General features: G+C 28.8%; 5 protein-coding genes, 2 long non-coding RNA genes and 2 pseudogenes across 7 annotated transcripts; 4 read left to right on the top strand and 5 right to left on the bottom strand.

Moving 5' to 3' along the window:
• The first annotated feature begins 2,482 nt into the window (after positions 1 to 2,482).
• Positions 2,483 to 3,967, top strand: LOC114398971. The gene is made up of 3 exons (XR_003663625.1): positions 2,483 to 2,792; positions 3,007 to 3,248; positions 3,374 to 3,967. It is a non-coding gene; the product is annotated as an uncharacterized LOC114398971 (long non-coding RNA).
• A 4,770-nt stretch (positions 3,968 to 8,737) lies between these two features.
• LOC114399726 (ethylene-responsive transcription factor 1B-like) lies at positions 8,738 to 9,797 on the bottom strand. The gene has a single exon (XM_028361942.1). It carries the CDS (start codon positions 9,688 to 9,690, stop codon positions 8,944 to 8,946), a length of 747 nt encoding a protein of 248 aa, XP_028217743.1. The 5' UTR covers positions 9,691 to 9,797; the 3' UTR covers positions 8,738 to 8,943.
• A 10,310-nt stretch (positions 9,798 to 20,107) lies between these two features.
• Positions 20,108 to 20,864, top strand: LOC114398147 (ethylene-responsive transcription factor ERF098-like). The gene has a single exon (XM_028360305.1). The coding sequence runs from the start codon at positions 20,220 to 20,222 to the stop codon at positions 20,652 to 20,654; it is 435 nt and encodes a 144-aa protein (XP_028216106.1). The 5' UTR covers positions 20,108 to 20,219; the 3' UTR covers positions 20,655 to 20,864.
• A 14,774-nt stretch (positions 20,865 to 35,638) lies between these two features.
• Positions 35,639 to 38,779, top strand: LOC114398463. The gene is made up of 4 exons (XR_003663602.1): positions 35,639 to 35,914; positions 37,329 to 37,437; positions 37,784 to 37,889; positions 38,384 to 38,779. It is a non-coding gene; the product is annotated as an uncharacterized LOC114398463 (long non-coding RNA).
• Positions 38,780 to 42,108: 3,329 nt separating this feature from the next.
• On the bottom strand, positions 42,109 to 42,962 carry LOC114399610 (ethylene-responsive transcription factor 1B-like). Its single transcript, XM_028361815.1, has one exon. The coding sequence runs from the start codon at positions 42,885 to 42,887 to the stop codon at positions 42,249 to 42,251; it is 639 nt and encodes a 212-aa protein (XP_028217616.1). The 5' UTR covers positions 42,888 to 42,962; the 3' UTR covers positions 42,109 to 42,248.
• Positions 42,963 to 48,407: 5,445 nt separating this feature from the next.
• Positions 48,408 to 49,346, bottom strand: LOC114399609 (annotated as a pseudogene).
• A 5,804-nt stretch (positions 49,347 to 55,150) lies between these two features.
• LOC114398016 (ethylene-responsive transcription factor ERF095-like) lies at positions 55,151 to 55,865 on the bottom strand. Its single transcript, XM_028360124.1, has one exon. The coding sequence runs from the start codon at positions 55,765 to 55,767 to the stop codon at positions 55,393 to 55,395; it is 375 nt and encodes a 124-aa protein (XP_028215925.1). The 5' UTR covers positions 55,768 to 55,865; the 3' UTR covers positions 55,151 to 55,392.
• A 4,963-nt stretch (positions 55,866 to 60,828) lies between these two features.
• LOC114400118 lies at positions 60,829 to 62,164 on the top strand (annotated as a pseudogene).
• A 763-nt stretch (positions 62,165 to 62,927) lies between these two features.
• Positions 62,928 to 70,499, bottom strand: LOC114400117 (autophagy-related protein 9-like). The gene is made up of 11 exons (XM_028362399.1): positions 70,119 to 70,499; positions 68,782 to 68,847; positions 67,925 to 68,572; positions 67,520 to 67,840; positions 66,858 to 67,080; positions 65,967 to 66,146; positions 65,674 to 65,880; positions 65,470 to 65,547; positions 65,318 to 65,388; positions 65,036 to 65,146; positions 62,928 to 64,272 (listed from the first exon to the last, which is right to left on the bottom strand). Exons 3-11 carry the CDS (start codon positions 68,497 to 68,499, stop codon positions 63,429 to 63,431), a joined length of 2,610 nt encoding a protein of 869 aa, XP_028218200.1. The 5' UTR covers positions 68,500 to 68,572; positions 68,782 to 68,847; positions 70,119 to 70,499; the 3' UTR covers positions 62,928 to 63,428.
• Between the last annotated feature and the right edge of the window lie 1,590 nt (positions 70,500 to 72,089).

The raw sequence follows: 72,089 nt of genomic DNA, 5'->3' as shown, positions 1-72,089 counted from the left end.
CCACAAAGGGAATTCTCCAAGGTAATAAATCAAGGTTAGCTAATTTCACCCTAGAACTTTCAATTCCAACTAGGTTCACACTCCAAAAGCTAAAGATCCCCAGCCACTAACCAAAAAATAGGCTTCATTGCTGTACTTCTGTTTAGAGAAACAATTAATAATTAATTGATGCTGAAATAATTTTGAAGATCAGTTTAACATTTAATAAAATTTTGTTTGTACTTTGGAACCACTTTTTCGGAAACATGTTTGTTAGAAGCTGTCAAATTAGCTCACATCATATGACAGATTCGATCCGTTTTATATTGTATAGACTATAGAGTGAAGACTTGCTTTTGTATCCTTACACAATACAGTTATGCGGTTATGATAATTTCAGCCCAGCAAATAAAAAATAAAAACATATATATAAAATAAATATTGAGAAGACACTTAAAATAGTGGAATTGGACATCAAGGACAGCCACAGGCCTCCCTGACAGAATTTATTCAAAGGCAAAAGAGAAAAGTAAAGAAGATGAATGGCTGGTTAACGCTTCTTTCTTTTACATATTCTTCAAGTGCCAAGTTGTTCCCTGTTCGTTTATGGCCCAAATGACTGTTTGCATTTCCAAACCTAGGTTTCTATTCTACTTTGAATCGTATGATTAGGTAAATTTGTTTGGAGAAAACCAAATCCACCAGTAAGACTTAAATACGACTTTAATTTTTACTCATAACTAAGTGGTTATTTCTTCTATTCTAAAATAAGAGTTATCTTGGGTGTTGTTTTATAAATATCAAGAAAAAATAGTAAATAATTAAAAAATATTAATAGTTTTACAAAATTAACTTTATTAAAAAAGATGAAAAACAATAATATTAATATTAGACTTAAAAACTAAAGTCACATCTATTAAAGATATTAAAAAAATAACAATATTACATTCAAAAATCAAATATAACATTTATTTTAAAATAAAAAACACGTCTTATAATTACCTTTATATATTGCATATGTGGACCACCATAGCCAACCTAAGTGGGAATCATAATGAAGAGAAAAACGTACACAATTAAAAGAAAAAACATACATGATTTTAATATTTTATTCAATCATAAATCATCAATTACTTAAAATGATTATTTTAAATTTTAATAAATTTATTTGTGATTGAATGTGAGAGTAAAACTCCATCTCTTTCTATATATTCTGCCGTGCTATTTTTCTCCATTTACTTACCAAATAATTACAATTGAACTTCTTCTAAAGTGGGTGATAAATTTATTTATTTATTAAACATCTAATTTATTTATGTATAAATTCAATTAATTTATTTTACTAAAAAAATTAATGCTTTAGTTAGACTATATTAGCATCTATTATTGGATATATAATACATAATCCAATATATTTTGTAATCAAATGGATTAAGTGGTCCAAAGTTTATTAATTAAGCATAGATCTATGAGGGACGATTCCTAGATTTTGTGTTATTTAAAAATAAGAATATTAAACTGTAATTTATAAAATCATATTTTAAAACAATACATACATACATATATATATATATATATATATATATATATATATATATATATATATATATATATATATATATATATATATTTAAAAACATGGTTCTGGATTAGTTAGACGAATAAATCTTGGGTATAATTTTTTAAAATATTTTGAGTGTAAAACTCCAACTTAATTGAAGAACAACGTTAAAAACACTTAAGAAAGAAAAGCACTTAAAGAAGTTGCATTTAAGTTTTGTCATTTCTTAAATATATTTTAACGACTCACAAATATCATAAATAACTAGTAATTTATTTTTAAGGTTTAATTACATAATTTATCTCTTAATTATAATTAAAAGTTTAAATAAGTCCTTTCATTATTAAAAAGTTCAATTGGATTCTCAAATGATTTAAAAAGGTTTCAATTGGGTTCTTTAATTTTTAAAAATTCATTCACATCTTCCAATTATTTAAAAAAATTACAATTGCATCTTTTTTCATCAATTCCATTAGTTTGATTGACAAAAATAAACATTTTTATATCACTTTTTAATACAATCGACGTAAAACAAAAAAAATACATAAATACATTGATTTTTAATACAATCCATGTCAAAATCGAGTCCTTATTAAGATTTGTCACCAATGTAAATTACATTTTTATATCTATTGTCAATACACACTACTAGAAAAATGATTTTTTACAACGTTGACTTAACATCAGTCGATTAAATCTGTCTTAAAAAGAAATACAGTGACATTTTTGTAAATAAAGACAACTATTCTAAGACGATTAGAAAATACCAATCTAAGACAGTTTTACGAAAATCAAAAATCGTCTTAGAATGGTTGTCATTCTAAGACGGTTTTGCGAAAACCGTCTTAGAGGATGTCTTTGAAGATTTTCACATAGTTTTAATGTCTCCCTCTATAGTATCTGGTGTCTTTTTATTCTCCTTCTCACTCTCTCTACATATTCTTGCATTTTTTATGTGCTAGGGTTTCTGCATCTTCCACCTCCGTGGCAATGAAATCAGGCTTCATCTGATTCTGATTCCCTTTCGCTCCTTCTCCTCCTTAACCTTCATCTTCCACCTCGTGTGTGTGATGGATGACTTAATTGCGTGACGAAGTCCCTTTCTAAATTCAGAGAGAACTCGGTGAAATCACCGAAATAAGTTGGAGTGAAACTCCGAACGCCATTTGGGAGCAAGACAGAGTCCTTCAGTTCTTCGATGACGCCGCTGATGTTGAAGAGAGCGATTTCAACGACGATGATGGTGATTTTGGTATACAACCAATTTCCCTTCCCGCGCTCTCTAATCTGCTCTTACATTTCTTCGTTTATTACTTCTCTCTCTAAAAAATTGTTAGGGTTTCGACAACATTTTTGTGGCTTTCGAGTTTTGTCAAATTTCATGGCTTTTGAGTTCATCTTTCATTGCTAGAGTTTCCTATGGTATCGTACCCATTCCTTAGCATTTTTGAAATTTTTATGAGCAGATTTTTCTAATGACGAATCAAATGTCACACCAAGACAGATGCACATGCACATGCGAGATAAAGGCAAGAGTAGCCTCCTGTGTGTCATCTGTAAAGAGGAAATGGTGGATGAAGAATTTTGAAGGAGCACTACAAAGATCCATCAGGTTTATCAAATTGGTGATGATAATGGGATGGACCCAAGTTCTATACAAAAAGGTGTCGGTGAATTAATGCCATACATTTGGAAAGTCAAATGCACTGTATGATACCTAAAACATGGATTTAGTGATTTTGTTAACAGAAATTCCTAGTGCTGCCTTCAATTTTCTTTAGGTGCTTCTTTTGTTATACTTTGCTAAGTTTTTTTTTTCTTTTTTTGCTGCAGGTTGGGCAGGAGAGGCTTTCAGCTCTTTGTTTGATGCAAAAGTTTGTTGACTTGGATTCATTGTGTACTAAATTATAGATAAAATCTACATTTGTTGTAGATCATATGAAAAGATTTGTGTACATTGAAGTCGAAAAATAGTATGATATAAATGAGGTAACCTCTGTACTAGGTATTTTCATTAATGGTTCAAGGCTAAGCACATTCCTTTAATGGTTCAAGGCTCTCATGATTCATGATATCAAAATATATTATGAAGCAGAAAAGAAATTTGCGAGCTTTACTTGACGGCTTCTCGTACTTAAGAGGGCAGGTGCTAAAGAGTGCAAATAAGGTAGCATAATAACAATGGTGAATTTTGTCTTGTACAATTATAACAGTGGTTAATCAGTACTACTTTAATCAACTGGTGATAATTTATGTTTTTCAATGTTGTTATTTCTCATTGTAGATTATCTACAAATAATTACATGTGGATGGCCAGGGTTGGTCTCTATCCATTTAGAGATTTGTTAATTTTCCCTGTTTAGAAACACTTAGCTCATAACATGGTCATTACTAATAAGGTGGAGCCATGGTATGGAACTGTATATTCCCTTGAAAAAATCATTGAGTTTGCAATTCAGGTTTGTGCTTTTATGAATAGTTACACTTGATTTTTGGACTGGATTACTTATTCCAATAATTTATCTATTTGCCGTATAGGGTGTGCATTGTCAGTTATATGTTGCAATTTTCATGAAAGGATGGAACTTGATAGTCCTTTAATGCTTGTATTTGTAGGGTTGGGTGCTTTTTGCACCAGAATTGATTTTTTATGTTGTGTACCATGGGGCAAGGGTGATTCTTTGTTGGATTCTTCTATTTTATACTCTATTTTTTTCCATCAAACATTGGCAATTACATTCATCCTTTAAACTTTTTAAATCCATTGCGAATTTCATTTGTCTAAGGTGTGCCTCTGATGCCTCATTTTGGTGCCTTTTATTTTCATTGGATTGTTCTGTGCTACAAGCTTGTAGCTTCAGGTGGGCCCCTTAGAATGTTTTGCTTTAGGAAGGTTTTATGGCTCTTTTAGTGAAAAAGGTTACCAAATTAGAAATGATCATTAAAATATCTTTTTACATAAAATTTCAACGATCAAACTAATGAAGTTAATGAAAATGGTATGATGGTAATGTTTTTAAACAATTAGAAAATCTGATTGAACTTTTCATAATTGAGAGACCCAATTGAAGTATTTTAAACAATTGAAGGATCTAATTGAACTTTTTAATAATTTTAAAATCTAATTAAACTTTTAATTATAATTATGGAATCAATTATATAGTTAAGTCTATTTTTAATAGTCCAACATTTTAATTTTAGGGAGTGTATTAGATTAGAATTTTAAAAGATTTTAAAAGATTTTTTTTTATAAAAAAGGTCTTGAGATATTCAATTAAGATTTGTAAATGATATAAATAAGTTTTGTGGTATTCAATTAGAATTATTGGAATTTTTTTAAGGAATACAACAAAATCCAATGGTATTCAGTACAATTTTAAAAAATCCTTTGGTATTCAAAAATATAAAGATTTTGATAAATTCCTTTTTAGTATGGATTCCATGTGACTTTTCAATAAAAAAAATATATCAAATAATCCTATAAAAAAAACATTGAGACTTTTCTTGAATCTTTTCGTTTTCTCTCATAACTCATAATTTATTCTCTCTTTCTTAAAGGTAATATAGAAATTCATGTATAATACTTCATAACCTTTATTACTTTAATAATATTTAATAATTACATGTTATGTATAGGCTGCTTCTCCTTTCTCTTATTCCTCCGTAACAAATTTCCATTGTTAAAATACAATCATTTGCTATGTATTATGGGCACGTAAACATTTTGACCTATGGGGACTCTATCTTTTTGTATTTGCAGTTGTTTATGACATTTCTTGTGGCTTATTTAGCTTTTCATAATTAATACAAATACAATCATTCTCAGCTATATACTCAAATTGGGACTAGAAATGCCTACAAACTTTAAATGCATTTTCTGGCATGCAACATGTTAGGAATTTAGTTGATGAGGACCAACATCATTTTTAAGAATGATAGACCAAATTATTTTTAACTCATCTCATCTATGAAAACTTTTTTATGAAAGTGGTTATTGTACAAAGCCGAAACTCAACTAGAAACTTTCTATTCCTCATGGTGCATGTGTCCTATAATGTGTCTTCCCTTCAAGACTTGTGGATGTTGTTTTTTGTTTTCATAACTAGTACTATAATTTGTTTTGCCTTAAAAAAACAATCATTTGCTGTGAAAAAAACTTGCAATAACAAAAACCCAATTTACTAGCTTCAATTCTCAATTGATTAGAATTTACTTTGTTCAAAGGTTAAATTGAATAGGATAAAAAAAAAAGAGTCACGTGATTTATTTATTTATTTTTTATGAAAAAATTAAAGATATTAAAGATTCGTTGAATTTTTATGAGTGAAAAAAAAAATTATAAATTATAAATTATTTTTTTATAGACTCTTATAATTTTAAATATTTTTAAAATAATTTATAAATTCTTGGAAATTTTATAAATGCATAAATTCATTCCAAATCTTATAAATTCATGTTTTATAAATTTATTAAAATCTAAACTACAAAATCCAAATCATAAAAATCTTAAAAATTATTACATTTTCATGAAATGTTTTTAAAATTTAAAAAAGATATATATTAAAAAAGTCATTTAAAATCCTACTCCAATAACGTGAAGAATTCGGTTATGCCATGGCACAAAGAATTGTCGCGGTCCATATTGGAGGCGGAATCAACCTGGGATATTTTTGTCTGAAGAGAAAAGCGATTTGGAAAGAAAAGAAAACCTTAGATTCATGGATGTAGAACAAGAACAGTAGAGAACTTTAATTAATTGGTTGTTAATATGTCTCAGCACTGCCCCACCTTTGCACCTACCAACAGCTCAAAAACTTCATCTTTACGTATTTGTGCTACACGCCAGTTTGCTCTCAAATAACACAAGCTACAAGTATACACAACTTTTCAACCAGGTATGGGAGACTAAAACTAAAGTATGGGAAACCATTGGATAAGAAATCGATCCATCCATTTGATTTTTAAAAAAAATAAATTTAATTACTCATTTAGTTCTTATAATAAATATAAAAAAATTCTTTTAATTCTTATACTTTAGAATTCTTGGCATGCCACAACAATTACAAATCAAGGAACCTCAAGGTAAAAACAATAACTACTCAATGATCTCGTGGAGTAGTTAGTGAAGCCTCTAAAAGCTGTAAGAGGAAGATCGAGATATAGAGCATCCTGCCAATAGAACATCAGAATATGGAGGACTAGAATCATGTTGGGATCAAGGGGAGTGTTGGCTAGTTTACATTCTAAAACCCCAAAATTGCCTTGGGCAAAGATATAATAGAAAAAAAAGACGAAATAGAATTCAGAAAGTCAAGGTCTTTGACACCACAATGCTTATATAGAGTATGAAAATCCAAAAAAATTAAACCATTTTTTAACATGTGAGAAAAATGAAATGCATAACCATGAATAAAATATGACTTTAACATAGCTTATTCGCCATGGGAAAATTTCAGTGCTTTAAAAGTATGTACTTCTTTCATTTAAATCATGATATTTTTTTAATATGATCCTTTATATATTTTTATCGTTACTTATAATATATATTTTTAAAAATATAGAGGTTTTTTTTTACCAGTAATATTTTGTATTGGTAACTATCATGGATTTAGACGGGTTATGGTCTTATCATACCTATACAATTTCACTCACTTTAATGAGATATGATATGAAAGTCTGAAAGATTTGTAGTAAATCACTTGTCGACCTTTATTGGTTTTTTCATGTTTGAGGATCTGATTCCATTGTTACTGTTTTTTTTTTCTTATCGATACTCTGATTAACCCAAATATCAACAACGTGGGCTGGGCTACCTGTTCCTTACAAGTTACAATCAGTGGACATTCCACTAAAGCCCATTACCTCCACGAGAGCCGAGTGATAGACCGGTCGTGTTAACCCAAAAATGAGGAGCAAACATATGTCCAAATAATTTAGATGGTACACAAAATGGGATAATAAATAAAAAAAATATAAGTATGACAGGTGATATGATGTAATACAATAAGAGAAATAGAGAAAAATATTAGTTGTTGAAATAGGTATTTAAAAAAAGTGGGTGTCAAAATATCATTATTCTTTATGGTATTGACATGAACAACAATCACTGTTCTCCACACAAAATAGTTAGAGATGTTCAAAAACTATGGTCCTAACAAGTGTCTCATGTCTGAATGTTATTTCTCTATACCGGATAATCAGACATAAAGTAGGTTGCTTTATAGTACTTTTAGTACTTTGACTATGCATTAGCTAGAAGTTTTCACTAATGTGATTTATTGATGCGACTTTCTTTGAACAATTGATATGCTAAGTTTTTCTAAACAATTGTCTTATTCGCTTCTACTTTTGAGTTAGGAGCGTTATTCAATAATCAATTTGAATTAGTAATAGTACTTATCACATCTCTTTATATTTTTATATTTTGAGTAATGTGATTTCTCAAAAATTTCTAAGAGACACATGCTTATATTATTGAAAAACGAAGAGAAGCACTAATAACACATTTCTAATACACTTTTTGAATAAATTTTTTATTAATTAAAATTTATTAACAGCTCTCATTTTTCATTTTAAATAATTTATTACAAATTTTAACAGCTATTATTTTTCATTTAATGAATCTATTTCTTGATTTTATAATTTTTGATAAATTTAAATTAATAATATATATTTATTAAAAAATATGCTAGAAAACATATTTCTATTCCTCATCGTCAAAGTAACACAGACAAAATCTTAGAGAAAATGAAACATAAGAATTTAATATGATTAGACTACTATTGTCTATCCTTTCTATATAGCTAGTAAAAAGTTATTAGTACCATCTTTTTTTTTAACAACTATTAGTACCATCTATTCCATCTTATACTTTTTATGACTTTATTTATTACATTAAAATAAGATTACATATTTTCTTACGTCAAGAATCCCATGGTATATACAAGGAAAGCAACTGCTCTATATTAAACTTTGTACGTTATTTTTACACAGCTTAATTGCGATTTAATTATTAATAGTCAAAGAATATAGATTTATTCAGAGACGGAGAATATATGATTGATAAACCGGTAGTAGAGATCTCCTTAACTAATACATGCATTCGTAACCAATAAAGTTATTATCAACCCACATAAGACTACAATGAAATTTCATGGTGCAAATAAAATATGCCTCTACATCATCTTACATCACTTATGAAAAAAAAAGTTGAGTAATGTTATTCATAAAGGTTACAACAAGGATTATTTCTAAAAAAGTTAAACAAGAAAAGGATATGACCAAAAAGGATTTTAAGACGCAATTTACCTTTTCATTCTCGAACCGAATAATACATTTTGATCCAGTCATGAAAGAATTACAAAGTAAAAATTTGTTTATAAACAATTGCAAAAACAGAGAGGCTAAGAAGTCAAACTCAAGAGCTGTTCTAGGTACTCAGCACCCAAATCCTCGAACACCAGCACATTTTGCGAACTGCTGCTGAAATCTAATTGTTCCCTCTGATCAATCTTGCTCTTCTTCTTAGAATTGGACTTTCTCCTCATAGTGTGTTTTCTCTTAAGAGCCAAAACAGGGGAGGAACCTTCTTCCCATGGCTTACTTGGCATGTCTTTGAGGGACTCACTCACCACTTCCTCTGGGAAATTCAACACCGCGAGAGACCCTCTCGTGGAGAACGCGGCTTGGTCGTAAGCCAGAGCTGCGGCTTCGGCTGTGTCAAAGGTTCCAATCCACACTCGAACGCCGTTTCGAGTGGAATCCCTTATCTCGGCCGCGAATTTCCCCCACGGCCTCTTCCTCACTCCTCTGTACATCTTTTGCTCCTTCGCTTGTTGCGAAGGCAGCAACGGTAGTGACGATGATGATGACGACAATGATAATGATACTGATTGTCCTTCTTTCACTTCTTCATAAGTCGTGTTGGATGAGACTTCTTGTAACTCGACGCTACCAATAGAACTGGAAACATTGGACGCCGAGGATGTTTCCTTGGTTTGTGATTGTGACGAATTGTCGCTCAAGTTGAAGATATCATCCAAGACAAAGTTGTTGTCCCAAGAAAAAGGGTCTCCACAAACAGAGGAGTTTTCTGAGAAGAAGCTAAGGTTTTGGTTCAAGAAAAAAGTGGAATCGAAGTCTAAATCCATCTCTGGGAATGAACGTGCACACAACAATTTTTGAAGTTTCAAGATTCAAGTATTGAAGCTGTAGCTAGTTAAATGTCACTGAATTGTGTGTGTGTTTTAAAGTATTTGAGTGAACATATCTAAAGGGGTTGCACTTGCGTCCTTTATATACCCGTAGAAAAGGAGGAAAGAAAACGACTTCAAATTTGTGGATGGATAAAAATCATTTGAATTAAAATATTAATAAGTTAGTTATAGTAAAACAGTGAAGTTTGTATTGTTGGGCAAGGAGGATGGATATCTTTGAATAATTATAATTATCACCATTTGCTTGAATTAAAGAAATGAGGTAGTGCCTAAATTCGAGTAGTAAATCATTTTCGGCACATAAAAAAGGATATGTATATTGATTAATATAGGCACGTGCGTCAAACAAGTAATAGAGCCACGTTGTCAACTCCTCCCATGGAAAAGAAGGCGGGACTGAGTTGGCCAATGCCCACTAGGAATGGGAGTGAATAGATTTGGGTACATTATTACAGTACTTGTCTTTATGATTTTGTTTTAAAAAATAAATGAGAGTTGCTTTTTTTTTCACAATAATATTGATATAAAATATCTATTAATTTTTTTTAATAATTAATATCGGTTAAAAAATTTGATTTGTTTAAAAAAATTAAATCTAGTATCATTCAAATCAAGGATTAATAACTTTTTGGTAGTTAACTTATTTTAAATGTGAATTAATCATTTTTACACAACAAAAAATATTCATATTGAAAATACCAAATTTAAACCTTATTTTGGTATGAACTACAGGGTATGCGTTTTTTATTTTTTTTGTTTCTTAAAAAGTATTTGAATGGTTTTCTTAATTTTTATAAACATTTTAAATGATGTTTATTTTAAAAAAACATATGATTACACATACAAACCTTACATAAAGTTATACTTAATTTCAAATAAAAGTTAGAGAAAAATATATATGCTGAAACATATGATTTATTAACTATTAAAAACGGTTACTTGCAAATATTGTTATGGACTTTTTAATGAGTATTTTAAAGACGTTGATTAAATGTATTAAATATTTTTAATTACATAAAAAATTGATTCCTAATTTTTATTTCTTTTATTTTTTATTTTATTTTTGAACAATATTTTAAGAACACTAGTACTGTTACAGTGTTACTAATGGATATGTTCAATTGATTGATTAATTATTTATTCATATCAAACAATCCCATACGCACACGCATAACAGTTAAGCAAAGGAATTGTGTCAGCATCAGCATGTGGCGCTCCCAACATTTCTCTGGCTTGTGTCGTCGCATACAACAAGAACATCCAACATTTCATTTCTCTGCTTTGCCTTCATTTATTTTTAAGTTAAATAAAACTAATTATATAAAAAACTGTTTTAATTATTTTCTAGTGAAAATATACGAATATGAAAACAATTAATTCTTCGTGTTGTTACCAAAATAAAATTAATTCTTCGTGTAAAATAAAGAATCCTTAGTCATCCACTACAGCTGATGATAGATACGGTTCAGTGTTCCATGGACACCAAAGTCATCCTTGTCCTTTTTTTTTTTTTGCTCTAATGAAAAATTGATAATGTTTTGTACTTATAGTTGTACACTCCAATTAATAAAAAAATATATCATTTTTTTTAAAAAAATCACTTTCAACTTTGTCGTTTTGGTTTTTTTTAGGATAGATTCATTGTTGTGGTGGCTATTACTATGCTGAACATAGAGCAAGACAAACCCGGATATTAATAATTATATTACGAAAACCTCGATCATTTCAAATAGACAAAAGATTAGGTCAGGCCTAGTTTTAATGGATTTAGTTATATGACATGTTATTTATATATCATCAACTTTTTATTTAAATTTTATTAAAAAAACTTTTTTATTTAAATTTGACTTAACTTTTTAAGAAATTTATATGATCTTCTAAAAACTTATTGATGCATTAAGGACTAAGCTTTTCAAATTAATCAAATTAGTTTATGATATAAGTTTTAAAATATTGCGTGTGTGTGTGCAATCAGATTTTTTTTTTCAAATGCTTAAAATATGACTTATTTTACTAAGTAGGTTTTTTAAAAGATCTTTATTTTTTTATTACACGCCTCAGAACTCAAACATGTATATATTAAACCTCCCATGAATTTTATGACTTATTATCACTCATAATTTCATTATCTTAATTAATTAATTGTATCATAATTGAAATAACCCATGCATATAGTTTTCTACGCATGCACATACAGATACAATATTTCTCTGTATATTTGAAAAGCTTACGGTGATTACTTGTATACTCAAGAATAAAATTAGGTGAAGTATTTAAAATAGTTTTTGCTATACGATTTTAACAAAAAAAAAAAAAGTGTGTGTATATATACTATTTTATTACTTTATTTCATTTAAAAAAAATTGTCCACAGAAATATACATAGATATAGGCAAATAAAAAAAAGATTATAGTAGCTAGGCCACCGGGCAGGAGTGAAAAAGAGGTTGAATACATTGTATTTTTCCATTCCAATAACCTATCTTTGTCCAACTTCTAGCCCCTAAGTTTCTAAGGTTGTAGAATATGTACTAGTGTTACATCAGCCGCCAGCGTGTCTTCTCCTTTGCAAATAAATAATTCAAGACTATGTAACTTTCACTGTATTCGATCTTGTTCTGTAAATTAAACCATGGTTGAATTTTGTTTGTTCTACCTTCTAGAAAAATAGCAAGTAGCAACGTATTTATCCACCAAAAATAAATTCAGTATCTAGTATTGTATTACTCAACAATTAATGAATATGCTATCGGAGAAATCATACGTTTAAAGGGATTTTGAATTTATTTGGCAAGTTATTTTAACTGACTTTTAGTTTATTTAATGAGTTTATAAGTTTATTTTATTAAAATAAATGTGTTTAGCAAATGTAATTATATCCGTAACTTATAATACTTTTTAAGACTTTTTTTTTTCAGAAAAAACATTATAACTTATAGCTTAACATTAATATGGTTAACTTATTATTATCTTTAATATTTAAATATTTTTTTCGTTTGTTGTCTCATTAAATTATTTTTTATGGTTTAAAGTTTATAATTTATTTAATATGTTTTGAACTATTATTACATAACTACTTTATTATACGCTTTCAGTGAAAATGCATTACTGAGAAAAATGCATAAATGATTTTAAAAAATTGTGAACATGAAGTGTTTAATTATCAAAATCCAAGAAAAATAATCAAATTCTAAAAAAAATAATGATGATGCGTATAAAATAATTTTATATTAAAATAATTTTATATTATCAATTAATCACAAATTATTATTAATATAAATTTTAAGATAATTTTGTAAAATTCAATAAACTAATCATAAAATGGTAATTTATGATTGGATGTCAATGCAAAACTATTTTACACTGTTATTTCATATTTTTATTAATAAAAAAATTATCAGCGCAATTATAATTTGCAAAAGAATAATGCTTTATTTTTTATTTTTAATATAAAACAAATAAGTAACTTCCAAACTCGCATTTGAAATTTAATTAACATAAAACTTTTAAATTTGAATATACATTTTTATTAAAATAATAGTTTAAAGTAGATTACATAGAAAATAAATGATTCATAGGTTTGATTTGCAAGTTCATATTTTTTTTTGAAAAAAAGAAGAAAGTGTTAATAGATAAAAGTAACCTTATATCATAATTTGAATCATTTTCATCACAAATACAAAATATACAATACAACAAAAATGCTAACATTAAAAATCATAAAATATTAATTATCTTAAAAAAAATAAAAATATTTACGGAAATCACTTTAGCGTCAATGTAATGTCAAGTGACCGAGGCTAATTGCTTCAGTATCATGTGGCTAACACTAAAGTGGAAAAATAGCATCGATCAACCCCACGGTAAATCGACACTACTAGCAAATACTAGTTTCTTGTAGCTAAATATTGTTATCTTGTAGTGATAATTTATATATTTAAAAATATTTATTTATTCTAAGTTTTAATTATAATATAATTTACATATTAAAAATGCTTATTTATTACTCCACTTTCTTTTCATGATCAGCACTGATTTAACATCTTCGTCATTTGTATTTGTTGGTCTATGAGATCGCCTGGACTTCTTTTCAAAATTAAAAGTCAAGAGGAAGAACCCAGAAGCCATTGTTGAATACCATAGTTTGAGAATACATAAGAATATTGTGTTTGAATGACACTGAATAGGTTCGCTTATTTTAAAATTGGATAAAACTACTAACGTCTGTAGATTAATACTTGGTACGGATTGTTCTAAAGTAATTTCAAATTTAAGTATAGCTGTATAGGTATATAGTTACGATAAATACCTAAAGATATCTTTGCATTCTATAATAGTCTTATTTGCTCAAATAAAAATGCTTTGATAAAGGATACTTATATATGTAGGAAAAAATATTTAGTTATAAAATGTATATTAAACTATGCATTGTAGGAAAAAAAACATTATTTTATGTATCTATCATCAACATTTTCTGCTTCTATCATTAATAAATTATTACAAAGATATTTAGAATATATTTAAAAAAAGTTGCAAAAATTTAAAAAGTTATTATTAATTTCTTAAAGTTTCAGTCATTTATAAATTATAAACTAGAGCAAGATTATTTCAGTTTAATCAGTAATATTAAGTTTGAGTTCTAGATAAATAATTACTTTAAATATTTGAAAAAAAAATTTATCACTTATAATAATTTTATCAGATCCAAATTAAATTACCTTCACAAGATACCTGTTACCTATTAAAAAAAAATACATATTTTGAATCATTATAATTAATCCTTAAATGGTATGCGCTAGGTTAAATATATAATGAAATTCAACCTTGATAGTGAGCCTGATTATTCAAAAGAGTTTAGATCAAGCTTTATAAGCTTCACATTAACTACTTGTGAACAACTTGTTTATTTAAATTAATGATGAGGATTTTACTAATTATTCTGATTTATATATTCATTAATTATAAAATCTCATAGAGTGGTGGGAGGTTGGGATAATTTGTATAAAGTTTTTAGGTGTTATCTTCACTGTTACCATTATAAAAAAAAAAATATTCATTATGGACATACGTAGAACTTTGTTGTGAATATTAAAATTTTTAAAGTTTTTTTTTTATAGTTGTTAAGAAATTATGATTTTTTATATTTACTGTATTATGTATAATGATATATCGATCTAAAATGTTGGATTTTACATAATGCACACTAAGCACCTATTTCTACATGTAGGTTATAATCTAGTATTAACAAGTTTATTAAAAAATATGTTGATAATATTTAAAAAGCATTTTTATAAAAACAAAAATACTTAAGTTATTAAATAAACTAAACAAATCAGTGTTTTATTTTAATTTCAAACAAGCCAACCTCCAATTTTCAGTTAAAATCGTTTAAATAATTCAAGTTTGAACATTTATTTTTATTACCAGCCAAACTTAAATTTTAAGTGTTTGGGTTAGCTCAACTTGCTTACACTCCTAAATAATAATAACCGACAAGCATGTATCTGGATAGACATATATAGAGAGTATGTTTAAATGTACAAATTTTCAATTTATCTTAAGTCAAAATTAAATTTATAAAATCAAGTTAATCTAAATTTAAATTTATAAATACTTAACTAAACACACTTAGTTTTAATAAAATTAACAAATTTTACCTTGTTCAAATTAGAATTGAACAACATCGACAAAAATTAGATTTAGTACACCTTTTTATCTTTCAAAAACAGTCTGAGGCTTTGAAATATCATTAATACTGACATTGAAATTAACCAATTTAACTCACTAGAGTCGACCTAATAATGGAAATTAGATACATACTAAGAACTTAAGTTTAATCCTCGTTGCTATCATTATAAAAAATGAAAACAAATGAACCCATTGTTCCTCTGAACTTTTATTATAAAAATTAATTGATAAATAGAATAGCCACTGCTTCAATTATTTTAGGAAGAGTGTTAGCACCATATTTCCTAACACATAGTACTCTATTATTGATTAATATTTATTAAAAAATATAAAATTAAGAAAAGAGTAATCAAATAAGAAGTTAGATTTACAAAAAATTATGATTTTTAATAAAATTTAGTCAATAATAAAGAGTATGTTAAAGGATATATGGTTATTTTTTCTCTTATTTTAGTTTTAACAACTTATTTTCATAATTTGATATCCAGCTAGCAAAAATAAGGTTAAAATAATTTATGAGTTTATAAAATTATTCTAATATAGCTATCTGTTTTAAAACAGGACTAGATGCATTACTTCATACATGTTTATTGCGATAAAAATACATCCAAATAAACTAACAATAAACCCATAAAAAACACTTACATGCAGTCTGAGAAAAGTAAAGAGTAAATATGTCCTAAGGAAAATGCTAAATAGTTGATGGGCTGATGGCACATGTGAATATCTCAGTTTTGGAAGCTTCTGCAAGAGAAAGTATCTTTTATGGAAATTGGAATAGCCTGGAATTCAAACGATGAAAATTATGTTTTGTATAATTAGGTACTAATGAAAAACACATGAATAATTTTTAATCCTTGAATGGAAAATTGCATTTTGAGCACTTTGATTTAACCAAATTCATTTAAAAATTAAATTTCTATAATTTTGACAAAACAAAATTTTTGAGCGTTTAAAATAATGTTAATAAATAGTAAAAATTATTAAAATATAAAATATATTTTAAAAAATGACTTAACTGTGTTGTTTGTATTTTTAAAAGATTTTTTAAATTAATTTTATATATCATTTATAATTTGGAATATTTTTATTTTAACACGTGTTTTTAAAATTATATATGGTAATTTTTGTAGTTTCAGTTTATTCTTACTGCATTTTAGTTTCAGTTATTGTTTAAATTTTATTTAAAATTTAAAATAGACATAGATGAATACTAGTAGTCACCCAGTTTGTAACCTTGAATGAGGAGACAAAATTAATTAGGTCATTCTTTTTTTACAAATTAATTTAGCTTGAATGACATTGTGTTGTTACCTGAAGAATGTATGAAGATTATTAGTATTTTCTAGTAAATGATAAATTAGTGGAGGCCATGATAATGGCAAGTGGGTTAAGCCGAAAGCTGAGCGTGACTGACGATGATTGATGATGCCACTGATGAGCCGACAGGTGTAGTTACTGTACCCGCGAATTTGGAAAACTTGAATGATGTACACACTACATATATAAAAGACATTGTTTTTGTTTTTGTTTTATATATGTTTGCAAATTTGATCAATTTTACATATAATTCTAATATTTTTTTTAATTTTGATTCTTATAAATTTTTAAAAAATTGAAAGAAAATATTTTAATAGCATGCATCTAAATATATAGTGTTACATGTTACTTTAGAGTAGTTATTAACCTAATAGATAATTTTAGAAGAATAAAATTTATAAAAATAAAAAATCATTTTAATAAAAAAAAAGAAAACTTACTATTACTGTTACAGAAACTATATAAATGTTTGTTTTTTCTATCATATTCATCTTTTCTTTTTTCTTTCTTTTCTTTTGCAAATATAGAATAGAACCAGGGATAAAATGAAAAGGTGAGATATTTTAGTTTCATTATAAGTAAGTATACTTTAAGTTATTTTAAAAATAATTACATATTGTGTTAGTTTTTTTTGCGGAAATTTTAGAAATAATTACCTTAATTAGTACTATTGCGTATCAAATATAAAAAATAAATAAATAAATTATTTTACGTTGATTAAGAAAGTTAGATAATACTAGTAATATTTAAATGTACTATTCTAATTTAAAAAATAAGTATTTTTCATATATAACACTTCTTTGAAATTTGATATCAAGAATAGAAAAAATTTATTAAAAATAAAACATCAATTAAACAAAAAACATTTTAGAGATAAAAAATAATTAAAATTAGTTAAATTTATTTATATTTAAAACTAAGATGTCATATATTTTTTTGTTTTGCTTATATTTAAAATTGAAGAGAGTATTAGTTAACACTATAAGCAACAATGATATGGTAAAAAATCCATGAAGTAAAATCAATATAAGCATGTGGTTCAATATAACTTTTAAAAGTTTAAAACAAGACTACATAATAATATTAAACGTCCATGAAGTAAAATCAATATAAGCATGTGCTTCAATTAGTTTGTTTTGATTTTCATACCAAAAACTGAAAATTGAACCAAATCACAAAAAAAATGTAGTTTTTTTTGGGGGGTTTTAGTTTGATCGATATTCAGTTTACAATGGTTTAATTCGATATTAAACATTGTTATTATAAAGCATAAGTTGCCAAGGAGTCTAATGCATATCTCGCTCAATATCATTATGGTGTCATGCCCAGAGTTCAATATTGTTTGTAACAATTCTAGTCACCTTCACTTTATTTTATGAAAATAGATAAATACTTAAATTTGTTCATGAAAGTGTGATGTAATGATAAATTAATTTTTAAATGATGAAAAATATAAATTTAATTTTTAAATATGAAAAAGTGTAATAAATTAATCCAATTGTTAAATTTGTTAAATCATTTTATTATTAAGTTATAATGTTCAATGGTTAATTTAATAACAAGTTATACTTTTTGATGATCAATTTGATATTAAATTACAAATTTTAGTGATTAATTTATTATTAAATTATTTCTCAGATTAATTTGTCATATTTTTTTTATATATTTAAGAATTAAATTTAATTTTTTTATCTTTCATAAATAAATTTATCCGGCTTCATATTTTGAAAGACAAATCTATCCTCCTTTTTACCTCTCAATTACCCATTTTATATATATATTTTAAGATGTACACTCCTTTTTATCTCACGATTACCCATAGTTCTGGAGATATACTTCTAAAATAGGTATATATTTTTTTAATAAAATATCACTAAAGAATTAAGATAGGTATATATTTTTTAATAAAATATCACTAAAGAATTAAGATAGTTGGCGAGAAATAAAAAAAATATTTATCTTATACCAATGTTTGTTAGTCTTATTTTCATCCTATCATTAATGCTTTTTAAATCCTATCTAAAATCTTATTTTTATCTTATCTTTATTATTCTTTAAACCCTAATTTTAAAATATCTTCACCATATATTTGTTATATAATATTGAATTTTCATCATCATTATTATATAATATTTTGTGGTTTCCTTCACGTGACATTATGTTTTAAGGTACATTCATCACTAACTTCATATATTATACACCTTAATTACAAAATAAAGCTTTTGACAACGGTTTCTTTTCTTTAAGTGTGTTCATTCATTTTCTAATCCAAGTCTGCATCAACGATTTAATGCCACATGAAGTTAGTGATGAACATATCTTGAAATGCATTGTCACATGAAGGAAAACACAAATATTGTATAACAATGATGAAAATTAAATATTATATAATGAATATATGGTGAAGATATTTTGAAATTTAGGGTTTAAAGAATGATAAAGATAAGATGAAAATAATATTTTAGATAGGATTTAAGGAACACTAATGATAAGATGAAAATAAAATTAACAAACATAGATATGAGATTAATGCTTATCATTTTTTATATTTCTCGTCAACCATCTTAATCCTTAAGTGACATCTTATTGAAAAATATATACATATTCCAAAAGTACATCTCTAGAACTATGAATCATAGTTCTGAAGATACATTTCTGGAATAGGTATATGTAATTCTAGAAATACATTTTTGAAAAGCGAAAGGGGTGTACTTCTTTAAGAAAAGGGATATAATGAGTAATTGAGAGGGTATGGGGTGTACTTAGTGACAGGGGTGTAAATAGCAAGAGTCCCATTGAGCCAGGTGCATCTTGTCAGATATGGGTATGCAGTTGGATTACGGCGTGGGCCGAAGACCCAGTATTGGGCCATAAATTTCAGCCATGAATCATGATCCAGTCACATCATCGTGATGTGTGGTGGCATAACAGGACAATTAATTTCGAGGGCCTCATGTACGTGCATCGCGCTTTCGTCATGCATGAATCTATCTTTCTTATTTGTTTATTGGGTGGCATTCTTAGTCAAGTCAATCACAACTCAACCCCATACACAATTTTAATAACTTAATGTTGCAGTATTTGTTTTGACTACAACACATACTATTATTTTTTTTTTACTAAACTTAAAAATAGTCTTAAAACTTAGTTATAAATATTGTTTTATAATATATATTCATCTAGTGCCAAACTTTACTTATCATTTAATTAATTTCAGAATTTAAAAGAGGTGGAAATTCAAACCGTCTCTTAGGACCACATGCATGGTCAAGCTTTAGAACGGACTCGATCATGCATATAAATACTACTTATCTCGATCTTAAGCCTAAACCAGTTACCACTTTACAATCTCAATTAAGCTACCTTTAGTGCGTAGTACTCTAGAGCAAGAAGCAAAACAGGTTTGAACTAATTGAGTTTGTTTTTGTTTCTAACACTCTAAATTAACTAATTTGAATGGAGGGAGGGAGAGGAGTTGTGAATGGAAACCCTTCAAACGCAGAGGTTCGGTACAGAGGTATTCGTAGGAGGCCATGGGGGAAGTTTGCAGCAGAGATTCGTGACCCCACGATAAAAGGCACTCGAATATGGCTTGGAACCTTTGACACTGCTGAACAAGCAGCACGTGCTTATGATACTGCTGCTTTTCATTTTAGGGGTCACAAGGCCATACTCAATTTCCCAAATGAGTATGGTCACGTGACTCCTGATCAAAATTCTTCCACTTCATTGCCTCTTCCTTTGTCCTCTTCTTCTTCTTCCCCTTACTACCCTCAACAACAACAACAAGGAAATGATGATGACACTTTTGAATTGGAATGCTTGGACAATAAGTTTTTGGAAGAACTCCTTCAGCAGGCGCCTGATCGTTCAGGCAACCGATCAAATTAACTACTAGCTAGCTGCTGGAGAGAGTGGTCCTGCTTGAATTATGTGTATTAAATTCACACGCAACAAATTCAAACGATCCGTGTGGTTTCTATCTTTTGTTTTTGTTAATGTTTCTCAAAGTTAAAGCTATTTCAAACCTGCAGATTGGTTATTATCATAATTGTAGAATTTAGGTCACACAAATAAAGAGTATCTTTAATGTTGTGGAAAGTACTGGCCTATCCTAGTAGTATGATATATACGTTACTGATTTCTGATGCACTACACCTATTTGCCGCGGTACCGATAGGAGGGTATGTATAAATAACTATGATTATCAGCCTCTTAATTTTTTTCTTTTTCAATTGAATGAAGGCTAATTAGCGGGAATTTGGTCCAAAATTTCATTACTCTTGAGCAATGCATCATTCTTAGCATTATAATCCAACCAAACTTGGGATTATTAGTTAGTATATTTAGGGCGTATATAGAATATAACTTTTTTTGGAATTGAGTTATGGTTTAATTAATAGGTTATTTAAATCAAAACCTTACATATATGCTTTGAGCTACTGAAGCAATCCAACATTGTAGCCCCTTAATTAGGGTTCCTGGCTATGACTCTAGCTTGCTCGACGATGATAATGTGGTGGTCACTGGTCAGTATTCAGCTACGAGGATTGTTTTCTGGCTTCGAGTTTGTGGGCTAGAGGCCAAATTAATTGCTAAGGTGTATTTAAAGCCATCTTTCATTCCATGATTTCACCCACCTTAGATCTTACCCCTAGATAGTATGTTCCAACTACTAATTAAAGGTAGTTTAAATTCAGATTATGTTATTGTAGCTTATGGACCGATGCGCGTGTAAATAATAGAGATTATCATATATTTACTTTATTTTTCATCTTATTTCAATTTCATTTTTTTATCTCTTTTATTTTTCTTAACATCGATCATATCTATAATTTTTTTTTTCATTCTTTTTTCTTTTCTTTTTATCTCTTGCTTCCTTCAATTTATACAGATCGAAGGGAGATAGATGGATATGAGATGGCTAGACAAAAAGCAATGTACATGGTAGATAAGCTGGAAATTGATTTCTTTCAGTAGTGCCATAGGGAGGCATGGATTTTCAGGATATATATATGTGTGCGCACGTGTGTGGTTATAATCGAATCCATACTTAAGGCTATTTCCTTGGTTGGTTAATTTATTCCTGTTGTCAGGGAATATTTTTGGTTAAATTAATATTCCAGGTAGAGAAAAAAAAATTCAGAAAATAAAAGTGACCCCTTTTCACTTCATCTTGTGCTTTGGAGGTTTTTATTTAGTTTATATTGTTTTTTCTTAAGCAGACTCCAATCCATCACTTTCATTTTTTTTATAAAAAAATATGCAATGTGATTTTTCTCTACCCTTTTAAAGTATGTGTTTTAGTCTTATATATGTCCAACCTTTTGTCAAATATTATTGGAAGGAATATACTATCTGGTACGAACGGTTTCTCATATTTTAGAAGTAATGCGTTGTCCATCCAAATCAATTTATATATTTGTTTGATATTTTAATTAATATTTATCTGCAAAAAGATCATTGGTCCTATTTGAAATTCGTGTGTTTTAATTTGTGCTATCAGTTTTCGCACTAAATAGCATCGCTCTTACTCAATAAAACAAAACAAAAGAATCCAATTATACTCTCCCAATCATATGTGAAATGTTGGTAGAGATAGGGCTGTGGTATAAGAAGAAATGTTTCGTAGCCTTCTATGCTGCAATCCAGTGCAACTTCCACAATTTAATTATCATAAAAATTCTACCACTTGTTATGAACTAATTAGTGGACTGAATCCTCGTGCTTCCTGAGGTAATTAATGAATGGATTGAGAACCACTATTGGACCAAGAACAAAGTCATGATGATGACCGCGATCACAACTGAGAATTTTTTTGTGACTTATAATGTTGACTTGGATGGTTAAAAAGAAAGAAAAGAAAAAGATAATGTGGATTTGAATTTAAAAACTAATAAATTAACTATTAATATTTATCGATAAAAAACAACTCAAAAAAAGACAAAGTGATGTAGTAATATATAGTGCAATATATATATATATATGCTATTGGGTGAGGGTGAAATTTTAGTGTTGTTGCATTCTTTAGTCTATATGTGACTTAAAGTGATGAAAATTAATAGAGGGTGGTGCAAGGTAGTTTAGGCACGGAGGTGGAGACTTTACATCTAAGGGTTGGAATTTTGAAGAAAATAAAATGAGAGAATTATGAGCAAAGGCATATAGTATATAATGTCACGATTATGATTATTTGACGTAGTGATGGAAGATTGAACTTGAATTGGATGAACAAATTGATGTATTTTGTTATGGGAGAAGGATTTTATTTTATTTATTGAAATTAATCTGCAATAGTATATTAAGATAATAAGATAGAATCACTGTTAAATAAGGCCAAACCTTTTTATAATAGCAATTCTTAATATAAATCATATAATCACTATTAAAGGATTTCCATATACTTTTAGTAGTAGCTGACAAGGAACTACTATTAAATGGTACGTTATACTTCTCACAAAAAAAATGACCATACTTTAGTAACACTTTTTTTATAGCTGTTTTTTCAGGCCCTTTCTTTTATAGCTCTTATTTACTTTATTTTATTTGCCTCCTCACCCTTTTATATTGGTAGGTTACCGAAAAACCATTATTATTAAGGTGTTATTAAAATCATTTTTTTAATAGCGATATATTTAATTCTATTTTTAAGGTATAATTTTCAATTTTAACTTTAACTTTTAAAATATTCTGTAAAAAAAAAACTTTAACCTTTAAAATATAAAAACCAAGCCAAATTGATGTCACAACTAGTATTTGATTTGAAATTTTGGTTTTTCGTTTTTGATTTAGATATGTTTTTAATCCTTTTATAATATAGTCGTTTTAAGATTTCGTCCTTATAACTTTTTTTTTTGGAAATCGTCTTCGTTATATGATGTTTTTTCCTTTTGCCCTTGATGTTAATTTGCTTTCGTTAAATGCTAATGTGACTCTTGGAATGCCACCTCAACGCTTACCAGTAGTGTACTAATGTTAGGGACCAAAATGGAAAAATATATAATAAGAAACATTTCAATTTTTTTTTATAAGAACTAAAATAGAAAATGAGATATAGAAAGACTGAATCTATAAATAGGGATGAATGCAATGCAGAGAGAGGTGGAAAGGCAAGCAGTATATGAGACCTTTGTAATGCCTACTTTTCCTCAAGAAAAAAAGAAGAGAGAAAGCAGATGATTGACGTCTGATTAAAACAAAGCCATATATCTAGCAATGTATTGCACATTCTTTTGTGTGTTTTTTTTTTAAAAAGCGGCTCAAGCATATGAAAGATTTAAAACAAATTTAAGAATAATATCTTTTATTTACTTATAAAAGAAAAAAAGACTGAGAAAACAAAAAAATATGAGAGATAATAAAAAATAAGACACAATTAAAATTAGATAGGAAGAGAATAAAGAGAATAAAAATAAAAGAATTTTTTTTACATTTCTTTAATTATTAATTATTAAATTTTTTTTAAAAATAAAACTATGATATTGTTTATTAATTGTTACTTACGATACCAATAAAAAGATTAACAGTTACTTATAATATTTTAATTAAAATTTATTTTTAAATATAATTTTACAATAATATTTTTTGAGGTATATTAGTACTAAAAAAAATTTGAGACTTTTTTTTTTGGGGCCTAAAGCCTTTGCTAGGATTGCTTGGGCCTTAAGCTGGTCTGTAAACCATCGATCAAATATCTTTCCATCGATCTTTCTACCTAATTACGTGTTAAGACTTTGTTCTTTGGGGAAGCTAATGAGAGGAATGCTTTTACTATCAAAATCATTTTGAGAATGTTTGAGTTGATGTCCGGGTTGAGAGTTAACTTTCAAAAAAATAGTTTTGGGGCCATTGGGGGTGCAGAGGAGGGTAATTGAGATATTTGCTTGTATGTTGAATTGTAGGGTCTTTTCTTTGTCTTTTATTATCTTGGGCTATCTATTGGGGCAAATCATAGGAGGACAGAGACATGGCGACCCATAATTCAAAAATTCTCTAAGAAATTATCTCTTTGGAAACACAAGCACATTTCATTTGGGGGAGAGTTTGTCTAATCAATTCTGTTTTGTCATTCCTTCTTATTTTCTACTTATCTTTATTTTTTTAAAATGCTTAAGGAAGTATGGAAGAAACTTGTTGGGATCCAAAGGAGATTTTTTATATGAGAATAGTAAAATAACTTAGGTGAGTTGGAGTGATATTTGTAAGGGTAATGACGAGGGAGGATTAGAAGTGAAAAATTTGATCTCTTTTAATGATGTTTTCTTGGGGAAATGGAGATGGAATCTCTTCCATCAAAGGGGTGGTTTGTGGAAAGAAGTATCAATTTCAAAATATGAGGGTCGGCAAGGTCTTGAGAGGGGAGGAGAGTGTTCTTGGGAGTCTTTGTGGTGGAGGGACATAAAGAAGGTTTGTAGGGGAAGGAGTGAGAAGAAATGTTTTGATGAGGGTTTTGAGTGGAAGGTTGGAGTGGGGGATAAATGTAAATTTTGGAAAGATGAGTGAGTGAATGACAATAGTTTGGCCTCTTTGTATCCTAGATTGTTTTTAATCTCAGAACAAAAGGAGGAAGTTGTTGGTGGTATGGGGTATTGGAGGGAGAATAGGTGGTGTTGAGATTTAAAGGGGAGAAGAGGTACTTTTGAATGGGAAATGATCTTATTCAAAACTTGCTTCTTTAAACAATGTTCAGATTAGCAGGGAGGGAAGGGATTCTTGGGTTTGGAAATTAAGGGTGCAACACCGGTCTCTACACAACAAATTATACATATAAGATGTTAGTTCAAATTGAAGGTGAAGAAGTCTCAAGGGACGTTTTTTCTCGGTTGTGGCAAATCAAGATTCCAAATAAAATTGCTTTTGTAATTTGGAGAGCTTTGAGGAACTGACCGCCAACAAAAGACAACTTGAGGAGCCGCAGTGTCTTAGAGGAAAATTCAGACTTTCTCTGTAGCTTATGCCATTCTTGCAATGAATCTGCGGATCATCTTTTTACCTCATGCGAAGTGGCTAGGCAGGTTTGGTTACATTGTTATTCTTGGACTTCACCTACTCTTGCGGTTGTACTACATGGAAATATAGAAGGACTCTTTTGGCAAGTAATTTGGTGTGCAGTGATATATTGCATATGGAAGCAGAGAAACAACAGTATGTTCAATCACACTGTCGTAAACTCAAAATCATTGTTGGAGGAGGTTAAATTGTTCTCATGGAGTTGGCTTAATGGCAAGCTGTCAGGTTTTGATTTCTCTTTTGTTCAATGGACCTACAACCCGTCTGCTTGCATTCGAGGTGGATAGATACAATGATGAAGTGTGCACGTGGTTCTGTGTTGGGGTTATTGATTTTGTCAAATTCTATGGTGCTTGTTGGTATTTTATTTGTATCCTAGCCAGTTGGTTTTGGCCTACTCGATCTCATCATTTGTATATTATCCCATTTAGGAGAAACAGGCTCGAGTATATGTCATTTGCTGGAGTGGGGTGGCTTTTGCTTTTGGCCACGGGTATCTTTTGGTTATCTTGTAGTTACTCCTTATTGGTGTTAATGCTTGGTAACTAGATGCGAGTTCTGGCTTCAGTTGTGATATGATTTGATACATTGGTACTTCTGGTACCTTATTTAATTTGCACCTTTTTTGCCGACAAAAAAGAAGTGTTGAGACACGTTGGTCTCCTTTTTAATTTCATCTTGCCTGAAAAAAATGTATCATTGCTTAAGAAACTTCATGTTTACAATTGTCATTAGCTCATTCATACTTACAACAAAAAACATTAATGCACAAATAAAAAATCCATACATTCTCTATGTTTCCTCAATTTCTCATCTTGATTTAATGTCTCCACATGTAAATTCATTTATTTTCTATCACTATAGATATTATTGTTTACTTCATTTTTTTTTACATTGGTGATGTGTAAAAATAATACTCACAGAAGGATAAATGTATCATACACAGTAATAATAATGGATTAAAAGTTCAGATATCAAATTTTAAGGACTAATTGTGTTCTCAATTAGTTAAAATTATTAAACTATATAATTATATTAATCAAAAGAAGAATTGAAATATTTTCATGGTTTTGGTTTAAAAAAAAATACACAAGAGAGATTTGAATGATATTAAAAGTGATTAAGGATTATGATTCATCGGTACCAATTTTTTCTTAATCCAAGTTCCTATGAAATTTCTATCACAGCTAATTACCGATTCCCAAAATCAACTAAAATTTATGATTAGGGTCAGAAGATGCTCTTTGCTTTAAATCCATATTTCAATGATAATGAATATATCAATTTAAGTCAAAGGATATAAACTATTATAGGGATGATTAATTAAAGATTAATTAATCTATCGGATATTATCCAAAAGATTTATCATGCAATTTGGTATAAAAAACTTTCTACCTAAGTCTACCCAGCATTCGCAAAATGATTACCACAATATATTCAATTAAGCATATGATTGAGCAATTCCAAAATAAACAATAAGAAAAATAGTAGAATATTAATTAAGATAAACATTGAAGAATTCTATTAACAGAGAAATGGATACAATTGGACAGTCCCATCATAAATTCAGACTAAGAGAATTAGTCGCTCATGGTCAAAACCTACTTAGGAATTCTATATTAAATAAACATAAACATACTAATAAAGTAGGAATGATGATCATGATCTATCCTCACGGTGTTTCTCATTCTTCAAAACTCTTAAATATCCTCAAGGTTCTCTCAAAATTCGTAAAGGATAAATGTGATCAAAAGATTATCTTTTACAAAATTCAAACCCTATTTATAGCTTCCTAAAAAATATCAGTCCGAAAAGATGCACTACCACCGAGGTAAAATTCACCAACCATGGACGTGGACGGAAAAGAATGACATTGAAGTTTTGGGACATTGTAGAATGACCATATATAACCCTCATGGTTTACCATGATTGTTGTTGGATGGTTGACACTATTATAGAGGATAGTCTTATCATGGTTGTGCAACAAGTGTAATAATATATTACGACCATTATTAAGTTTAGAATCCTTAGATCTTTATAAAATCATGTCATTTCTAATTTTTTTACTCCATTAAAGAGCTATACTTATACGATACAAAACTAGTGTATAAATGTAATTTTAAAAAAATATAAATAACACAAAATATCATTCAAAAAGTGGTTCAATTGCCCATGCTCTTTAGAAGATTTGCATTGTTCACTTTTACTTGGTCGCTTGGTGAAATCAATTTTGATTGTCTGTTTGTTTCCGCATCGGTAGAGACCATACACACATCAATTATGTGAAAACTTGAAGCAACAAATATAAGTTTCTGCGTAAATTGTTGATTGGAGGTGAATTTAGTTTTCTATATTGAGCAGAATTAAGCACACACTAATGTTTATTCTACAAAACAAAATGCTTACTTTAATCTCACATTTACTTAATTAAAGCTATTGTTCTAAACACACATAGTTAGTGTCCTACTGACTTCAATCAATATTTTTAAAGAAAAATTCTTGTAGGGAGAAAACAAGTAATCCTATTAAATTTATTTTAAAATAAAATAGCAACTTTGCCGTTGTTCCACTGTGGAGCACCGCTTTCCGTTAATTCCTAGTAACTGAACATTTTATATTATGTCCAATTGTGTCGTTTTACATATAAATGCATCAGGGATGATGCAAAAGCATCCATGAATCTAGCATATAATTACAACTAAATATGATAAAGGGAATGCACACGGGAGGGTTTAAATATAGTGAAACGAACATGCATCTATTGTACAATGTAGTACTTAAATAACTTTGCTCCCTATTTTAATAAGTATAAATGTCCTTTTTGCTTACAGGGAAGTTTTTTTCGTATTTTAATGCACCCCCTAATCTTACCGTTGAATAGACGAGAGCAGATACATGGAATCACTATTTGTTAATATTTGTCACCGTTTCCCTTGTCTGATATCTATTTGTTGTTGCTGCTGCTTACAAATTTATGGTTGAAGACAAGACAAGTGAAACCTGCTGGTGAAAGACAACACAAGTCTTTCATGGACTAATGGCGGCTTTAATTTTTAACGATATTCTTACAATTATATTGTAATATCATCAATTCAATGTGATTTTACATTACTTGATTCCCATATTTTTTAATGTTTTAGTTTTTATGTTTATAAAAAATAATTGATGTTTTAAGATTTTAATGTCTAATTAATGTATTTTTTAAATATATATCCTTATTTAATATTCATTATTAATGATGCAAATATCAAATATTAAAATATTAAATAAGAACATTTTAATTTAAATATAATAATTTTTAATTTCATTAAATATTTCTTAATACACATACAATAATCTAAAATATAAAAAAAATATGAGAATGAGATAGTACTTGTTTTTATAAATGATGTAACTTACAATAGTAATATGAACCATAATGACGATCGACTTTGTAATAGTTTTTTAATATTAATTTTACTATGTCTCATTTTGGTAAATGAGTTGAGATAAATTTATTGTACGCTATTTTTTATAGAACGACTTGCCATAATTAAAGTCGTGATTTCTGGTCATAACTTTCCTAACTCAACGTTCAATATGGCAAATAGTCCTGGAATGGATACAGTATTTACATAATTGTCCAATCACAACAATTAGTGAGGAGCAATAAAAAAATAGTATATTTTAAAAATTATAAATATTAACCAATGGTTTTAAAACACTGGTTAAGGACTTTAAAGTAGAAATACTTTTGTTAGGATGCGAAAAATTACACTATCTATCAGAGTTGGCCTAACATATATAGAGGTCTAAAACGAATTTTAAAATAAGGTATTTTTTAGTCTAATATTGTTTTTTGAAAAAAAAATTAATATTTTTTAAAATATGTATATTTTTATTGAAAATTTATTTTTCCAGTTTTTAAGGATGCAAATTTTTTTATTAATTTATTATAATTGATTTTCTTTAATATTTTTTTTCAATCGATATAAAAACTAATTCATTCAATCTCTCTTGAGACATTATTGATCTTAAATAAGATTTAATTAATTTTAATTTTGAAATTTTTTTTCACCAAAGCAATACAATAATTGTTAACATTATTCTATAAACAATAAAAGCATTTCGAAAAGAATCAATTCTTTTTATATAATTAAGTATGTCAATCGGTATATCATTTTCTACTTGCATAATCTTTCTTACAATTTTTAGTTCTATAAATAAATATAATTCATCAATATTCGAGTAATTATTATGTTTTAATGAACGTTTAAGGTTAAAACAATATTCTTTTAAATTATTACTATCGAAAAACTTCGATTTCTTAATGCTAAATAAAAAATCAAAATATCTTCATATATTTTAAATTGTTCAAATCTATTTTCTAATGTGGTAATTGTTTGATCTATTATATACAAGAAGTAATCAATTTTAAATGATTCTTTAGGCAATTTTACAACTTCATTATCAATATTCTCATCAAATTGTTTTTTTTTTTTTTTACAAATAACACGTTTTTCATGAAACTTAGGTTCTATATCCATTTCAGTAGCAATGTCTTTGGGAAAAATTATAACATTTTCAAATCCATCTTCTCTATATGTTTCAAAAAAAGAAATAAGATCTTTCAATTGTTCTATAGCAATATCTATACCCATATCTTTTGATTGTAACTTTTTATTATCAGCTTCATTTTTTATTTTAAGATCATCATTAATTTTACTCAATTTTAACAAAAGACTTTATCCAAATCTTGAGAATAAATTAACCATTTTTTTTCATCTTGTTCATCATTAGATAACTTATGAATGTAAAATGATGAAAAAGGTACCTTGAGAATTCATCCTTAGGAAAATCTATATTAGTAATTTTAATAGGACCTTTTTCTACTAATATATCTCTCAAACTTTTACTAATATTTATCCATTGACTTGGATCATATATATTTTTAATAGTTGTTTCTTTTAATTTATTAATTTCTTCTTCCTTTTATTTTGAGTTTGGAAATCAATATAATCTTGTTCGTTAACTAATAATACTTATTCGCTATCTTCATTTTCATTAATTACTACATTGTTAACTTGTTCATTAGCTAATACTTTTTCTTTATTTTCATTTTCATCAATTTTTATATTGTTAACTTGTTCATTCAACCAGCAATTTCCTATATTTTTAAATTTATTTTTATCTGTTTTGATAAATCATTCAATGAACCCCTTTTTGTGATTCAATTAAAGCATCAATTCTTTTTTTTTTTTAAGTTTTGAATAACAAAATTCAAATTTTTGAGTTGACATTTTGAAATAAAGTAACTAATATAAAAAAAATAAAAATTATAAATCAAGATGATGAAAAAATGTTAGAACAATAAAACCTGATTGCCAACTTACAAATGGATTGCTTTATATACTTCTTTGAGTTGAGATATTTTACCCCAATGTTCCCTGAACTCCAAAACTAGTAAATGTAAAACAAAAATATTTTAGAATTTCATGAAATTAATAAAAAATAATACCAGAAATGAATTATAAAAAATTATAAAAATTACAATCGTATTTCAAAAGGTAAAAAAGAGCATAAATGATTCAAATAATTTAGCCAAATGAATAAAAGAATTATTAAAATAACATGTGTAATACCTAAAGTGTGAATAACAGGAGCAGCAAAGTTAAGCCACAAATCAAAAGCAAAACAAGGAATATTGAGAAAAAAAATCAATAAGCGTACTTAATCAAATGAGAATAAAGAAAGAAATAATCTGCACGAACATAGAATTACATAGAGTATAAATGAGAATGAGAGTGATATATCAACTAATTTGGGAGAGAATAAAGACCGACTTTTTGGATTAATTTAGGTAATTAGAGAAAATAAGAAAAGAGATCGATTTTAAATTAATTTTAATAAAAATTGATATTTCATATTGAGAGACCTAGTCAATCAAGAGACAAAATAATTAATTAGAATCAATGAGTAATTAATTTTAAGTGGAAACTAAATAATGAAATTATGGATCTTACTGAAAATTAAAACTATATTTTTTATGTATTATTTTTTATAGGTATTATAAGAAAATATGAGTCTTATAATTATTAATATATATTTTTTTAGGCCTAATTTTTTTTGGAGGCCTAAAGCAAGGACTTTAGTTGCTTTACCCTGGGACTCACATTACTGTCTATGATCATTTTTGCGCTCTCCTATGGCTTTTAGAGTAAATGTTTTTCCTTTTTAGTTCCTTAAGAGAGCATTGGTTAAGGAGATCCTTTAAAAATTAACAAGAAATGTTAAAATTTTAATGTAAAAAATGAGAGGTAAAAATCATGAATCCTTTATATCAATAAATTAAAACTATTTTTTATTGACAAGTTTTAATTTGTTAGTTTTGTTGGATCTACCGGTGATTAAAAGGAATACAAATAAGTCCAAACTAATAATACAAATTGATCAATAAAGGTTGGTTTTGTTGGTAAAAAATAAACTCATATCCTATAAAGGACGTGAGTTCGACTCTTTCCGTCGATGTGAGAATTTTATCGAAGAGTAATCAATAAATACCTCCGTTTGCATTTTTAAAGACTTGAGGTCTATCCTAACTCTAGTGAGTTCCTAAAATCCAAATTATCTCATGATTAAAAGGAATACAAATAAGTTCAAACTAATAATACAAATTGACCAATAAAGGTTGATTTTGTTGGTAAAAAATAAACTCATATCCCAAAAAGAATCTGAGTTCGATTCTTGTAGTAGATGTGATAATTTTATTGATGAATAATTGATAAGTACTTTCATTTACGTTCTTTGAGCCTTGAGGTCTATCATAATTCTAATGAATTCCTAAAATCCAAATTATCTAAACATTTTGTTATATATATATATATATATATATATATATATATATATATATATATATATATATATATATATATATATATATATTGCTAACCATCAATTAAACTGGCAATGGGGCTGTTTATTTATCCTAAAAGTAAAAAATGGGTTAATCAACCCCACCACACTTAATAAATTAATACCTACCATTAATCATCTTAAAAGTATGTAAGAGAATTATACTAATAAAGTTTGATGAGGTTGTTTAACTTTATTTTTATTAGAAATAAATTAGACAATCTTATTTTTTTTTTACCGAGACAATGCAACTTTAGTGTTAATATTTAAACTTTTTTATTCATAAGAATAATAAAAAAATGACAGTTTATAATAATTCTCACATCCTGTCTAATCCATTCAACTAAACATCTTAATTAATACTTACAATTTGAGAGCTAGTGTTTAAAGAGAATAACTCATGCTAATATAAGCCACAAATTACTAGTCTGACTGTGGAAATTGAAGAATTAAATGATTTGAACCTGCTATTAATATTTCAGCTTGGTCCAGCTGTGAAAAATTTCCGGCCATAAATTTTCATTGAAGAATTAAATGACTACCAAGTGTGTAATTGACTTGACTTTTCCTCCATCTATCTCTTTTTTACTTTTTTTTTATAAAAAAAATTGTTGACTTCAATTCTTTCTTAAGAATGGCTTCTCTTTCAACTGTTTTAATTTAACCTTTGTTCACTTAACACAAGTGATACATAGAATTATTAGTTACATATTTTAACCTATTTTCACGTGAGAAGAAAAGAAAGTATGATACCATCCCAACAATGCGGTGGGAGTTGAAGTTGTGAGAATCGTTGATGGAGGCAGGAAACCTTAATGACATCGACGAGGCCTGTCGTGTTGGGTCCACGCTTTTGACGATTTGCTTCCTTTCGATGTTTGGTTACGGTGATCTCTCTTACGACATATCATTTTTTATTTATTTATTTGTAAGAAGCATAAAAATTTAGATTTAAATATGTTTCTTTTTTTATTAAGTTGATATTCTTTTGATTTTGATCACGGTAAGTTTTTTTTAAGTCTTTATAAGTTTATATTTTTAAATTTTTATTTTTGTAAATTATTTTGTTTATTTTTAGTCTTTTTAAGTTTATGTTTTTTTTTTAAATTTTGGTCCTCTAAATTTATGTTTTTAAAATTTTCATCCTTGTGAGCGTGAACTTACAATGATTAAAAATAAAAAAATTAAAATCTGAAAGGACTAGAATTAAAAAAACAACTTGAACCAAAATTTAAAAAATAAAAAACTTGTAAAGACAAAAATTTAAAAAATATCAACTTATAGAAATAAAAATTTATAATATACTCAACCAAATGATCCACAAATTCGGGGTTGGTTCCATAAATTTGGAAATTTAAAATGGAAGTGGGTCGGGTAGCAAAGTCTGAAGCTTAATGTATGCAATTGTTCCTGGGTATAGTAAGCTACAGGAGTTTGTTTATTTTATACTAGGCTTTTGAACATTTTTTTTGGATCATATTTTGTTGGGGTTATTTGTCTATTTGCAGAGCATGTATATGCGATATTCTAAGTACCTGATATCTTCGCACTTCTTCTGCTGCTATCTTAATATATAAGTTTCATTTGCCTATTAAAAAATAAAAGAAAATGACACGAATAAAAAACCTGGAAAGGTTGCGGTATTGAGCCACAAGCTCGAAGACTTACGTTAAGATAAGTCGCGGGGAGCAACTTTACGGTATTTGTCTATTCGGTCGTCAATATTCATGAATACACCGAAAGTAGTAATATCAAAGGATTTAATTTAAAATTTAAAATTTAATCGAAATACAATAATACTATAATAGTAAAGAAAACTAATAAAATGTTATCATCATCGATGGTTATATGTCAATAACTTAATTGGTTAAATAAGACACATAAATTATTATAATTTTTTTGAAATTATCTTCCATTCATACTGATAAAATAAATATTATTATATCAATGCATTTAATAAAAAATAAAGCTAATTTCCGTTGAACTATATTAATAGACTTAATAAAATATAATGAGTTAAATGTTCTAACATTTAATGATATTAAAAAATTAATAATACATCAACGACACATTTTTTTACATCAATAACAAAACTGTAATTTTAATAAATTATTTTAAATTTGTAACAAGTAACAATATGAAATACCCCATTCAATAATGCGGTTCTTGATTAATTTATTTGAAGACTTATACTAATATTAATTCGAACCCATGATACTATGCACGTTTAATTCTATAAACATGGTGTAAATTTTCACTCAAATATAACATTTTTAATAATGATAAATAATAAGAACAAATTATCTATGGTAACATAAAAACTTATAATAAACATTATTGATATATACAAATATTATAAAATATTAAACTAAAATAATAATGTAATTATATATTCATAATTATACTCATCTAAACCATTGAAGATTTTATTACTATAAATTTTCTTCAAAGTTTCATCCTAAAACAACTTTGATGTATATTCACACACCTGATTAGATAATTAGATGAAATGATTCAATTAAAAAAATAAATACAAATTCAATGATTCAATTGAAAAAATAATAGTTTAGGAATTTAATAAAAAAATTATCAAATAATTTAGGGCCTTACATATTAATTTAAATTTATTTTTTGAGTAATTTAAATGGGTTGAATTAATAATAATTAAAAAACAGTCTATAAACGTTCAAATATGAACCAATCCCCTTTGAAAAAACAAATATTTACTAATTATACGATAATAATGTAAAAAAAAATTATATTTTGATTTAATCACAAAGTTTCATTAACATTACTCAATTTGGGATTTCTTTTTCCTTTGTTCTTTCTCATAGATATAAATTTAGAAAGCAAGTTGCTTAAGACGTCAGCGCTGGCGTACCGAACCATGAGCCAAAAAATGTACCTGGACACACAAAAGTCCTGCAATAGTGCCACTCTATCATTCCATGCATTTTGTTCACTTTTCACTCAATAGCTAGATGCATTCATGCATCCATCTCCCTCTTGCCAATTTCAAATTCATACAAACGTACCATAGTGTTCTGTCTCTAGCTAACTCACAAAATTAAGGCTGCTATAGCTACCTTAATCAATTCACTTTGACGCACCAATTAAGTATATGAGAGATCCTCGATCATGCTACAAACTCTCTAGTCTCTACCATCTCTGCCTTCTTAGTTAGTGAATATTGACCATGCTCTGTATCTAAAACCAGGAGTGGCTTCACTAAGAACAGGGCATACATGCATGTAAGTATTTAATTTCTTTGGCTTTTTTTTCTTGGTTGTTTCAGTTTCTCACATCATCTTGTCTATTTTTGTTTTGCATTGTTTGGTTTATTGTTTAGCTCCCATGATTAATTTTAACGTTTTCCTAAAATTCCCTTCCACCTCGTTGACCCTTTCTGCTACTAGTACTATATATCTATTGTACATGTTGAATACGTACGTGACGCGTCTATACAGCCCAAATTCTTCCGAGTAGAAAACAGGATAGGAATCCACTACTTGATTTTGATTAGATTTGATTTAATCTTAATTTCAATTTAAAACTGAATAAACTTTTTATAGAGATTAAAACAAAAAAATGACATATTTTAAGGATTAACAATTACTTATTTAAACCAAATTAAATTGTAGATCCTAAAGTATTCATACGGTTGTATTATACGATTTTCCTCAGTTTATTTATGTATAACAACATTTTCAGAAATATAAAGGATAAAATTGGAAAATATTGTATCACTAATTATTAAAAATAAAAAATAAATAAGTGATGGAGAGGTCGATATAGGAAATATTGAGAGAATATATCTCACGCAAAATTGACTATCATACAAGTTGCCGTAAAAGATTTGATAACTAATCACATTTAATTAATTAATTTACTTGAAGATATTGAGAAATACGAGAGTATAATATTGTGGAGATCACAATCCAAACAAATTTGTTACTTACATCTAACTTAAAATTTAGACATACATTAAATGTTTGTTTAAGAAATAGTTGAATCTAACACCAACAAATTTTTAAATAAAAGTTATAACAGAATTACTTTAACATTTTTTCTTTAGAAAATATGATTTTTTCATTCAATGTGATTCTAATGTATCCAAACATTCTCTAAGTGTGTAAATCTTTTCTACCACATCATATATATAATGTGGGGCTTCTTCACTTTTACTCGTCATTTCAACCAAAAACTTAAAATCATTTTTAATTTATAATTAATTGTATTCGTTTTTTCAATTATAGGTTCCCCTAATATTACTGGTTACATTTTTGTAATTTATTCATGAAATATTAATATGTTCTAAACTTTTTCTTTACTTCCATGTTGATCTTACTTCATCATAGAGATTTGAGAATTTGAGATCTTCTTGAATTTCCGTACAACAGCTATGAGTAGCATTGAAAATAACAAACCAACATGTCAAGTTGTACTGTAACTTATAAATAACCATATTATGCTAACCAGTAACTCTCACAGACACAGTTAACATTGAATAATATTATACCAATTCTTCCGATCGGACACGTACTCGCATCTCTCTAATTGCCCCTTTGTGTCTGTAACCCTATCTTCTGCGCATAGAAACCCCCCTCCTATGTCTTTTCCCCTTTACTTGTCAATGCCGTACTAATTTTTGGCCACTTTATACAGTTTCGAAGTTACTAGATTGCAGTTTTAGCAGTTTTTTCAGCAGAAGGAAGATTTTGAGGAAAAGAAAGATGGTGCACAACGGATACAACTTATACTGGAGTGGATATAGGTATATATAAAATATGTGTATTTAATTGTTTGTCTTAATTAGAAAATTTATTATTAGGTATTGATGGTTGCATTATTCTTATTCTTATTCTTATTATTATTGCTAATAAAGGAAGTGAATTGCAATTTGCAATATTGATATGAGAAGCTGTATCGGCTGGTGGATAGGTCTATATACCTACAATATTTATTGGATTTATGTGTGCAGTTAAATTTCTTTTTGGCCACAGGAAATAAGAGTCTATATATGTATCAACTGTATATGGTTTAAGTTTTTATTTTCTGAAATTTGAATTCACAATATGCAGCTAGTGGTAAGCTCTTCTGATATAGTTTATATTATTTAGCTAGAGGATTATGAAGTGTGATTATTGTAGATCTGGGCTCGACGCCATCACCTCGTTCTTAGTTTTTCAGAGGAATCCGTAAGATCGAGGAGGATAGACTGACAGGGTATGATCAATAAGTTTGAGCTCTATTAATTGTCCTTTTGAGTACATAGTTTTGGTTGATTAGGATTCTATGCTGTTCTTATATTATCCTTTAAAATTATATCGTTTTTATAATTTTTAAAATTAAATATCACCATTAAATATTAACACAACTATTATGTATTATAATTTTAATAGGTAACACATAGACAGCATAAAAAAAGACAACAGATAAGTCAGATTTGATTTTACATAGTGTTGCCATCAAATTTATTATCAAAAGAAAATTTTGGAGAAGGGTTGGGAGAATCATATGCCTTTGCCATACATAGATCATAGATGTGAAGTTGAGGAACTTAACTTTAATTATGGATTTCAATTTCTCTAATTGTTATAGTTTAACAAAAAGCTAATGTTGTTGCATAGTTTTGGACATTTGGCATGCACTTATTTGTAGTTTGAGCTTTTATTTTATTTATATATTTTTCTTATGGTATTTCTGGTTTCTATATCCAGGTAATTGCACAATGTAAGTTTTTGTGACACATTTAATTTATAGCAGCAGTTGAAGACTTTCCTATATATTAAGCTTGGTGTGATCTCAATGAGGTTAAGGATATATTGTTTTTTAATACTCCTATACGTTTCTTATGTTCTTGCTCACTAAATTAAGATATTTTCTTGGCTTTGTCTGATCACAAATGGAATTTAAAGAAAGTGGGGGAGCAAAGTGAGATAAATGCAAACAAGGTAGCAAACTGTTCGTAAATAGCTTTATATATACTATCTTCAACTAGCTAGTTGTATAACCGAACATGTGATTCGATGTTATCTTATCTCTTTGAGGCAGCAGATTTAGAATAGAAGTACCAGTAAATCTTCATATTTGTCGTATAAAGTTTGTTACATACATTAATTATGACATTAAAGTTTTGTAGAAAAACTTTGGCTTCAAATTATTACATCAATAATTTAAAACCATTATTATATATGTTAATCTTTTAAAATTTTATCACTAAAATTTGTTTCGCCAAAAGATTTTATTTGTCATCAAATTAGTCTTTCAAATATTCTTTTAGGTCCTATATACCACTTTATTTTTTCATAAGGATATGAATATAATGATATTTTAATTTTTTTGTGGACTAATTTAATAAAATTAAAACAGGTTTGGAAGATTAACTATGATATTTTTTAATTACCTTAAATAAATAAAAACTAATATGATTGCAAGTTTGGAGAATCAACTTAAAGGAATTTCTCAAACCATCAGCTTGAAATTATATACATATAACAGTTTGTTTTGTTATACCAAAAGAATTATATAGCTCTTTTCATTTTACAGCAAAACTTATGTTAATTTACCACTAATTTTAGGATTTCATGTGCGGCCATATAATAAGCATTCATCTAAAATCCCCACCCTTTATTTTGTATTTAGGCAGACACAATTGTTTCTGGCGTATATATACTATAAAATCACATTTTTGGTATAAGAGTTGCTCATACTGTTGATTGTGTCCTGACTCTGAATATTTGATTTGCAAAAGTTTTCAACTTCACCTCTAAAAACAATTCATGCTTTCCCAAAACAAGCACGTACACTATTTCAAATATTTCGTGAGAAGTAGGAGAATTGAAAAGGAGACTTTGAGGAGCAGTATAAATTTTCAATGTTAAAAGTTCGTTAATTTAATTTGCTTTCATATGCGCTGTCTTTTCTTATGTTTCCAAAGAAGGATCAAATGGAATTAAAGGCAAACAACGCATTTATTTGATGTTACTATGTATTATCATATTGTTTAGATTGGGAATTGAGAATTGTTTCAAAAATTCTATATTCGATTTATAATTCGTCAAATTAAAATTTCTTTTTGTCAGAAAAATAAGTATGCAAAATACGGCAGCATATACTGGTAGGGATCGGAAATCTGCACACACGTTTGTTAGTTTTCATGTCTCTGTTTAGTCAAATCGTTCTTTGATCGATCTGCTGCTACTTTTATATGGTGCTTAACTACTCATGTTGTTATTACTTCATTAATTATTTTATGATTAATTAGAGAGTATGATGATTTTGATTCAAAATACATTGTTTTGCTGGAGAAATGGAGGAGCTGCTACAAGATAATGAGGTAATTGCACTTTTGCATCGTGCATAACTGTTCTTTTGATTAAGGGTTGGTCTTTGATACTGTTGCCATTAATTAGCTTCTGTTTTCTTCTTTTTTTTCGTTAGTTACATGCCAGCTAGTTTTATGCTTCCTCTGGTTGCCAAAGTGCATTAAGTAAAATAAGGACAGTTAAATTCCTGAGACTCAGTTAATAGAAGTACATGTATGCAACTTTTCTTTTATTATTACACAGATGTATGTAACTTTATTTCTGTAAATAACGAGACTATTTAATATTTATATGATTTGAACCTGTGACTTAGAATACAAAAAATTAATAAAATTAATGGCAATTTATGCATATTTTCACTTTGTAATTGTAAGATTTAGGGAAGCTAAAAATAGGTATATATATCTAGCCTTATTCCAATAAACAAGAATGTTGTTTTTAGGATTTCAACATGTGACTTTAAGTCGTATAATTAATAGGGTAATCTTACTGTTATGTTAGTCCAAGCCTTCACAGGTCACCGAAATGGGTAGTGAATAAATGCATTTGATCAGCCCAGCTTTAGTTTTTGTTCTTATCGGTCAATATTAATAAGTCTTAACTTATTAGCATTTTATTATTGAAAAAGATTTGAATTTACGATCTTTTTTTTTCTCATTCTCCTTTTAATCACTAAATCAATACCACTAGGTCAATTTTGTAACTGCACAGCTATTACAAACTAATGTTGTGAGTTGAAAAGTCGATCTCTAGTTTTTTTTCCCCCGGAGCTGAGAAAAGTTTCTTTCCTCGCCTTTAGTTTTGGGCGACACCTATAAGATTTATATAGTTTAGTTGCATATTCAATTATAGGGTATATTGATGTGAATCTGCAACCCTAAATCATTTTTTTCCTTTATAAATTCCAAATATCTCTTTATCGGGGTGAAACTTCTGTAAGATGGTTTTATTATAGTTGTTTGAATAGTGCCATTTAAGTACCATTCGTTCTGCTATATAAAACAATCAAAGTGGTTTACTATTAGTATTTACCATATTGTTAATGAGAATTAATTTCTTTTACCATTTCTAACTGTTGGCTATTGAATAGGTAATCTTTGCTCTTTATAAAATGGATAAAGATACATATACATGCTAATTCTAACACCTTGAGAAAGAAACAAAAAAAAAAAAGAAGAGAAATTCTAGGTATGATAGGTAATGTAAAATAGAAAAGAAAGATAAAAAGAAAACAAGAATATCAAATAGGTGTTTGTGATATCCGGACTCATTACTCTATAAAATATATCAAGCCTAGGTCCTAGGAGGGTAGATGATACACCGAAATGCCTTGTTGGAGTACTCCATTTCGCTAGGCCTTTGAGTGCATGAGTTTAAGAGATTAATTCTCTAGGACTCACAAAACAGACAATTATCTTTAAATTTTTGAAACTCCACAGTATATAAACGATCAATTTTGAAAGCCTTTCCATTTGTACCTTGGGTTTTCCCTTTAAAGGTATTTGCAAAATGAACTTTAAAGGGATCAAAGGCCATGAAATGGTGTTGTAAAGAAAACAAAGAAAAGAGGAATAGGAAGCATGAGAGAAGATTCAACATAAGAAGGGTAAATCTCACAAGAACGAATTTATTTGAGAGTTGCTCAATGATATTAGGAATCATTTTCTGCAACACCGTTATGTTACTGTGACAGGGAAAAAAGCGAAAAATGCTTAGTGGTTTGCAGCCATGTAGTCTATATGGAAGAACAGAAACCACATTATCTTCAATGGTGAGGAGGTAAATTAAATGCTATGTATATGATGAACTTTGTAAAATTTAGATCTTGGTCACAACTATGCGCCAAGGTCAAGGGTTATACTTTTTCTTTTTAGAAATGGTCCTTTCTTTTGCATTAAAACCCTATAATTTTGTTTTATGTATATGGGTTGGGCTATCTTGTAACCTTTTATATATATGTTTACTTTGTTGATAAAAAAAAAAGTTGCTAAGACATTCTGAGAAATCTAAAGGTTTTTAATATAGTTGTATATTTCTTAGGTAAAGTTAAATAAATTTGTATATATGTCTTGGAAAAGAAAAGAGACAAAAGATCAAGAAAGTTTAACTCAGTTGATTAAGCGATTGTAAATGTCTGATACTTGTTATTGATTTTGACGAATAAGAAGAAAAAGATACAAAAGAAAAGAGTTTCCAAATAACAGGATTAAAATCCTGTAATTTTTTAAGATTAAGATACCATAGAATTTCTGTTTATTTAGCAGGTAGAGCTTGTTGCACTTTGATCCGCCGATGTGCTAAGAAGTGCCTCCAGATAATCAGCTCCTAAGTCCTCCAGCACCACAACACTGGATTCCTCCAAGTCCTGTTTCCTTTTACTTGTCTTAGCCTTTGATGATGACGACAATTTTCTTCTTATGTTGTGCCTCTCTTTGAGTTCTAATGCAGGAGAGCACCCTCGGCTGCAACCAGAATAGTTCATCTCTTGTAAAGACTCTTTGACCCTTTTGACCGGAAAATTCAGCACTGCACTAGAGCCTCTCATGGAAAATGCAGCCTGGTCATAAGCCAATGCAGCTTCCTCAGCACTATCAAACGTTCCAAGCCAAACCCTTATACCCTTCCTTGTTGTGTCTCTGATCTCCGCTGCAAATCTTCCCCATGGCCTTCTTCTTACCCCAATATAAGACTTCTTCTTTGTTTTCATAGCTTCTTCAATCACTTGATGATGACTTTCTTCCTGTGGATCCCTTGAGTTATCAATCATATCAAAGGAAAGACAATCATGGAAAGGGTCATGATCAACTCCTTTGCTTGAAAATGATTCAAACAAAATATCCGAATTAGGCTCCTTCAACATGCCCCAATCTGCATGCTGAAAGAAAGGGGAACTCATATTGGTTAGTTGCTTTGATTAGTATATTGCTGTGAAATAATAAGATCATCTTCTATGCTCATCATCACTACTATGTATGATTTATGGCCTCACCGGTTCACCTTCTAGAAACGTCGTTCCGACGACAATTTTCTTATTACAATATTTTCGGGTCCCTCTGTCTTTATATATATAACGTTATCTTGTTGCTGATTTCATAGAACTTGTTTTTGAAGTTGAATATGTAAGAGGAATCGAACAACGTTGGAAAGATTTGAAAAGGAGATGGTTGAATTCCAAAGTGAAAAATGACTATAGGATTATTTTAATCAACAAATATTAAATATATGATTTTGTTGGCATACATATTTTTATTTTTTTAATATAAATACGTTAATAAATTATAATTAGAGAATATAGATAATATAATTTACTAATATATTCATGTTAAAAAAATAAAAATATATATCTTAGCCTTGATAAAGACAGCACAAGGAGTGAATGAAAGTTAAATTACAAAAGCAGTATCATCATCCACTGCGTATCCCGATACAGCTATTGTTAGGAGCCAAAGACCAACAAATTTCCCTTCAAACGAATACTTCTTGTCATAACTAGGGGTGTGTTCATAGTGCGATTTAGGCAGTTTTTTTTTCAAAATTATGTTCAAACTAAACAATAAATTAACATGTGGTAGGTTTGAATTTTTTTAAAAATAAAATTCAAACTAAACCAAACCAATTTATGCAGTGTGGATGGGTTTTTTTGGATTTTTTTTAAATTATAAAATCTTATTTATAATCATAATAAAAATTAACCTGACGTAGGTCTAAATATTTCTTAAGAAAATAAAATATAAAAACATAAAACAGTTAAATAATTCAAATAACTTATAAAAATCTGCTACAACAATAATTCAAGTAAAACATAAAAACATAAAATAGTCAATAAATCCAAATAATTTATAAAAAAATTTTACAACAATAATTCAAGTAAAACATATGAATAATGATTCCAATCTTCCAATTCTTCATCCTTAGTCTCCAATAATTGCATGTCAAACAATCCAAGGCTTCATTCTTCATTTTGCAGAAATTAAAACACTCAAAAAATTAATATTTCTTTTAATACTCAATCAGTACAAGTAATATTATCTTTGAATTGAAAATGTAAAAGAGATGTGTCATCCAAATCCAAATCTATTCATGTTTCCTAAAATAACTCTGACTAAAACGACAAATCATGTCATACAAACACCTTCACATACTAATCAAACAAATTTTTGCAAATCTCCCCTACAATAAATTTTTAGGGTAATGATAAGTGAAACGTGAATTGTGTAATCAGTAGTGTATAAATGAAACGCAATACAAAAATAAGTGAAACTGAAACGCAATCCACACTTAATGGGTAATGTCACAAGTACTAAAATAAAAATTAAAAAAATATATAATATGTAAATATGCGGTTTGGTTTGAATTTTCAGCTAGAAATCTAAACCGAACCAAACCGTTTGGTTTCTATAAAAAAAATCAAACTAATCCGAAAACTCGCAGTTTGGTTTGGATTTCAGTCTTTTTTTTTGTGGTTTGCAATTTTTCATTTTGGTTGGTTCGGTTTTAAACACCCCGTAGTTGTAAGTATAAAAATCAGCATAAGTGCATCAAAGAAGATGCAAGTATAAACGTCCAATATCAACAGGCAGATACATGTACCCCAATTATCCAGTACCACCCAACTAGCTTCATCGATCAGCTGCAAAACGGAATTAGTTTCAACATAATGCACACGAGATCAATTGATTCAGCACTTGAGCCCGGCCCAAAGTATGCAACTTGTTATAACAGGCAGCGACTATTCCTTGAGAATATACGCACGGAATATTATAGGACATTTGAAAAGTGTCTACCTAGTATCTACTCGAATATACAGTAATTTTGCGTGTAAATATAATTAATTTTATTTAACAACTGATTAAGAATAAATTGTCAATGTAGTTAATATACCTTCTAAAAAAATCAATGTAGTTAATATTAATTACTGTTGGGATTGTGAGTAAAATTTTATAAATATAAGTATTTTATGTCATGTTTAAAAATGACTAATTCAATTTGTTGTGAAAACTTTGATTTCAACTGGTGGTTCGAATATGAGTATATTTTGATTGAATCGAAAACAAATTTCTGTTAGTTGATATTATGATTAAGTATTGACATAAGAATTAATTGCATATATAATGTAATAAGATTTGGAAGTCATTTGAATGCATGAGTGAATGGAGATTTGATTACCAATTTTGAAAGACTATTATTTATTAGAGGTGTAATGTTCTTTTCGATTGAACAATCGAAAAGAAGTTTGTTTGAGATGTAATGCTCATTTTGATGGACAATCAAAATTTAAAAGTTAATAAAGAAAAAGAAGCTTATAAAAAATGTAATGCTCATTTCAATGGACAATCAAAATATGAAAGTTATATAGAGATTTGTCTGATGAAACATTTAAAAAGTTTTTAAGTGTTTTGTGATTTTGATTTGTGAAAAGAGTTTTTGAAAGCAAATCATTTGAAGACACAAATGAAAATTTATCAAAGACACATGACTTTGATTGTGCATTTGAAGATAGTTATCAATGGTCTTCCAATAAAAGAAATAAAGACAATTATCAATGATTTTTTGACAGAAGAAACAAAGAAAACAATTATCAATGATTTTTTCAACTAAGGAAATGAAGATAGTTGTCAACATCTTAAATAATCTATTTGAATAAGTTTTACACATGTATAAATCTTATAATTTGACCGCCGAGTCAAAAAAACTATAAATAGACATGTTGATAGTCATTTTTTTCTTGGAAGAATATTTGCACAAGTTTCATTTATATCATCACGCTCACGAGAAAGGACTATCATTCTAGGACCAATGTATATGTTCAAACTCATATTTTGACGTAGTTTATTTTTTTTAACATTTATTTTCTTTTGATCAATTTACTTTATTATATTCTCTTCTTCTATATTTCTTCTCCAAATTCCAAACTTTTTAAATCTATATTTCTTCTCCATACTCTTATTCTTTTATTTTTCTTCATTTCATACTGCATTTCAATTATACAAACAATTATACTTTTACTTCTACACAATTTTTTTAATTATAAACATAATATATTTATTTTCAATTACTATAACAAATTTCCACCGCAAATAACTACTTAATTATAAGCTTAGTTAACTACTATTAGATATTTCAATAATTTTGGGACATTGTTAACTAATTGAGAAGTAAAATTAACCACCATTAAATGTTTCAATAATTTCATGACGCAATCAACTACATATAAAAAATTGTAAAAAAAACTTATATGGGTGTAGTAAAATATAAAAAAATCTCAGTTAACTCATGTTTAATGATGTTATCACCAAAATATTATTTATTTAATTGAGATTATATGACTTTTTTTATTTTTGATATCAAATTTTAATAAAGGACAATTTTTTAAAAATGAGACTATTAAATTAGATTATGTTAATTATTAGTTTTTTCATGAAATGATTGGAACCCATAATATTTTTTTTCATTCTTTCTTGTTTTATCATCAAATCAACCTTCTAATTCCATAAAAACATTTATTTACTATATTAATTACTTGCAAGATAAAACTAACTATATTTATACACATAAATAAACACGTGTGACGGTCAATAACCCACCGTTAATGGTCTTTCAATAACCTCATGGCACTATTAATTATTTATGAAACAAAGTTAAATATTACTATTAAATATTTTAATAACCTCATGATATGAGTAATCACTATATATTCATAATTATATATAATTATGTTCATTTACATTTAAATACAATTGTTAGACAAAATTAACCATATATTTTATACTCCATAGTTGATCCTGTGATCAGTTAAACATCTTGATGCACATATTCCATGTATATTTTATTCTTGGTTTAATTGTACTTTTTATTCTTAACTTTTTAATTTTTGACGAATTTTATCTTCAACAAATTAATTTAATATATTTTATCTTAAACTTTTAAGAAATTTGTAAATTTTACCTTCCATCTTTTATTTATTATTTAACACAAAAGTTGTGTAAAATTTGTTAAAAAATATAAAGTTGGGGCTAAAATTTGACAAAAAAAAAAAAGTTGGAAGCAAAATTTACCAAATAAAAAAATTTAGAGTAAAAAGTATAATTATGTTAGGAGTAAATTAACAAGGAGTAAAATTCATAAGTTTCTTAAAAATTAAGAATAAATGTGTCAAATTAATTTATTGAAGATAAATTTGTCAAAAATTAAAGAATTAGGACATAAAATTTGTCAGTTTCTTCAAAGTTATGAAAAAAATTCATCAAATTAATTTGTTGGAGATAAAATTTATCAAAAATTTTGAATCCCTCTTTTTTTTTTCTTTCTTTAATTTAGTGATGTAATCTCCCTCCCATCAATTTGGTTCATTTTAAAATAAAGTGATACATTTAGTTATCACTTGAAGCTCAAATTACACCTCCCATTAGATTGACCCATTTTTTAAATAAAATAATATCTCCCGTTGTCATTTCATATTCTAGTTGAGAATCAAACTTAATTAAAGAATCTAAGTATCATACCGTTTGTGCTAACTTTTGTTACATCACTCTTTTGATGATATTCCAAGTATATTTTACTCTTTTCCGTACAAATTTGCTGGCTTAATTAGTTACCGTCACTTTCTGTAACACTCATTGTCACCAAAAGAGACCTTAGTGATTTTAAAGGAAAAACGTTAGCGAATTAAATAACCAGTGATGTTAGACATGCAAATTGATACTTTGTTAGCAATATTTCTTACAAAACCGCTATCGAAAACTTTTATGACAATTTATGATTAATTATTTCTAAAAAAAACTTGTTAAATAACATTTGGCTTAAATAACTTTTGGTTACTACAAAATAGGAAAGTTTGAATTTTAGTACTTTAAAAAATTTATTTATTTAATTTATTTTTTGTAAATTTTATTTGTCTTTTGTTGTCTAATAACAACTTTAAGGGATAACATTACAATAACATGTACAGCTTAATTATTGACGTATCATGCATGTAACCAGACGATAACCCACTCTATCCTAGTAGTTCTTGGACGACAAGAATAGGTATGGGTCTCATACTACCTCCGTTCCTGCCTAAGTCTATGACGTAAATTATATTTTTGTTTTTATTTATAAGATTTAATTTTTTAATTCATTAAAATTAAAAAAATAACTAATTTAATTGATAGCAATAAATTTTTTCTAATTAAATTTACATATTTTTTAAAACTATCATTATCATTAATGTTTTTTTCTTATTCTAAATGCTTATCAATACAATCTCTCTTATTTTAATTAAAGATATTTTAATCTAAAATTAATTAATATAAAAAATATTATAGATTGAATCTTATAAAAAAATAAACACTACTTCTAATTTGAGTCATAAATAGGAAAAAGGTAGTATATGCCTAAAGAGCGGTTAAAAAAGGTAAGTGTAAGAACTAAGGAAAAATGTCAACCTTGCTATATTCTTATTATTTTGTTCAAAATTTGTACAGCGTGAGGAGAAGAAAATAAATGAATTAATTAAGGAGACAACTTGAGAATAAACACAAGCTGTGAATGAATTTAAACGAATAAAGGCCTTGTTGTTGTAAACTTCTCCTGGAGCCGGTCCCACAATTTCAGCACCAAGAACAAGGGCAAGTGAAGCTCAAAAGTTGCTCTAGGTATTTAATTAGGACCTAAACCCTCCAACACCAACACATTTTGAGTAGTAGTGTCCAATTTCCCGTTGCTGCAAGCCCTTTTAACCTTTTTACTACCACTCCTGTTAGCCCTAGATTTCGTTCTCATCACGTGCATCCTCTTGAGTGCCAACAAGGGTGAGAGGTCATTTTTCGATGCCTTGAAACCCATGTTTTGAAGGGACTCCATCACCACTTGCACTGAAAAGTTAAGGGTAGCCAAAACACCCCTTGTCAAGAAAGCTGCTTGGTCATAAGCCAAAGCAGCTGCTTCAGCAGTGTCAAATGCTCCAGTCCATACTCGAACACCATTTCTTGTGGGGTCTCTTTTTTCTGCAACGAATTTTCCCCATGGCCTTCTTCTACTCCTCTATAGGGCCTCTTCTCTCGCTTAGATGATGCTGGTGCTAATATTGGATTTAAAGTACCATCTAGTGGCGGTGGTGGTGAATATTTTTCTTCAACGTGGCCTTCACATGTAATATTGGAGGTGATTTCTTGTGACTCAGTTATTCCTTCATTGGAGGATGAAGATTCGGAGTCCAAGGACGATTCGTTGCATTCAAGGGAATGTTATTGAGCGAAAACAACTCTTCCCATGAATTGAGATGGGATTCTAAACTTTGGTATGAAAATAGAGATGAATTAAAATCCATTCAAAGATGAAAAATATGTAAGTATAATAACTTCTTTGTGTGTATGTTTAACTGCGCTTTCTACGTAGAATATTTGAGTGCTTTGAACTTTATATATCCGATGAAAAGAGAAAGCGTGTAGGATTTGGGAGGTAAATTAACAAATGGCTTATAAAATAACGATGTTCAAAATGGGAGGGAGTTAATTAAACAAGTGTTTGGTCAAGAATAGTGGACAAGGAGGATGTCTTTGATTTTTAATTATAACAAGATGATGTAATTGACATAAATAAATGATTGGACCTGGTTCTCATTAAATGCTCGTAGGTTTAGTAGTATAAAAGTGCTTTTCACACGTGAGTCAAATAACGCAATTTCAAAGAATTGAAGTAATTGATTCAATGGTAGACCAAGGTTGGACGAATAGGTGAACCGCGCCGCCCTTCGCTCTTCACGTAGAATTGTCAGTCCAGTGTGAATGATTGCCATGAGAATCTTTGCATGCAGGACATGGGTAGGGTTTTTTCAAGATTTTGTTGCATGCAATGATGTGTCATTGTTCAAGTTTCCTTCTTTCGTCGAAGCACCTCAACCCTTCTTATGATAAACAATAAGATTGGAAATGAGTTGAGTGAACAGTTTGACTTAACTCTCATATAAGAATAAGTCCGGCTTGAAGGTCAATTTAATATGAACATTTTTTTTAGTTCAAACTTAATCCATTCAGGCTTTCAAACTGTTGAGTTCAACTTGTTAGCTTGATTTGATTTTAAATTATAATTATTTTAAATATTTTATTTATTTATTACATAAAAAAATAAAAATAATATGAAATTAATTAAAAAGTGAATTTTATGCATTTAGTATATAAAATATATTATTTAACACATATATATAGGGAGAGATTAATATAAATATATATTGAACAAGTTTATAAACCAATTGAATCGACCTATACATAATCCAAGTTAAACGTATATTTATCGAGATCAATTTTTAATGATCAAATTTAATTTATTTGATTCATTAACCAAGTCTACTGAATCTATTATTAAATCAAGTCTAAAATTATATTCAAGTTAATTTGATTCATTATCAATCTTAATCCCACATTTTCTAGTATAAAAGTTGAAAAAGGAAACAAACAGTTAAAAAAAATCTAAACCAATCTTAATTGATTCGGTTTAGATATTAGATAAGTCTAAACCAATTTTAATTGGTTGGATTTAAATATTAGATAAGTGGAATTGATCCCAACCAATGAATTACTCCATTAACTTTAAAAACCCAACTGGTCCCCGAATTGCTAAGAATAGGATTTACCAATCAAAAACTGATGATAAAAGAAATACGGTATTTTTAAAAAAGTATATTGTTTTAATTTGATCTAAAACAATTTTAAGATGAATTAAACACTTAGTTAAAGATTACAAATACCTATAAATTATTTTGTCAATTATTATTCAATTTGATCCCTCTATTTTTAAAATGTCTAATTTAAAAAAATTAATATATGTTCTCTTTCCGTCCAATTTTATTAATGTATTAGTGTCAATTTTAGCTCTTATATGGAAATATTTTATGTATATCTTGGAGGGAGAAGGAAAGATTTTGATATGTTTTTTAGCTTTTTGTTTTTTTTCTTTCAAAAAACAATAATATCTTTAAATATAATTAAGAGGATGAAGTATTGAAAACATACGTCAATCATAAAAATGGGTTGGTACTTGGTATAATATATTTGTTATTTATAGATAGTAGGATAATTTATCACAAGTATAATTTGAAAATTAAGAATATTTTTGTCTAAATTTATATGAATTGAAACTTTTTTTAATTACAATATCATAACCTTAAAAGTTAAATGACTATTAGTATATATAAAAATTATATTAAATTAGTCAATTGGTCGTATAATTTTAAGATTGTTATTTTTTTAGTTTCTATAGTTTTAAAGTGATTTTTTTATTTTTTATAGTTTATATTTTAATACTCTTTTAGTTTCTATAGTTTAAAAGTATTCTTTTTAATTCTTATAGTTTGTATTTTAATTCTCTTTTAATCCCTATAGTTTGAAAGTGATCTTTTTAGTCCCTATAATTTGTATTTTAATTATCTTTTAGTCCATACTAAAAAAAAATATAAAAATATTTAACTACAAATTAGTTATAAATTATCAACTATTTTTTTATTACAAATTATCTTACAATAAATTAGTTACGAATTACTTACTAATATTTTTATAGTTAATTATAATTGATAATATTATTTTGATGACAAAGACTAAAAGAAAATTAAAATATAAAATATAGGGACTAAAAAGATCACTTTTCAAACTATAGGGACTAAAATAAAATTAAAATGTAAATTACAAGGATTAAAAAAATCACGTTCAAACTGTAGGAACTAAAAAAGAATTAAAATATAAAACTAAAAAAATCACTTTTAAAACTATAGAAACTAAAAAATAAGAATTGTAAAACTATAAATACCAAATAAATAATTTAATGTAAATATTATTACTCTTCTTGAAAATGGGTGGGTGAGGTTAGCACTATTTACAGGGGTCATTAGTGTTACGAGGTGATGTATAAGCAGGTGGTGCGAGTTATTTTTTTATGTTGGAGTCTACATATCCTGAGAAAATTTTACCCTCCATCCACGTGTTGTGTTCTCCCACTCTCACCTCCGGTTTCCTTCTTCTTTTTTTTCTTTTTTCCTTTTCTATATTTTTCTTCTCCTTCTTTTTGCCGTCTGTTAGTCTTTTTTTTATATATATATTTTTCTTTTTTCTTTTTATCTCTAGGTCTTTTTATTTTTTTATTTTTATTTTTACGAGAATAATACTTATACTAAAAAGTTAAAATTTCTTAACTAAATATTAATTTGAATTCAATTAATTAATATATTTATTACAAAATAATATTTTAATTTATGTTTAATAACTTCATGTACTGAAATTTTGTATATAAATATTTATATAATAATGTTATTTTTTACATAAAAACATACTCCCTTCTTCCCCAAATATAATTTTTTGTCAATATTCTTTATCTTTTTTATATAACATTTTTCAAATTATCTTTTGTATGAATTATTTTTTTACTAAAATATCCTTACTTATTTTATAGTAAATGTTAAGAAAATGTATTCTCTCTTTTATATATGGATTGAAAAAAAAAAAGAATAACACATATTAATTAATTATAAAAAAAGTAATTAACTGAAAAGAAAAAAATAACCACTTTCAATTATTTTAAAGGTGATTTTGGTAAAGAGAAGGGCTAGAAAAATAATACATAGTACTAGCAAATTAATATATCTTGAGAAAATTAAATCTCTTCTATAACAAGTGTTATTTTTGGTGAAATCTTTATCCTCTCAAATTTCTCTCTTCCTTTTTAACTTTTACCTTTTCTCTTTTCTCTTTTCTTTCTCTTTCTTTCTTTTTTTCCTTTCTTTTCCTTTTCAATTTTTTTTACTTACACATAATATTTTTTAATAAGTACTCTTTTTTGTTTTATATATATACTACTTTTTATGTCTTTTATTTATGAAAAAATAATTTATATTATATTAAAAATGATTATATTATTTTTCCTGATTTAATTGAACTTAGTTAATTGTGTCATTTATTTATATTATATTAATTTTGTGCCTTTTATTAAAATTAATTCAATTAAAAAATTATTAAAACTAATTATATTAATATATATATATATATATATATATATATATATTATTTTTGAAATAATATGAATCATGATTGGTTAAATATATTTTTACTGATTCAACAACATCTTTAATTATATTACTCTTTTACTATCAAATGACATTGTTTTAAATGATGAAACCATGTTATCAATATATTTTTAACTTATCTTCATATTTAAATTAAAATAGTAAAATTTTAAACTATTTGAATTGATCAAATCATTTTATTGTTTATCATTTATAGGAATCATGTTGATATTTATAAGATAGTACATGTTACACTAAAAAAATACTATAAAGTTAACAAAAAAGTTACATATAAAATTATGTTCAATATTATATAAAAGCATGTTATTGTTATATTAACTGAGTTATAAATTTATATAGTTACTTATTACTTATTAAAACTAATTACAATTCAATTAACTTAAATTATTTTTACATTAAAATTCTACAAAATCATTTTTACCTTTTTTAAGGGAAAATAATTTTTATTTAAAAATGGTATAAACTAAATTTGAATAATTTAACCAATAAATTTTTTTGATTAATTTTTATATTATAGGATAAATATTTTTATATTAAAAAATAATTTATAACTAATTAGTTAATATGTATAATGTAAATATATTAAAAATAATATTTTGAATATATTTAAAATTAACATATTAAATATATTTAAAATTAATATATTAAATATATTTTATTATAAAATAATTTAAATTAATTTATCAATAATGTCATAAATTAAATTAGTTTTAGTTTTTTATGATAGATACAACAAATATTATTTATGGGAGATAATCATTCTTGAAATCAATATGGATGACAAAATTTTCTTTTTGAGTGTTTCACACAAATGCATACCAAGTACTCAATAATATTATAAATTAAAATAATTTTTTTATGGTATGCGCTACAACTATCATTTACAAGAGACAATCATGCTCTATAAAGTTTTTTCTTTGAATATTTAACACAATTATATACAAAAAGGTTCCACACAATATTTTTATTTACTTTGAAATTCTATAAAATCATTTTTATTTAGTAGTTGTATAAATAATTTTAAACAATTTCATAAAAAAATTTAGTTGAATAATATTCATATTACGAGGTTAAAAAATTTTATACTAAAAAAGAATTTAAATATAATTAATTAATTTATTACATAATAATATTTTGGCTTGTATGTTTAATTACTTCATATACGAAAATTTAGTTGATTAATGATTATAAAATAATGTTAACTTTTTACATAAATATATATAGTAAATATATTAAAACTAATTTATTAAATATATTTCGATTACAAAATAGTTTTAGATCGCTTGTTCAATAATATTATAAATTAGATTAGTTTTATTTTTGTATGATATAGATTGCAAGTATCACGGGAAATAATTATGCTTAACACCATTATGGGAGAATCATTATTAGTGACAATGCTCTTTCTACGAGTATTTTATACAACTCCATATAAAAAAATCCAACAATATTTTTTTCACTTTGTTATCTTATAAAATTATGTTTACTTAGAAATCATAAAATAGTTTTAATTTTTTTATGATAAAGACCTTAAATATTATTCATGGGAGACAATCCTGTTTGAATTATACAATGATTGTTAAATCTAAAATATAACTATCCAAAATGAAAATTGAAATAATTTTTTATTATATCTTTAAAATATATAATTTTACTATAAATTGAAATATTTATTTTTAAATTAAATTAATTTTATATTATTATTTTTAATATACTTATGACATATAATATCATTATAAATTTTTATTGGAAATTTGATCGAAATTTTTAAGTACTTATTACAACTAATGGACTTTGCTATAATTAGTTAATATAGCTAATAAATTTTTATTTACATAACTCTTTCTGTCATTTTTTAGAAATTAATTAGTTAATGATATTTATCTCAATAAAAATATTTAATTTTATAATAAATGTATTTTGAACATGCCTTAAAGTCGGAATAACCCGTACGCGGGTACCTAGTTAGTTTTAGAATAAAGAGGCACTTTGTAGCCTAGCTAGTTGGCCTACTTAGGTAATGGTTGATTGGGACCTATTGTGTTTTGTAATGCAAATGGAATAAGATCCTTACCTTGTAGCTATGCTCAGGTATCTAGGAATAGGATACATACAGTTACAACTTACAAGTTCCATCTTGCATTCAACATACATTACTAAACTCTGTTTTTTCCTCTCACAATAGCGCAAGGTGAAAATACTCAAATTTTACAGTCCTAAAAAAAATACATGTAATTCATGAATAAAAATTGTATAACCACTAAGCAACTTTACTGTATTTAATTGTACACAAGCACTACATACCAATTTAGGATTAAAAAGTTGAACCTTATCTTCCTAATAATCCAAGTTTTCATTGATGGTTTTCCCCATCACAATCAAGGAGTTCCTCTAACAATTTGTCATCCAAGCACTCAAATACCACAACTTGTTTACCAATCTCAGTGTTAGATGATGAGGACTTCTTGCTAAGAGAAGTCACATTGCAAGGAGGGTGTTCATCTGGGAAGTTGAGAATGGCCGTAGCACCTCTCATCTCAAAGGCAGCACGATCATAAGCTCTTGCGGCCTCCTCAGCAGTGTTAAATGTCCCGAGCCACACACGAGCACCATGTCTAGCTGAATCTCTAATTTCTGCAGCAAATTTTCCCCATGGTCTCCTACGTACTCCTCTATACTTAATTTGCGTTGGTTCCCCTTCATTGACCTTTTCCTTTAAATCCTCCATTTTTGTCACACTTATGAATGAATCTTTAACTTGTCTTGGCCTTTTATATTGAGAAAACAATGTATGTAGTCTTGGCCATTTGTAGAAATTTACCTCAGGTTGATTACATTCAATGGATGAGAAAAATTAACCTTTAAGATACCCCATGATGGAGATTGGTTGTAGAGTTCAACGTATGTGGATCACATAGTGATCAGTCACTGCTAAAGGCCTGTCATCTATGCAATTTTATTTTTTTTGGAATTTTGGATTATTCATAAAGAAAGTTAACCTTTTTATGCCCTAGTTCTAATAGGACAGATGGTATGGTGAGAAGAACCGTGCATATCAAATTTGTGCTAATGCTAATGGAATCATTATTAGCAATATATAATAGAAATTTGGATATAGAAAAATATCCATTTGTACAACCCTAGCCACTTGTTTCCCTAAACTAATCCCAAGTTCAATTTTATAGTGGAAGCTCTTGTGAGAAGAATATGTATTAATTTAAGGGTGGGATTGAGACGTGAAAATATTAGATTAATTTCATCACGTGGTTTATAGAATTCTAATTAAGGTGAAACATTGAACTTCAATAGAATTTCCAATAGCCATCATCTTACATCATCGTTTTAGGTTGAAACAACCTACTGCCTTATAGATCTGCATTAGTTTAATTTCTGTGGATGTCAACTCAAACCTTTTTCTAAGGTTATCATATAGTAATAAGTCAAGTCTAATTAAAAAAAAAATGCATGAAAACGTAGCAGCGTGACGATCTGCATCTTCATTTCTCCCTTGTCCCTTGTGGTGAATACTCTGTACAATCATCACTGACGTCTTTTTGCAGAAAAAATATATAAAACCAATTTAAGTATTTTGCTTAACCATTGGTTTCAATATTGTGGCAATTGTTAATTACTTGCAGATTTTGCAATTGCAATAGCCTACATAATTATGCAACTGGGTTCTTAATACTTTATCACATATTTGTTCATATGATGAAATTATGAGCATTAGCTGATTTTGTCACAACTCGGTGCTCAGTACTCTTTAGCTTTCCATTGCTAATGATTTGCCACAACACAACAATCAAAAACCAAAAAAAAAAAAAATCCTCTGTCTACTTTAGTGCTAGATGGAACCAGTCTTTGTCCCGATTGGCAGATTAAATAAAGTTGGGACACAAATGAATTCAGAGGTTTGGTTTTAAAATATAATCGTCAATTAAGTATATCAGAATCATATAACTTGACTAAGACACTATATAAATAGCAAAAATCTACCTGCAACTGATGACCAATGTTCCCCACAAATCAGTCCCCTCTGCATCCTTGAAGACATGTAGCCTGTATATAACAACCTTAAAGTAAAACGATTATTAGCTTCGGATGAATCAAACTTGGTTCAGGGCTGGCAGATAGTGATTAGTACTTGGTTCTTTGTCATAATCATAAGTCATGGTCAAAATACTCATTTAGTTAAATATAAAAACCATCCGTGGGCCTTCACTTAAGCATATGTCAGTTAAGGATGTGCTTACATAAATTTTTCTGTTAAGTATTGATAAAACAGAATAAGATAAACATATTGAATTTCTTCGTATGTTACAATCAACTTATATATGTTAACTTTTGAAGAAATTGAATGAAAAGAGTTTCTATAAAAATTAAGTATGTAAATTAATTTTTGCTTATGCAGAAAGCTTAATTTATTTTATTTTCTTATTTTTTACTTATTATAAAAAAAACTTATCTAACACTTAATGCTTAACTCACGAGCCCTTCAATATTATCTTCTCAAAATCCTTGATTCAAACTTCTTAATCTTAATTACTGCAACATAATCTTAGCCCTTGATGCTAACTTCTTAATTAGTAATTACTGCAACAGAACATGCCAAACATACTCTGAGAACAAAGATCAATTAGAATTTCCTACCAACCATACCCTGCCGATATCAAGTGGGGAATTTAGGCCAAAATTGCTGTCACCGCTTCCAAGGATAATGTCATAGGTATCTCAAGCTGTCCCACCATAAATGAACCTTTTCAGTTGCATAATTTGTACTGCTAGTAATTTAAAAACACGCATTTATACTTCTTCTTGTACTCACTACTACATAGCTGGCAGTTGAAAAAATTCTTAAAAATTCAAGTAACTGTTTCATTAATTATCTGTAACTAACCACTTTATTGAGCTTTAAAAAAAGTTCATTGTTTGACCAAAATAAGAGAGAGACCAATTGGTGTTAACCTGAAAGAATCCAAACCCCTGATTAGCCTTGAGAATTTTCTGAACTCTAATTAAGAGTTGAATCACATTCATGTGCATCACTGAGATCAATCACAGGAGTGCTGTTGCTGAAAGTGATTTTGTGTTTGCAGGTCTTGTTTCTGAATCTGATAGGAATATTGAATAGGACGGACACTTTTTGGTAGCCTTTTGGATGAAATTCAATAGACACAAAGGTAATCTACAAGGGTTGTTGCACTCAACAATGTTGGGAATCAAAAGTACAGGGAAACAAAAGCCAAGATCGACAAAAGAAAAAAGGCCAAAAGACAAGCATAAGGATTCAGTATAAGGTAGTGTGCATTTCAAGAGAATTCAGTAATGTGATACAATAAACACAGCAGCCACACAAGGATGTTAGAAACTTATGTGTGGTAGGCGGTCGAAAAAGCAAAGTCTAAAGTGACAACTAAATGAAGTAGATAACTGCTTTAGAATTATCAAGAGTTATCGTATATAAAAATCACACCAAAAAAGAAAAATTAAGAAAGACTATAAGCATGAAGAATACTTGGCAAGGATGTCTAGCTCAATTGCTTGAGCAGAATCATGAGTTATTATAAATTTTTTAATTTTTTTTATTTCTACGGATAAAAAAAACATGAAGAATACCTATAAACCAGTACACCACTAATGTGTAGCGTGTGATGGAATGGAAAATCTAATTATCCCACCAATAGAATTAACAAATCGGGTTGTCCAATGTCTGATTTTACCTGGGCTTACTAGACTAAAGTGTTAGTTAGAATCTTCTTCAGGTCTAGTCACATTTGGATTAAATCAATCTTAGTTAAAAATAAAAAAAATAGTAAAATTAAATATGTTTAATATATAAAATTTTAAGAAACATATATAGATTTACAAAAGAAAAAATAAAGTTAATATTATTAATTGGATCAAGTTAAACATATTTGGGTTTTTTTCCTATCTTTATTTGGAGAGTGAGAGAGTCCAACTCAACTCTAATTACAAGATGTTCAGATCGAACTCAAATTGTCAACTCTATTCATGAATTATATGAGGATAATAAATTATGTGATTATCCAAGAAAAAGATGGTCATTCACCAAGTCAGTCATAATATTTGCAAACAATCCACTCAGAAACCTCGAACTCGTGATAAAACTTACACTAACTTTTTTTAGAGGAAACTAACCTGAACGCCATAATAATTGCAAACTAGGCCCAACCTTGAGGGTCGGCCGCCCCGAGCCCTTAGTGGAGGGGGGACCAAAAATGTTATCAGCATACAAAAAAAAATGACCTTAATGTCTTCAACTTCTCAAATTAATTCCTTTTTCTTTAATTTCAAATTCCAACCTTCCAACACTTTGAACATTCAATTTCTATCAAAATAGTAAAAGAACCTTTATTGTTTTCTATGATCATGATACCGAAAATAATTTTTCCACCTTAGTCAAAGAAGGAGAAGAGATGAAGAGCGGTATACTAAATGACTGAATAGATAATCTGAAACTGATATAGTTAAATTAGTGTGGAGTGACTCTTTTCAAATCAGATTATGACGAATGTGAAATTTAGAATTTGGTGCTTTTGCATCATTTGGTCATTCCAAATGTCCATTGTCATATGATATAGCACTAATCATGTGAACTTGATATAATGGGAATAAGGCTTAAAAAGCCTTCAGGCTTCAACTAATTAGGTTTTTTTTTATATATATAGATAAAAGAAAAACTATTATTTTAGCAAAATCTAGATATTTTATATATAAATGCATAAAAGTAAATCTAGTCAAAAGTAATAACACTAGAGAAGTTTCTTATTAGGCCTTGCTTGATAGGATGATTGCATTTTCTTCTTTTATAAATCATTAGTTCAATAGTACTTAGGGCTTTTGGGGTCTCTTTTGGATATTTTATTTATTGAGAAAATTATGTGTTGAGTATTTTTAGGTCAATTTAGATAAATTTTTGGTGATAAAAAATATCTAATTAAAATAGTCTATGACCTAATTTTTCTGTCACATAAACTACATCTTTTATATTATTCAAATAATGTAACAGTGTTGAAAAATATCCAAGTCCCACATCGGTTACCTTATTTTTTGGAGTGCAACTTATATATCTGTTGGACAACTTCATTTAATGCCAATTGATTTTAAGATGAAATCTAACAAACAGAACATATTATTTTTAATAAAAATATGAGTTTAAACTTTTAAATTATATAAAAGGGATCTTTTCTATTATTTTGTCTGGAACCTCTAAAATATGTTAGAACCGACCCTCTTACAAACAATCATTGTTGTGCCAAAGTCTCTATCTACTATATAATTTACCTCATCTTCACAACTTGCAGCCCTCCGACCTTCATCTTGTATTGACTTATACAGTTCAAGAGAACAATATTTTTTTAATAGTGAATGGTAAAATTTAATGATGACAACTAAGCTAAATTGCTTCGTATATGAAAAAAATAGATAGATCTTATTTCTTTATTATGTATGAAAAATAAAAACAATTTTTATATCACTTAATAATCTTCGGTGAGATTTCATCCCTAGAGAAACCGAAAAGCTTCTTTTTTTAATAGAAAGAAGAAGAAGAAGAAAATACCCCCCTCATTATATCAGTCAAACCTGACCCCACGTGCTTCTCATGGTGTTGTTCCTTTACCCTTCTGACCTACATGTGCCTGTTCCGTAGAACTTAGAATTAATCCAAACGCATTAATTTTACCGGCATTTCACTTTCATCACGGCTTCTCCAAATTAAATATTCTACATACATGACACCTTTAATTTCTATCCAAAACAAGATCGTTACATTACTTAGAAAAGTAGGAACAATCAAACTCTTCACATATATCCCATTGAGATAGAGTTTTCAAAATGGCACTGAACCACAACCCCTCTGGCAAGCTTGTGTATCAAGCTCCTCATGCTAACACAATAATCCATCACACACCACAACCTGCTTCAGATTTACCCATTATTGCCATCATTGTGCCCAGCATCTTTGTCACTGCTTTCATACTCATCACCTACTTAACCCTTGTGAACAAATGCTGCTCAAACTGGCACCAACTTAACCCTTTGAGATGGATTTCAACACTACGAGCCCCACAGAATGAAGATCAAGATCCCTTCATAGCACTCTCTCTTTCTCCTAGGATGCGGAACCATGGACTTGATGAATCTGCCATCAAAGAAATCCCAACACTTGAATACAAAAAAGAAGAAGCTGAGAAGAATATTCAAAGTGTATGTAGCTGTGTGGTTTGTTTGACTGAGTTTCAAGAACATGATATGCTAAAAGCGCTTCCCATTTGCAAACACGCCTTTCACTTGCATTGCATTGATATTTGGCTTCAAACAAATGCCAATTGCCCTCTTTGTAGATCAAGCATTATTTCAGGCAAAAAACATTGTCCAATGGATCATGTCATAGCTCCAAGCTCTTCTCCTCAGGATTCTCAATTGCTCTCTTACATGGGAAGTGATGAGGATTTTGTGGTCATTGAACTTGGGGGAGAAAATGTGGCAACACTGCCTCAGATGATGCAACAAGAAAGAAGTGACACAAGGGAAATTAGAATAGTAGAGTATAGTAGAAGTCACTCTACAAGGAAGTGTCACCGTGTTTCTATCATGGGAGATGAGTGCATTGATGCTAGGAAGAAAGATGGGCAGTTTTCTATTCAGCCTATTCGAAGAGCTTTCTCAATGGATTAAGCTAATGATAGGCAAGTTTACTTGGATTTTCTAACCATGATATAACAGAATAGGCATCAAAATCAGGCTAGTGACCAGTGAAGATTGTAATAGCAGAAGTCGAAGATCATTCTTTCCATTTCGTTACGGTCGGGATAAAAAACGCTAGTCCTTCCTCTAGAGAACCAAGTTTAATGTAATGTAATTAAGATAAGTTAGTTTCTTTAAATTATTTCTTTCCCTTGTTCTCTCTTGGTTATGTCGATAAGATCTTCAAATTTAAGTAGTTTCAGTGAGGAGTGACACATTAAACAATAGAAGAAAACGTGTGGTGATTTTTGCAATTATAGAGTGAGTTTGACAACACCCTTGAGACAATAGAAGCATGTCATTGCTTAAATCACAAATGGAAGGAAATGAATACTTGCACACAGCTTTTTTTTTCATGTTTATGATCTTTCGTTCCATTCAATTGAAGGCAGAGCAGTTTATTGCAGGAACCAAAAACATATTAAACCTAAAAAATTTATCTAATTTTTCAAAATGGTGAAATACATAAAATTATTTTTAACTCGATTTATATTACTTTTTGGTTTTCCATTGCTATATTGTTAAAAAAAATATCCAAAGTGACTCGTTGTCCCTCTCTGTCTCAACTCTTATGTGCACTCATAAAAACAAAAACTCTTATGTGCAACATTCTTCAGAGTATTGACAGAGACTGCATATTCACAGCCTCAATTTCAGTACACCAGCACAATTATCATTCACAGCTTATGTTTTACTATTTTCCTCCGACTGCTTTCTGAAGTGTTATACATGTTTTTCCAACTCCAGCGCTTTTATACGAAATGGCAGTGCCTTGTATGAAACTAATATTTAAAGGGTCTAATTCAGTTTTATCCAGTTTGGCATAATAGTACAACACTAAAACTTAATAGGCAAAGAACTATATCTTCTCTCTCTAGAAGGCAGAAATTTACTTCTAACAATAGCTAACACGTCCATGCTAAAGTGTAGGAACCTAATATATCTTCAAAGATCAATGATCAGTTAGGAATCAACTCAAGGTAAAATTTATGTAGCTTTTGTTATCATTTGCCTTATGGCACGTTTAGTTCAAATAAAGGAGAATGAGAGGAAAAGGAAGGAAATTTTAATAAAAGAAAAAAATCACCTTATTTAGTTCACAAGGAGGAAAAGGAAGGAGAAACAAACAAATTTTCCATTAAATACCTTAAAAATGATCACATAAATCTATTGAATTAAGGATAATCTAAACCAATTAATTAAGGAGAGACTCTAGTCTCCTTCCCTCTAAATTTTGAATTCAGCAAAAGTTACAAAAATTTCCTTCCCTCCTCTCCTCTCCTCTCCATGTCCATCAAACCAAACAACAAGCAAAAGAAAACCAAAGTAATTCTCGGAAAACAAGAAATTGGAACAAAGAATTATTATGGCATTGGACAGAATTTTAAATGATTTTTCATTTTTCGTTTTTTGATTCCTACCCCTGGAAAGGAAGGCATCTCAGACCCCTTTTAGGTAACCTCAAGACCTTCCAAAACATCAACTGAGAATCATTTAACCGTCTAACCTCATTCCAATGAATCTATATACAGCAAAGAATAGACTTGGAAATTCATGCTTTCCATGCTCCTGACAACAGCAAGAACCTCCTAAACAAATAATGAGGAACAGAGCTATCACTCAAAAGCTTGCAGGTGGAGTTTCTGGAGGTCTGCTGTAAATATCATCAAAATGAAGATTAAATTCCCCTGCCCCTAAGTCATCTGTGTATGTTCTAGATAATCTGTGATCATCTCTAGAATACATGCTTTGTTCATGATCTTGATCCTCTGATTCTCTATCAGAAAACTTATCATGATAATCATATGTTTGGTGGTTGAAAGCTGGAGGCTCAAAAATGCTTGTCTGAGTCTGTCCACCCCGTGGATCACTTCTAGCCCACCAATGACTGCTGGTAGTATGGGACAGTTCATTATAACTTTGATTGTGGATCACGCTTTTCCTGAAGATGGGAGCTGAAGTGGAAGTTCCAAGATGTGATGCAGCCCAACCATCATGAAACTCGTCTGAGTATTCCTCATACCCACTTTCATTCTGTGTCAAGTTGGAGGGGGCCATCAAAAACTCTCTAGAACTATGCTTTATTACTCCAAATGGTTCTAAATGCACATCTCCCAGATTCACATCATGAGATCCAAATGGTTCTTCTAAAGGAACGTCTCCTGGATTTGTGTCATGAGATCGGGATGTATAGTACCAATCAAGAAGATAAGGATGATTGTTTTGGTTAGCTTCAACCAACCACAAAGAACCCAAGTGATTGTCACGAGTACTGTATAGCATTTCCCTGGATATAAACCTGTATCTGTCTCCAATATTGGGACTACCCCTCCACATTCTAGGAGGGGAAGGTGCATGTACGTTTCCATGTACAGGTAACGTTTCCTCTCTAAATCTTCTAAGATTTAGCAAAAACCGCTTCCCCAGAGCACTTGGTTCCCATGATGGGTAACTACTCTGAAAGCTGTGATCACAACAGAAGTTAAACACAACAAAAAATCATATTGGCACAGTTCACATCAGTGTTCCAAAACAACAAAATAGTCTTCCAGACATTATTTATATAGACTAAAATCAAACTAGAAACTTCAATTTACTTCGGTTCCAATTGAGCACAAAGTTTCCTTCTTTTTTCTACTTAAAATTGTCATCTCCATCCTTTCATTTCTTTTGCGATTTCACACAAGAGAGCCCCTTGGCAACATAAGCAAGTGAATTACAACATGGCAAATTGGAGATTAAAAGGAATGGAGCTATTAATTTCAAGCTTATGAAGAAGATAGAAAATTTAAGATTAGATTCGCCCAAAAAAAGAAAAAGATTGAAACACTGAGGAAGTTGAGGTGTTATCCAATTGTTGGCAGGTTAGACAGTCTGATTTTCACAGCAGGATGTAAGAGAGACTCTGTATATCAGTTTTTATGGGAATCATAAGAAAAAACAATGGAAATATTTTAAATGACAAAATTAGATATATGAATAACTCATGGAACTTTTTCCTTCATGTAGATAAAGAACTTGAATAATTATCAGTTTTCCAAAAAATTCATTCCTTTTCCTCCACCCCGTCCCCCACCAAGAAAAAAGCTTGAAGGCAGTATAAAGGACAACAATTAAAAGAGAAGTGGTAGAAACTGAGATTCTTTGAAACGACTTCAATAAATATAAAACATATATGACTCTATTAGACCAGTCTGGTGATTATGCATGCTAAGCCAAGACCATACCTCAGCAATGATTTCTCCATCTTCCCTTGGGAACTCCTCCGGCTACGAGGTGCATTGCAAGGGGAACCATAATGACTGTTTCCATGCTCTTGAAAATCAAAGGCACTAAAACTGTTAAAACATCAAGGAGATAACACTATAATTAATGTTTTGCTAGTAAGACATGAAGACTGCAAACTCAAAAATAAACAAATAAAACCATAGATGATAGAAGCCCCAGAAAATGGCCAGAGGTGAGGGATGCAAATTTAAAAACATGAAAATGAAAAATTCCATCCTAACCTGCAAACATGGCCAACACCTTCAACATTTACAGTGAAATCAGCAATGAACTGCAAGATATCATCAACCCGCTGCAAAATGGAAACACCAAATAGTTAATTCATTATACTAGATGACATATAAAGAAAGTTATCTCCCAGCACAGAAATGACCTTTGGGACAATACACAAAAGTAAGTATGGAGTGAGGAAAATTGAGGCCATCTCCTCAAGTAACATCATTCCAGTATACTGCACCATAGAAAAAATAGCATGGAAAGTTATATTCAAACCTATGTTATCATGTAACGAATGAACAGATAAAGGGTAGATTTATCATAATGTGAAAGCTTTAAGCCAACACTTCAGGTAGAATACCTGGAATAAGGTTTCAAACTCAACATGGACCATTTCAGTACTTTCTTTGCCACGCCATCTCTTTGGCATATAATGTGTATGTTGGACCACCATAGACATTGCTCCATCAGCGTCTAAGACTAGAACCTCATTGGTAATGGCAGCCCGGCTAATGGCAGTTATAGTTCCAAAAACAGCAGCATACCAAAACAAGTTCCGACCAAATACCTGCAATATTTTTCATTTTAAAAAATTCCTTAATGACTGTCATGACATTATTCATACCTTATGCAAAATTAACAGAGATTCATTACATGGCCCTCTAGTAGAGACTCCTCGAGAAAAGCAATGATGATCAGAATTGCAGCAAAGCCACCCGATACAAAAGATATGAATTTTGCAATGATAGATATGATAGGTGAAGGAAACTGCTTGAGATAATCAGAAGCATGCAATACACCACAATTAATCCGGTGCTTGAAGAGATGGTCCACCTAAAACACATGTTTATCAATAAGCTCTAGCATAAAAGTAAAAGGATACAAGTGATTATGTTAAAAATGATAACTAGGTAGCATCACTTTCAAACTATTAATAGATAACACTAAATAATAAATACTACTTTGAGCAATCAATGCCTTTATGACAAAGAACAAGAAAACACATGCAACATCAAATTCAATCCCTAGTAACTTTCACAATTTAGATTACTACTATATAGTAATACATAAGATTTCTTCAAACAACTTTTGTTAAACAAGCAATATAATTGAGTTAAAAGAATAGAAAAGAAGGGAAGAGTATTTAAAGTTTGAGAAGTAGGAATAATAAACCATTAGTGTGCTTAATTAAGTCAATTAAGTGATTACTCATAAACCATTATCTGAACATCATTAACCAATTAAAGAATTGATTGTTCACAAACAACAAATATTCATCAAGAATTCCTTTCTTGTAATTTCCCCTTATCTTCCAATAAGGATTTTCATAAGTTAAATTTTTGTCTTCCATGATGAAATCTTTTCAGATACTAAAAGGAAATACATGCATTAGATATACAACCTTTCAAGGGCTTCCATGAAACAGCATAATCGTTTAGGAAATTGGTCTTGATGGCATGGCATCAAAGTGTATGTGGTCCTTTGTAACACCATGAAAGCAGCAAAAAGAGCAGAAAATAAAAGGAAGATAAAAAATAACAATACCTCATTGAATTCCCTAAAGATCCACCTTGACAAATTTGACCATCTTTGAGATGATGCCGTGCTAGGGTGATTATAAAATTGCTCAGCATGCCTCAGAAAGAGATATACCAGCATGAATATGACTAGAAATGGAGAGACTAAAAGCATTGCAAGCCCAACTACCATTAGCCTTTTTCGTAATGTCTTTGGATTTGACACAAAATCCCTTCTGACACAAAAGTTTCTACAGCAAATTTGAGGTCAAAGGAAAATATAAATATTGGAAAGAGTTTAATATAATTACATTGTCAAATGAACTGCTTCACTAATTACCACATAACTCAATCTAAATACAATAATGTGAAATAGAAACACAAAATATAAAAAAGATAAAAACAACCAAATGCTATCCCATTATGAAATTGCAAGAACAATGTCAAGAATAAACAAACACAAATAAAAGTGTGCCTTAAGAGTACCAAATATCTAGATATCAATTGTAACCTTCTACAAGGCACCATCTAACATCTAAATGGTCATTGCATCATTCCAACCAACAAATCATTTCCTGAAAATAGTCTAAACAGAAAATTTAAACTCGTACACATTATGAACAAATTACAAGATCAAGTGATAGAACTTTGATTGTAAAGCTAAAGGTATTTGTATAATAATTAACATACCGATCAAACATGCTCTGCAGGATGCACCAATTCAAAGTCCACTCAAGGGTCTTGGTTAGTATTACACGATTCTGTGTTCCATTAGAACTAGAATTCACTGTAGGACCAGCACCTGGAAACCACTGTGAAATAGGGAAAGCTAGTACACCCTTGTTGAGCATTCCAATTAAGTAGTTCTCCTTCCTCATCAACCGCATGACAATGTCATGGGCAGAAAGATCTTTTACCACACAAAGTTGACGAGACCTTTGTACCAGAACAACTTTTTCAAGAATTGTAGCCCAGGGCATGGTTTGGATTTCATTGTCGGTAACATGGAGACTGCAAGACAATCATGGTAAGATATGGCAAAAACAATTAACCATTTGCTTCAATGCATTTCAACCGTTTATCATTCATACTCACTTGTTGTAGTAAAAATGCCGGATTTCCAGAGTATCCTTTAGTTGAGCAAAGAATCTCAAGAAGCAAAAAATCAAATAGATGGAAAATATTCCCAAGTATCCAACAATAATAGATTTGGTAAGTGTTAGTGGGGTTAAAGGGTGTTGATGAAGAGCTTCTTTAGCAAGATCACAGGGCTTAATTCCAGATTCAACTGCATCCATCCCACACTTAGCATTACGGAGCCCATTCCAATCAACATATAGTAAAAAAAATCCTGAAAAACATATGGTGAACCCCAGACTAAGAAGTTCAACAATCCACTTTATAACGATGCACCATAGCCCTTTCTCACAATAGTAGCTGTAAAGCCTTTCAGAGAAGAGATCCAAATCACTAATTGGCTCTACATTTAGGCTCTCACCATTCAGAAGCCCTGAAGGGCTCTCACTGCCTGGACTAGGGATCTTTCCATAATCAGACAATTCAATCTCCGGCAGGTCTTCCTGAAGTAAAGCTGTTGTCAGAGATGATGCACCTGGATGTTTCCATTTGAATATACTAAAAGCACTGGCACCCCTTTGCCTGCTAAACATTGTTCACAGACACTAACAGTGAGCATAAACAGCCAGTCCATGCCCAAAAGACCAAAATGGTTATGACAAGGTCCTACAAGCACGTTGAAATTAATATTAGAATCTTCCAAAGGATAAGCTAAGCAGTTGTCATCCTATATGCCAACCCACCTCAACAACAGAAAAATAAAAGAGAAGGAAAAATACAAAACACCAGCCAAATAGGTGTTTGGAGTTGACAATACAAAAAATACTGTCAATGGTAATTAGACCAAGATTGCTACCAATGAATGAACATCATACCTGATCATGATCAATCTCACAGCATCAACACTGACATTCCAAAAAGATTTGAAGGGGGAGAAGCACCTAAATAGTCATCCTAAGAAATCAGCATCACGACATTTTCCAAAAGCATATAAAAAAAAGTTCATGAAATAAAGCCACAGGTAGTCCTCAGTGTTCAACAAGAATCAAAATCAGTTGCACAAATGTTTTATGTCAGTTTTGAACAATCCAATATGCCAATAATCATAACTTAGATAACATCAATATGAGTCAGTTTGATGGCATGACATACTTTTAACAATATTTTTCCTCTAAACATTTTTCTTTCTTGGATATTGCATGTCAACTTCAACTACTACTGCAAGACTGATATATTTATCCACCTCAAGGCACCAGCCAAACTCTAAAGGATGATTATAATTCATTGGTTGCAAGTTGCAACTAGCAAATGACTTTCTTCCCATTTGCTAAACAATGCAAACAGCATTTACTTGCAGCAAGAAATATTTCCTTTCACTAAAAGTACATCTAGCTGTATGAGAATTCTTGATTGCAGTGAATAACCTGTTGTACAAACAAGTTATCACAGACATAATCAACCATTTGCAAACAATTTTCACTTCATACTTTGTATGCGTATTTCATTATAGCCTACCCCGCAAAACAAGTTTAGTCTTACCTCTCCTTTTTCCTACAACACATTCAAACATATGCATAACTCCAATTCTAGTGTCACAGGATAAGCAAACACCACACAATTTCGTCATTACCTAGCAAATTTGTATTCACTCAACACATCGAGCCAAACTTCATATATATATGACAGCACTCACTCGACCATGCACAAGCCAACCCCACCACAGAGACAGTGACCAACAAGTTCTATATCCATATAGCATTCAAGAAAAGAGAAAAACTTTTCCTTTTGTTTTCATTCGGAAAACAGATAAGAAAAAGCAATGAGCTTTTTTTCTGTTTGCACATAATGCAAAAATCAGGAACGGGAAGCAATATACCACACAAAACTTTAACTGACCAATTCGCATTAAAATACAACAACTGCAGTACGAAAAAAATCGATCACCACAGCATGATTGCTCAATCGACACTTGTAACCAAACAAGTAAAAAACTAACCTTTGCAACAAAACATAATTCCAAGAAACGTAAATTATATAAATAAATAGAAATTGGAGCCACAGAAACTCGTTGTTCGTTGTTCCTCATAAACACCAAAATCATCCAAACCATATACAGCTATTGAAGGATAAAATAAAAACATGGGACTATTGAGCAAAGAAAAAGAAAAAAAGAAGCGAATAAGGATTGAAAAGAAACAGATAAAGTACGCACCTTGAACTGAGCAGAGAAGGTGGAAGCAGTTAGACAATGAAGCGGTAACAGAGGAATCGAGGTGAAGCAATGGAATTCGGGAAAAAATAAAGTGATGGATGAAGAATTTCAAGAACGAGTCACAAGTTGGGAGAAGAACGCAAAGAAAAAAGAGAAGAGGGTTTTTGCTTTGTTTTCGTTGTAGTTGCGTGGAAGAAGATGACATTACAGTGATTAATTAATGATTTAAGTTTATAAAGTTTGCGTTTTGGAGGAGTTAGGATTTTTTGGTTTTAGAGTGATTGTGTGTCTCTTCTTCTTCTCATCTCTTCCGTTTTCTTTCTCCTTCCCAGGAAGATTGTCTAATAGGAACGCCGTGTCACTCTTTTCCTTCATCCATAAGTTTAATGTTGTATTCAATTCAATAAATGTTCGACTTTCTTGGAATTTGAAAATACTAGTGTTCTATTTTACTGTATTCCAATTTACAATGCAAGGTAAAATTAATTAATTTCTCTTTTTATCATAGTATCTGTATGAATTATTTTCACTAAATAATAATTCATTTTCATAAAAGATCATAAAAATTAATTCTATTCTTCAATGATTGATTATTTATTTAATTAAATATACTTTTGTTTATTTCTTTAAATAATTTAGGTAATGAGCTTATAATGATCACCTAGTTTATTCTCATCTATATGATTTTTTTTTAATTTCTTGTAAGTATTTTTTTAAGCAATTTGATTTGAGACACCATCAACATTAACTCATTTATATGAGAAATTTTAAATGATAGATAAAGATACATAACTAATTATACGATTTTCCTAAATCTACTTGAAAATTGCCCGATTTCAATATATAGAAAAAAAAAATTAAAAATTGCCCCTCTGCCTTTGGGGAATCTCTATATTGACTATTGAGAGATGGAATTGCAAGCAATATTACTGACCTGGCAGAATACAGTTCATACACTCTTACATATATTGATAAAAAAAAATAAAAATGCATGCAAGAGTTATGAATTATACATTTAATAGCTTTGTCATTCTTATCAAATCATACGTTATCATGCAATTAAAACAAATAACTCTTATATAACTCAAATTTTGAATGAAGAGCTTAAACTTAATTAGAAGATGGTACAAACTTTATATCATCACTTTTCAATAGCATGGCTTATCCATCTAAACAAATACCTAGAATTTTTTTTCTTCTTGCGTTTCTTTCTCTACTAATAATAAATTAATATTGCTTTCCAATTATTTTGGATTAGATGGCCTCACAATGCCACGAAGGAGCACGATGTTAGTTGTATCATTCGATTTTTCCTTTCTGCGTATATTTTAATTAATGGGGTTGTCTGACCTGTTGCACAAGTTTTCTTTGCTTGTTAATGTGGTAAGTGGTTATCAAAATAGTAAAAATGGCAACAGATCTGAAGGCCCACAACGTTGGCTGTATAACTTTGAAGGTCATTGTTACTGGCACTTCCTTTATTGCTAAATGCATTCCCCAGCTTCAAAAAATAAGTAAATTACCTTTTTACCCTTATCCCCTAACCATGCATCCCCACAATTCCCACAACCCCAACCGTTCAGCCCACTCCCCACTTCACTCTTTCTTTCTTCTCTTCTGCCACACAATTTGAATGGCCTAATTAAAAAATAAATACAAATTTAAGGGATTTTATTTTTTAAAAATAAACACCTAATTCAAAAGAATAAATTATTCTTCCATCCCTTAATTTTTCTCAAATTGAACATAATCCTACTCTTTTTTTCTATTCCTAGCTACACTATAAAAATATTACACTAACATGTGATTGAAAATAATACAGTGACACTCTCTCATATATTATACTAACACCCACTACAAGAGAGGTAAGTGATTGTAATGGTTAAAAAAATAAGCATTGTTAATGTAATTATACTAAATCTTAGAAGTGATTAGTGTAACTTAATTAAAAATTGTCAAATAATTTAGAGA

This window comes from Glycine soja, chromosome 19 (assembly GCF_004193775.1).
Source record: "Glycine soja cultivar W05 chromosome 19, ASM419377v2, whole genome shotgun sequence".
Classification (NCBI taxonomy): domain Eukaryota; kingdom Viridiplantae; phylum Streptophyta; class Magnoliopsida; order Fabales; family Fabaceae; genus Glycine; species Glycine soja.
This window is presented reverse-complemented; position numbering and strand designations above follow the sequence as displayed.

Bases quoted from the DNA above. Each gene is read 5' to 3' on its own strand.
- LOC114398016 (XM_028360124.1), bottom strand. From the start codon at position 55,767: ATGGAGGATTTAAAGGAAAAGGTCAATGAAGGGGAACCAACGCAAATT.
- LOC114399610 (XM_028361815.1), bottom strand. From the start codon at position 42,887: ATGAGTTCCCCTTTCTTTCAGCATGCAGATTGGGGCATGTTGAAGGAG.
- LOC114399726 (XM_028361942.1), bottom strand. From the start codon at position 9,690: ATGGATTTAGACTTCGATTCCACTTTTTTCTTGAACCAAAACCTTAGC.
- LOC114400117 (XM_028362399.1), bottom strand. From the start codon at position 68,499: ATGTTTAGCAGGCAAAGGGGTGCCAGTGCTTTTAGTATATTCAAATGG. The intron at 67,081-67,519 runs GTATGTTAATTA...AATTTGCTGTAG, and splicing joins CTGCAGAGCATGTTTGATCG to AAACTTTTGTGTCAGAAGGG. The intron at 65,881-65,966 runs GTAATGAATCTC...AAAATATTGCAG, and splicing joins AGTCTCTACTAGAGGGCCAT to GTATTTGGTCGGAACTTGTT.
- LOC114398147 (XM_028360305.1), top strand. From the start codon at position 20,220: ATGGAGGGAGGGAGAGGAGTTGTGAATGGAAACCCTTCAAACGCAGAG.